At 38.5% G+C, this 72,089-nt stretch overlaps 2 protein-coding genes across 3 annotated transcripts; both read left to right on the forward strand.

The window, feature by feature from the left end:
• Positions 1-3,878: 3,878 nt before the first annotated feature.
• Positions 3,879-16,830, forward strand: LOC145674589 (uncharacterized). Of its 2 annotated transcripts, none has more exons than XM_081744794.1 (3): positions 3,879-4,142; positions 10,659-10,777; positions 16,473-16,830. In XM_081744794.1, the coding sequence occupies exons 1-3, from the start codon at positions 3,966-3,968 to the stop codon at positions 16,828-16,830; spliced, it is 654 nt and encodes a 217-aa protein (XP_081600920.1). In that variant the 5' UTR covers positions 3,879-3,965. The 2 variants fall into 2 exon arrangements, with proteins under 2 accessions (XP_081600920.1, XP_081600921.1); XM_081744795.1 differs by lacking the exon at positions 3,879-4,142 and adding an exon at positions 5,143-5,318.
• Positions 16,831-27,681: 10,851 nt separating this feature from the next.
• On the forward strand, positions 27,682-34,364 carry LOC145674344 (uncharacterized). The gene is made up of 2 exons (XM_081744275.1): positions 27,682-30,453; positions 33,297-34,364. Exons 1-2 carry the CDS (start codon positions 29,623-29,625, stop codon positions 33,369-33,371), a joined length of 906 nt encoding a protein of 301 aa, XP_081600401.1. The 5' UTR covers positions 27,682-29,622; the 3' UTR covers positions 33,372-34,364.
• Positions 34,365-72,089: the final 37,725 nt, after the last annotated feature.

Raw genomic sequence — 72,089 nt, forward strand, 5'->3', positions numbered from 1 at the left:
CTTGGACCGTTTTTACGTAAGTCGCTCACTAGTAGCACAATTACGAGATGTTACCCTCGAACCTGTCTGTTTTAGCGATCATTAAGCTCTTGTTATGAGAATAACCCTACCAGTGTCAAAATTTTTGAGAAGTAGTCCTCTTTGATATTTTAACACTTCTATACTTATGGACCCTGAATATCCGCATTTAATTCGAGAGGAATGGAGAATCTTGTCTCCATTAGTATCACGGTATCAGGGCAAACTTATGTGTTTTTGGGATAAGGGAGTTAAACCTAAATTTCGATCCATAAGTAAGCAATATTGTATCCAAAGGAACCAAGCATATAATACTCAATATAACTATTACTCGCGCCTACTTAAGGAATACATGCAAGAACAATTGCGAGGCCACCTGGTCAGGCCTCAAATACAAGAAATCAAAGCCCATCTATTGTCATTGCATAACCAACGAATGCGTGTTTTTTTTTTTTTTTTTGTTCGCAGCAAAATTGCCCCGGCCGCTGACATGGAACAAGCTAGTATTGTACACATTCAAAAAGAACGACACAGAGGCAAACAAAAGTTAATTTCATCCATTAGGGGCACGGATGGCCAAATTTATGAAGGTTTGCAGGTACTTCCGCAATTTGTTCAGTATTTTAAACAATTGTATGCAAAACCTAATGTAAATATTGAAGATGAATCTCTTTTGGACTATATCCCTTCAATCCTAGATGTTAATGCTTAAGAGTATCTAAACAGTCCCATTACCATCGATGAAGTTGAGACCTCATTAGATTAGGAAAACGTGGCAAATCTACTGGAATTGACTATCTTCGTTTAGAATTTTATCTTAGTTTCATTATTATTCTTGCCCCCTTTCTCACGGATCTCTTCAATGAATGTCGAGAAAATTTTATTTTAGGAGAATCTCTCTCTACGAGTATTACTGTTTTAATACCTAAAAAGTCTAACTCTACGTCTATTGATCATTACCTCCCGATCAGTCTTTTATGTGCCGATTTAAAAATCTTAACACGATGCCTAGCGCTTCGTATGAACCATTATATAGGAGAGTTGCTTAGTTCCTGTCAATAAGGTCATGGACACCATGCGTTACTTTATGAAGCTTTAGCTAACATAAGAGATTTTATAGCCTATCAAGAGACTGCTGCCCCCACTCCTGTGGCCATTCTATCCACTGATTTTTCACAAGCTTTTGATAGGGAATCACACGACTATCTGTTTAAAATCCTATACAAATTTGGATTTAATGGCATTTTCTGTCCATGTTTCAGGGAGTGTATCAAAAAAGAATTACGAAATTGAAACTTAATGGTGGTTTAAGCTCCCCTATCACTTTGTGTACTGGAATTCTTCAAGGTGATACCATATCCAGTATTCTATTTAGTCTCTCAATCGCACCTCTAATATACGCGGCGCAGAACGAACTCAATGGCATCAAAATTTACCACGCCTCTATTTCAGTCGCGAGTTACTTAGATGATGTACACTTCTATGTGAACAGTATTTCCACCCTCGAAAATATTCAGAATCTTATAGACGCGTATCAAAGCATTTCAGGAGCAAGCTTAAATAAACAAAAAACAAAGCTCCTCTGTATTCATCCAAAATATCAGGATCAATATAGTGCGTACTACACGGCAGCTAATTCCGTCAAAATCCTGGGTATTGAGTGGTTCAATACCACCAAACAAACCATTACTTTCAATTGTGATATCATAGCACACAAAATACGTGGTCTTCTAATACGACATAAACCCCGCAATATGGACATGATCAGTAGAAATTTCTTTCTCAAACAAAAAACGTTCAGCCTTCTGTGGATTGTTTGCTCTATTTTTCCTCTCCCCCTACAAACATACAAATTCCTCAAGAGTAAAGCTTTGTTCTTTCTGTGGCATAATAGAGTGCTTCGCGTTTCACGTGAGCAACTCGTGTTAGCTCCGGCACAAGGTGGCATAGGATTTCAAAACATATTGCTCCAAGGTCAGGAACTACTATTGAAACGAACCATCTACGAATGATAAGAACAATGTATCTAGTAACGTTATCTCTGCTTGTTTAGCTTGTGTCGACCTTCAAACACCTATTAATATTTTTCAATGGGGCAATAAATTCCCACACCTGCGAGAACCAGTTCTTGATATAGCCTATGGGCTGATTGCCCGAAGCAACTTAGACCTCATGCTTGTTAGAGCAATTTATAGCCGTTATGTGCAGACACAACACTTCGTCACGCCTCATATTCAATTGAAAGAGCCACAACTTCACTGGCCTTATATTTGGCGAAATATCAACGCTCCTTTCTTAACTACTCAGCAAAAATCGCTCGGGTATTTCATTGTCAACAACAAACACGAAACGCTAGACCGCCTCTTTAACTTAGGAATGATGGATCACAATATGTGTTTTCACTGCAATAACAAAGATACTCCTGAGCATCGCTTACAATTTTGTACAGAGATTCAAAATATCTGGCACCATTTTAGCCTACTTATAAGTAAGATTTGTCGCTCGTCTCCCCACTACATTACGGCTAACAATATTCTTATTTATCCTGATTTTCATTATTTCTCTAATGCAAAAAAAAAACAGTGTAATTTGGCTCGCTGCATATACTCTTCTATATGTGCTTACCACACATCGACCGTATCATGTCGATGTGTATTCGTCTTATCTGCGACAACATTTGCAGAAACTTCCTGTGCAATATAAACGAAAACATTTTGCCAATTATTTGGTCGTCTTAGTTTCATAACCTGGTATGTACTTTTCTTACCTGTGAATTGTTATCTGTCTTTTAATCAACATGTTTTGTCTCGCCTGAATAACAGCCCAATGTAATGACTATAAACTCTTTGCAATAATTTGGTAGTCCTACTTTCATAACACTTATGTTTACTGTTTATAATTGTCAATTGTTCCTTCTTTATTTTTTATTTTTTTAATTTTTTTATTTTATTTTTTCTTTTAATTTATTCGAATTTAAATTTCTATATAGTTTTTTTCCGGCACATTGTTTCTGGATTACTTTTGTAACTGCCTAATGTAACTGTAATTCAATTGTGAATAAAGTCCTACAAAAAGAAAAAAACGCTGGTCTAGTTTCTAGCACGTGAGCCTTTGGTGTATGGTGTCCCGGGTTCGATTTCCGCCGGGAGAGCATCTGTGATTTTTAACTATTCTCGATGTTTCTGTGTTCGTGTCCCTGTCGTTGTAAGTTATTAGAAAAAGCAAGTTAAACGAGTGAAGCAAGTAAAATTAGCAATAAGTAAGTTACTGAAACATGTTCGGTCAGTCAGTTAAAAAAAAAGTGGACAATGAACTGTTTTTTTTATGCCGTCCATGCGAGTTCGAATCTATCTCGTCTTGATTTTTTATCCATTTGAGAGAAAGTATTGTTTCTTTTCGCTACAAGTAGACACTCTTTTCGTATTCTTCGCTGTCGCTCACTGTTAAAGTTCTCTTTGGCTTCATGTCAAACATGCGCACGTAATGAAAAGACGCTGTCGATAATAATAATAATAATAATATGATATATTAGCAGCTAACTCGTGTGTGTATGTCGACAATATGATTTTATATTATTATGTGGAAATAGGAAAGACTTTGTTACGATTAATTATTATCATTGTATTATCAAATTGTAAATGAAACCCCCTTTCAATGTTTCCGTCAAAGTAGACTGGCAACCCTGTTTTGTCAAGCTACTGCGTAATGGCTCTCTCCCGAGTCCGGCTGCGCGATTGAGTAGCTGACGTCATCGGGAAGCATATTTTTTTTTTCACGCCCGAGAATCCACAACCGGAGAAATTTCGCAGTTCTGATTGGTTGAATTGTTCATACGTCATAATTCCATTCTGTGACAGAAACGGAGTCGAACGGAGTAGTGACACAAATCGAATCGTTCACTTGGAAGTAACTAGTGGAGCTGTGGAGGGCATAAAGCAGGAAGAATAATGTATATTCTACCTACAAATATTAATTACGTGAAATTAGAAAATAATGTAATTAGACTTTGTATAAGAGAAAGGGAAGAATGGATGTCCTGGTTTAAGGAATTTGAAACATTAAATCGACTTACTTATCGAGTTGAACGAGGAATTAACAATGATGGAAGACAAACAATATATAAGGTAAGTGAACTCCATGATTTGATTAATTATAACCCTTGTAAATCTATTCCATAATTTAGTTGCGTATATAAGCTAATGCTATATACATTTCAGACAATATCTTATAAAAGAATACATTTGAAACAGGAGTACGGTAGTTTCCAAGTTCAACAGGCGTCACATTGCAAATACTGTGCAGTGTATAAACATTGCAATGGAAAAATTTAATTGTAAGTATCGTAGTGTAATTTTCAGCGCAATAATTGTGCAGATTTGCTGTACATGTTTGTACACTTTACAAAACAAATTCGTAATAATATTTTAATAGACTAGTGTGTAAATCTAAATGGTTGTGTTCTTACCTATAAGACACGTGTCTACGTAGAAAACATTAAAGTCGATCTTAAGCACGGATTCACCCATAAGGTAGCTAGTAAGCACAGGATACGAAGTGAAGTATCCGAAGTCAATGTACTAACTCATCACACGCTACTATAGAAATGTCCGAGAGTTGAGCGATTCATGAAATTAAGAAATTTACGCTGGTAATGTGTTATGTTACTTTGCAACACCAATCTGTAATGTCTTTAGTAACGCACAAATGCATAATTCAATACGTAAAGTAAGAGATTTTAAGCCATATATAATGTCTTGCCCCAACCTCTATGTGTTCACCGATCTTCGCTGACGCGCCTGCTCCATGTTCTTATTATATACGTACACCGAAGCCTCTTAAAGTAAATCTGTACAAAGCAATACAACCCGCCCCCCCCCCCCACAGAAAATGAAAATTTAGTATTTTAAACGGGGTTCACCCGAGCAGACTCTACCAAAAACAAGATTTATAAGTTGAATACGATGTCAAACACTTTTCGTGAAAGAAGTAGGGTGTGAACATAAGTAATTTCTGTCATTAGATATCATATTGAAATGCATTTTGGGTGGGAGTGAACGTATTGTAAGTGTAACTGCCGGTATTTACTGAACCTGAAGGCGGAAGAATACAAGAATGCGAAGCAGGTGGAAATAAATGGCGGAAATGTTGTGTTCATGTTAGCAATGGACATTTGTGATGGATATAATGCAAACATACGATTTTATTACAAAGGACTATGTCATAAAGAGTGTCATATCATGAAGTTTTGGCAGCGTCATGGTATGTTGAAACGTAAAATATACTACGCGAAGTGTGGAAAAGTAAGTAAAAATTCAAAACAAACGAAGACATATGTTTAGCAGAAGGGGGTTCTTTTCTCTAAAAAAATGTTACAATTTTGGTAATTTCTGTTCACATTCGGTTAGTTTAAAGTAGGTTATGTTAGTGTATGTTAAATTAGTGTAGATGTCACGCATAATTTTCCAAAAAATGATAGAATTTCGCTTATTTCTATAATATTAGGGAAGTTTATGTTAGTTCAGGTTAGCTTAGATTTGGTTACGTTATGTTACGTCTAAGTACTTGCATCATTCATTTCTTCTGTAAATTTTGAGTTTTTTTTTTTACGTGTTTCTGGATCCCTTGTACTAAACATACTCCCAAACGAATTTCTCCTCGCAGCGGGCCATTTGTACCCGGAAAACTAGTGAAGCCATTTTGAAAGTAAGAGTTATTACAATTATTTAACTGTTTTTAAAGTTGAAAATTATTGCGGATATTTTGTATTTTTCCACTACCCTTTTTTTTGTGTATGCCCCCGTCGCTGACGCGCCTGCGCCCTACGGACGCACCCCCTCGCTCCGCTCGGGCTCTGACTCATTTTATGGCGTACGTGCTTTTAGTGGCCACCTAGCACAAGTTGGTTCATGGTTTAAGCATTAGTTCTTCATTCAGTGCATGCTCTGCTAGAAGAAATCGGAAAATGCACATGGCAATGTGTGAAAATTTTGTAGAGCCGTCTGCTCGAGTAATGCTTTAAACGTATTGAATTGTGCATTTGTGCGTTACTAAAGACATTAATATAGTAAATTTTGATTGACTGAAAAACGACTAGGCCTATACGTGCAATGCACTTAAAACCCGTTTTTTTTTGTTTGTTTTTTTTTTTGGGGGGGTAAACTTTTTTGTTTGTTTAAATAATTTGCTCTATGTATTTGTATCACTTATGGACAGAAATAAGTTTATTTCAACTTGGTGTTATTATGCAACAATCAGGTTATGCAGGAAGCGGTCACATAAGGTAAAAGCGGAATCCAAACTGCTTCTCGGCTTACATCCGAGAGAAATTGTCCTCCATTTTAACTCGAAACCGGGACTAATTGGCCACAAATGCGATACCTCTGCCGACCAAAAAAACCAGGTTTAAACAAAAAAAACTTTTTTTTTGTTTTTTCAATAAAAACCATGGTTTTTGCCAACCCTGCTTGTTAATATAACTATCAAGAGTCATTTCAGAAGGACTAAAGATAAACAGTTACACAAGTGAAACAATTATACGGAATTATATGTACAATTTCAAAATAGTGCAGAGTACAGAACTATTTCAGTCCAAGTTAGTTCGCTACGACTTTTATTAGTCCAAGTTAAAGAAATACGACGACTTAATTTACATATAAGTAAGAAAAGTGAATAAAGATAAGAATTGTTTGAGTCCACTTTGGCTCTGTCCCATTTATACATAAATAGATACCAAAGATACTTCTGATTTTAATAAATGCCTCTTGTGGGGTTTGTATGACCCCCTCCTCCCAAAAGAGTACGGCATTTCGATGTATTTTGAAATGAAATGAAATCTTCAAGTTTTACATCCCACGTTTATGCCGGTTAGGCTAAAGGAGATGGTGATGAGTGAAATGAAGAAAATGGGATGAGTTGGGAGAACCCCGAGAAAACCCACGAGCATGGTGTTTGTCCACCACAAAGTCCACACGGCGTGAGCTGGGATCGAACCAGGGACCCCAAGCACCGAAATAATATTTAGAGATTTTCTTTGCAATTGCATAACTATAATGCAATATACAACTATAAAAAATCACAAAAGAAATATTCATAAACTTACAAAGAAAAAGATGCTTTTGTAATATAATCTCTGAGTAATGAATGGGGAATTTAGATCTGAATATAATACTAATAATATACGGGAGTGAATCGTGATAACCCACAAGTGTGTATTCATCAAGATTTTACAAACATGTTTCGTTTTTTGGTTTGTGGTTTAAACCAGCCAACCCTGCGAACAAGTATTCACGGCATGTTCCCTACTGTCTTATTCTATGACTGCATACTTACGTTTATCTTTTTTTTTTTTTTTTTCTTTCTTCACAAAATAGTCTTTCAACATTAGCAAGTGTTTCTGAACGGTTAAAAATTCTCTATCCCATTTTAAGGATGCACACTACATTCATTAAGTAAATTATGCACCTTGTATGGTTGCATGCTTACAATCCTGAAATGGTAAAGACGCAGCATAGGCAAAAAACAGTAAATTTATTGTTAATTTGAGTGATTGCATACAAAAGAGCACTCTATTAGATATTAATTTCCACCGTCGGAAAAGTTTAGCAAAATGTATGGAAACTGTATTAACCCAGTTATGCCTGAAAAAAATTCTACTATTTATTGTTTTAATCTTTTTTATTTTAGGTCATATTATTACCTTATGACGAAAAAAGGCAAAAAAGATGATCCCCCACTTCCAGTTTCACCAGGAGGGGGTGTCCTTTAAAAAGAACGCACTTACAGCACAGTATCCATAGAAAGTTCTTATTTCGGTTGGTGTGCCTACTAAATTACAATAATCATAATCTGATTTCCTAGTATGAAACAACTGAATGTAAGCTTTACCAATTTGATTCGGCACTCCTATGTAAATATTCATTAATCGGGAACGTTCCGTTTCAGCATTGAGTTGGGCGGTATACAGGTGGACCATTTATCTTGATACGCCTTTGTAGCTTCTAACTAATAAATATAAAACGTTGACATTTTGCACCATTAAAGTATCGGCCGGGAGAACCTATTTTTGACATGCTATTCAATACTACTAGACTAACAGTGTTGCTATTTCAACAAAGTTGTACTTTATCAAACCGTAATACGTCAGTTTATTAGAAATTTTGACCCTATTTGGCAATTTTGTAGTTTCCTGGAACTAATCCTTAGAAAAGTTGCTAAAAGCGAATATTTTTAGTTCTGTAGGTGCCTAAAGGAAGTTTAATCTTCATCAGGGTGGAAAAAAAATCATGATTTTTTTTTTTAAAAAAAACATTTTTGATGATTTTTTAAAAATTTAAATCAAATCTTTCTCCTCGTATAATACAAGTCGCGAACTGAAGAAAAAGTATTAGGAATTAGTATTAAATGTTAATTATGCCATTTAAGTGAAAGTATTGGGATTGAATTTTGAATTAATCCCCAGTCGTTAACCTATATCAATCCTAAACATTGTTTTTTAACAATTTTAAATTATGTTTTTTTTTTTGGGGGGGGGGGTGTAAATTATAGACTTTCCGTCAAGCATCATTCATATTTATCCTACGATCATGGTTCATACCACCTTCTCTTCAGAATAGAACAGCCTTTAAAACGAAGACATTCACATTTTCCCTATCATGTCCCTGAAGCGGAAAATTTTGAGAGGGGATTTTTTTTTTTTTTAATTTCGATCCCCTCTGGACTCCCCTATGTTAACGCACAGATCTCAAAATCAACTGGGAAATACCAAGAGTGTACTAAATGTGTGTACAAAATTTCAAGCTTCTATCTTGAATAGTAAGGGCGGGAAAAATATTTAACAATGAGCTAAGAACATCACCACAATACCCCAGATGACCCGGATGTAATATAGAAATTTACTCATTCTTATTTATCCTAGAATCATGATTTGTACATTATTCTCTTCGGAATAAAACAAAGTTTCAAACGGTAACATTCAAATGTCTCCATCGTGTAGGCTATCTGGGGCTGGAAAATCACGAGAAAAGGGATTTTTTGTTAAGAAATATCCCATTTTTACTTTTTATCCCTCTGTACCGCCTCTGTTTAAAGGTAAAGATTGAAACAAATTGAAAAATACTAAGGGGTGCAGTGAATGAGTGTCCAAAATTTCAAACTTCTAGACGCAAAAGTAAGCCCGCGAAAAATAATATCCCCAGATTCGCGTATAAAACAGGATCTCAGGTAACAGTTTCCTGAGACATACCTATTTATCCTAAAATCAAGGTTTGTACATCATTCTTTTCAGAATAGAACAGCCTTTCAGATGGTACCATTCATATGTCTCCATCTTAGGCGGGAAAATCGCGAAAAAAGCTATTTTTTGTTAAAAAAAATCCATTTTTTAATATTTTTTCCCCTCTAGATCCCCCTGTTTTCACGCAGAGATCTGAAATCATCTAAAAAATACTAAGGGTGAACTGAACGAGTATGCAGAATTTGTCTTCTGAATGCAAAATGTAGGCCTGTCAAAAAATAATAAAAATAGGCACAACAGAAAATATCTTTTTTAAATATGTCATCACATCCTATGTCTTGACGCAGAGAGGCGTGAAAGCATATGTAACATGCTCTACAATGCCTTCGAGAAAACGAAGTAAAAATCTTTATTGGTACTTTTTTAATCGAATAATGGAGATTTTAGCCTATCACCTAAAAATAGGTGATACAATTTAAAAGGTTAAGCGTTAAGAAAAAGTACAGCAACGCTTATCAAAGTGACACTTTTTTTTTTTCACAAAAGTTACTGATATTTGGCAAGGGCATATTTTTAAGGAAGTTGTAACTAGCTTGCGGTACGAAATACATAAATTTTGCCCAAAGTTATAAAATCAAAAAAAAAAAAAAAAAATCGAGAGGGGATAGGACACTTCTAAATACGCCCTATTATCTGGGAACAAATATATAGACGCGCACACAAAAGAATCTTCGTCTTAAATGTCGATAGTGATTTCCCCGTTGGAATAGTTAACGATTTACAATATAAACCATATGTTAAGAAGAGAAGAAAACAGGTTTGCCCTGTTACCCCTTCAAAACGGGATTTTCCCTAATCATCCTCTGCATGACACTTGTTTTCATACAATGCTGTACATACTGTACATTTGAGTCTCATTGTATTATGATTGTCATCTTCCATAATCGAAATAACAGAACAGAAACGGGACTTTACTTATTTTCACTTTAAATTATTTCGGAATTTGATTTAAATCAACGATTTTTATTTAAAAAATCAAGTGATTTAAATCAGACTGATTTAAATCAATCCATCCTGATCTTCATGGTATTTAAATAGGATTTTTTAAATACATATCTCATGGTTTCGGTAGGCCCTAATTGAAATTGTAATAATAGGTCGAAGGGTCTGGGGGCGAAGCAGAAGCTGTCGAAGGGTCTGGGGGCGAAGCAGAAGCTTAACTTAATTTATTGTAGTATACATTGTGTGACATACATATGGTTTCCTACTGCAGTAACTAAATTATGCACTACAATCTCTGAACTTCAAGTAGTTTTAGTAGATTTTAATTATTGTTATAGTAATTAATAAGAACTTCAGAATGGATTTATCACATCGATTTCATTTTTTTTCTTTTTTTTCATTATAGGCAGATTATCGGTGTCATCACAACACGCATCCCAGAGATAAAAGTAAAGCTTCAGCGAAGCACACAGGATGCCCATCCCACATCAGAGTAACGATAAAGAAAGTTGGCAAGAGATGTTGGTATGTCTACTAACTTATATTTTTATAGATTATGTTATATTTAATTTATGATATCTTAATGAGATGATTGACGTCTCACCTACACCTGTATTTTCCGATTTGTCGAGCTACCATGTAATTTGACGTTCAAAATGCTGTTTACTTTATTATCGTTGCTGGAGTTTGGTTCCAGACTAAGGCTGTTTATCCTAAAGTTTCCAAAAGGGCTGTACGATTTCTGTTTCCATTTGCCACTACATATCTGTTTGATAGAATGTTTTCTCACCTCGTTCTTAAGGAGAACAAATACAGGAACACTTAACATACAGCCAGATCTGAGTCTGGAATTATCCAGTTTACTCCAGACATGCGGAAATTGACATCTCAAAAACAGCATCAGCTGTCACATTAGGTGATCGTTGAATTTATACTTATTGGCCTACCTGGTATGATCGTAGTTTATTGAATATCCATTTACGAAGCGGATTACTTAAGTTTCTGGCCTCAGAATGAAAACATGACGCTAGGTGCACAGTGATAGCATTTTATCCAACATAGTTGACTTGTAAGTTGACACTCTTAATAGAACGATCCTGCAGCAATTCTATCCCATGATGATAAAACATTTTGTCGTGCGGTACAAACCACAACTCTGCAGCTGCTATGACGTCATTGTCTAAATTCAGTTCCTTTTAGGTCCATGTTAAGTTTTCGGAAAATATAATAGTCTGAGGGACCATATCTGGAGAATAGGGGATGGTCAATGATATCGAACTTCATTTTACACAGATTGTGCATTGCGATGGCTTGCTTTGTGGCAAGGAGCATTGTCTGGCAAGAAAACTGTGCGTTTGGACAGTTTTCCTCACCAGTTTTCCTTCAATGCGGTGTGTAATTTTCCAGCTATTCGCTCAATATTACCCCCCTAACAATTCCCAAAATCGACATCCTTCGCTTTCTCTACGGCATTTTTTCGGCCTGGGAGACCCACTATGGCACCACTGCATAGCCTGAGTTTCGATCTCGCATTCAGACGACATATTTGCGTTTCATCAGCAGTAATAATTTGTTTAATAAAGCTGGAAGCACTTACTAAAAGAAGGCGCAAAACACTCTGCACAGTCCTGTCTTGTCCGCTTCTGATTAGCTGTGAGGAGTTTGGGTACCCACTTTGCGACGCTTTTTTAAACAAAGTTTTTCATGCACGATGTAATTCACATGTTCCACACTGATCCCAAGGGTCTCTGCAATACGTGAAAGACTAGGTCGCCTGTCTGCAAGATTCGTGTCGTGCACACGATCCACAGTTTCCACGGTCACCACTATTTTTGGTCTTCCACATCTCTCCTTATCTTCAGTGCTCCTCCAAACTGCTAGCAAGATTTCATTGTGCTATATGAAAGACAATCATTGGCCATTGTTTATATCAATTCATCACAGATTTTCTTCGTTCCCATATTCCTTGAGAAGAGGTGACTGCTCTCTTCTCACATTTGGTAAAAGAAGGGTTGTGAAAAACCCATATTTTTAAAGCCCAGCCCAGTGGGTTTTATTGGGTAAAATTGGGTTTTATTGGGCAAAATTGGGTTTTATTTGGCAATGTTGGGTTTTATTAAATTTGCATATATATTTAAAGCCATATTCCTATAATCCTACTTAGAATACAATGTGAACATTCATATTTTATTGTACAAATGAAACTATGAAATTCCTCGTGGGACCGCAGTGATTCACTTTCACTTGCTAATTTCATGGTGTATACTGATAGTGGAAATATTTGAACTATACTGGAATTTAATTTTGATACTGGAATTTTGATCCACATACTGGAAAAATTATGAAATATACAAATATTATCCTTCTCTTTAATCTACCCTGGATTTTTGAATTCCAAAAGTTAAGGGTAATAACAATCTTGTATTATAACTAGAATAGAATAATATACAATTATTTATACAAGTTGTAATATAAATTAATAATACATTTATATAATACAAATAATGCTCTAGGCTTACTGTATCAGACCTCCGATCAGGGTGTCTACTGGACATGAAAGTTATGAGGTGGGGTTGTCGGTCAAGAGATCATGAAATTAGTGATATTGAGTTTCAGGTCAAGTGTCTTTTGTTGCAAGGCGCATTACCTATTGATTTTTGAAAAAATATTTTGTGAAGTCTACGAAGTGTTTGTTGATTTTATTTTATTTTTTATTATTATTATTATTATTATTATTATTATTATTATTAATTTTTTTTTTTTTTTTTTTGTCGTACACAATGCAGCACAAATTTTTGTGTACGTACTTCTTTGTTTTTATATTGTATATTAAGAAGGAGGCAAGGGGATTGGCCTAAGCAGCTGTGATTTTCTCTCCTCCCCCTCCCCCCCAAATGATTGCACAGCATTACCTATTTATCGCGTTTCTTTGTCGTTTCAAGATCGAATTTCAATTTTCACAGCTGCTTAGTGAGGAGAAGGTGGCGGCCAATTTTAAAAACAGTTAATTATTTGATTTGTTATTGTAGCCTAGCCTGCTTCATATTTTAATCCTTTGGGGATCTTTTCCGGATCCCGGCTTTTTGGGCTATTTTTTTAGACTTTCAGTCAAGCAGCTACTGCATCGTCACTATTTATCCTAGGATCATGGTTCATACCTCATTCTCTTCAGAATAGAGCTGACTTTCAAATGGTACCACTTGCATGCTCATACCATATACCAGAAGCGGGAAAGAAAATGTCAAAGTGAAAATTTCGGAGGGAAAATTTTTTTCTCGAACTTTGCCCCCCCCCCCCCCTGGACCCCCCTGTGTGAACGTAGCCATCTAAAAAATACTGATAAATAGTACTTGGTATACTGAATGTGTGTGCCAAATTTCAAGTTTCTATCTTGAATAGTAAGGGCGGGAGAAATTTTATCAAGAATTCCCACAATGCCCCAAATTACCACAAAACACATTGATCTCAGGGAAAAAGATTCCTAAAACATCCCTAATTACCCTAGGGTCATGTGTCGCCCATATTCTGTTCTGAATAGAACTGCCTTTAGGCGGTATTACTCACTTGTCTCCATCATTTATCTAAGGCGGGAAATTCCAAAAAAAAGGGAATTTTTGGGTCTAAATTTCCCTTTTTTCAACTTTTAGCCCCGTTGGACCCCCCTGTTTTAGCGCAGAAATCTGAAAATCTGTTAAATACTACTCGGTGGACTGAATGTTTGTGCACAATTTCAATCTTCTAGGTGCAGAAATAAGCCCGCCAGAAAAAAATTCAGAAAATACCCATGTTACCCTATACAGAAGTATATTTTTCAAAAAATCCCTGAGACGTCCCTAATTACCCTAGGATAATGATTCGACCGTCATTCTCTTCAGAATGGAACTGCCTTTCAGACGGTATGACTCAGGTGTCCCAATCATGTACGTGAGGCTGGAAAATCCTGAAAAACGGGATTTTGGGGGTAAAAATATCCCTTTTTCACCCCTTTGCCCTTTGGTTCCGCCCCTGTTTCAACTCACAAATCTGAAAAAAAATCTGGTAAATACTACTCGGTGGACTGAATGTTTGTGCAAAATTTCAATCTTCTACGTGGAAAAATAAGCCCGCCAAAAAATATTGAACATAGGCTTAGTAAATGAGAAAATAAATTTGATTTATGACGTCATCACCTCCTATGTCTGGACGCAGGAAGGTCTGAAACCATACGTAATGTCTTCTACAATGCCTTTGGACTTGAAAAACAAAAACAAACAAACAAAAAAAAAAAAAAAAAAACGGACGAAAAAGCTCAAATAACGCAATGTACCATGAAAAACGCGTATGGTACAAATTGTACCATAAGATCCCCAAAGGGATAAATGAGGATTGATGTCAGTACTGTCAGGTATTTAGTCAGCATTTCCACATTTTTAGTCAGTAAATTTTACCCTACAGCTAGTTTGCAGACCTGAGTATATTATGTACGGTATATAATATACTGCATCCATTGTTATGCATTTACTTACTTACATTAATGTTGCACTTATCTGTTCAGAGACAATGAGTGAAATAAGAGGAAAGACTTCTTTCAGAGATGAGTGGTTGGACAGAACAATAAATTCAAATTGGAATTTGCTTCAGAGGTTAGAAAATAAGTATGGGTATTGCTCTTTGTGGATGACAAATTTTTATATTAGCAATATGGGATTTTTTCAGTTCGATCTCATGCCGAAAGCAAAATGCATATTAAAAGAGTACGTTCTTCAAGTTTGAGCAAAAAACTGTTTCACATGGTACCTGCTAAGACAGCAACCACAGACTCTGTTCCTGTGAATGCTGCTTCATCAACTACAACTCTGTTTCGGTGAAAACTGAACTTCGTGAAGTGCGAACTTGAGTTGTTAATAACGAACATACTTGTGTTATTGATAACAGAATCACAACATTCAATATTTGTGTTATGCCTAGAGATACTCAACAATTTTATCATCAAACATGAAGTTATTACTGCAGAAATATTGTGGGCTATTAATCAAGTTATAACCCTTCTTTTGCTAGAAGTTTGGCATTTGTAGTGATCTTTTTAAAGTGATGTTTCTCGGCGAAATTGCGAAACAGTTCAAGATGCACATTGACTGTGCCCACACTTTCAAAAAGAATTGACAAACGTGGTTAAAGAGTGTCCTACCATCTGTATTTCTTTTGATGAAAGTTTCAGTCCTGTCGCTCAGAAGGGTCAAATGGATATAGTTCTAGATTTTGGGACGAACAAGATATCTTATGTCCGCATTTTTAGGTCATGCTACTGCTGAGGATCATCTGATGGCACTTTTGGAAACTTGAAAGACATTGGTTTAGATACGAAAAAGATGCTGCAAGTATCAATGGACGGGCCGAATGTAAACCTCAAGTTTTTGAACGATCTAAAGAAGTACTTAGATGATTCACCTTCAGATCCAAAGCTGTTGGACTTTGGTAGTGCTTCGTGCATGCTATTCACTGTGCATATAAAACGACAAATAATAACCCCAAATGGTACATTCACAGATTTCCTGCAGATATTTCCTTCAATATCTGAATGCCGTTATAGTGCACTGAGCACCCTTAATATTCTGAAAAAGCAGAAATGCAATTTAATTTTCAGTAGTTGATATGGCTTAAAAAAAAAAAAAAAAAAGTCCACCAGCATGGAGAAGTTAATCCTTTTTCACAGACTCTTGGTGCAACGATGTAAGATTCTTATCCAAAGATGAAAGCTCCTTTGTGGCTACTGTTAGCGCGCGCGCCTTTGGCGTGGGACACCCAGGTTCGATTCCCGGCGAGAGCTCATGTGGTTCGGATTCTACGTTAATCAGTAAGTTCCGTCTCCTATAGATTCGCTGCTCAAAATCAACTCAGCTCAACTCTTATGCAAAGATGAAAATAACGGAGTGCCTTATGTGGTTTTAATCCTCGATTGGTGCAATTGGGCATTAGTGTTATAAAATCGTAATTTTACTTGATTTTCATTATATGTAATTTCTTTCTTAAATAATCTTTTTATTTCTTGGGGGCTGCAGATAATTAATAGTTGTTTCAGGGTGTCAACGACAAAAATTTTTGGAGACGCTGATATAAATGAAACAGTTAGATACTTTCTATGTCAGATAATTGTAAATTAGTCGTGTTTCTCGCTAAAATTTGATAGCTTTTCTTTTTAATACAATGAGTTATTTAATTGTTTTTGTTATGATTATTTCAGGTCTAAGAACATATACATGCCCAAGTATCCAACAATCGTTAGAATAATTGGTGACCACAACCATCGCACCACGGGATCTGAAGCTTTGAAATTTCGGGACCCGTCTACAGAAACAAGAACTTTTTTGGAGCTTTTCAAGGCAGGTAACAGCCCATCTCAAGCAATGGAAATCCACAAGAGAACACTAATGGAGGAACACGAAGACTATGCTGTTGTCTCTGCGGATCGTTCCATTTGTCCAGAATTACAATGGGTCTATAGATTATATTATAAGGTGTTTAAAGATGAATATGGGGAGTACACGCCGAACAAAATAATGGAAAGTATTAAAAAAAAAAGTGGCAGATCTAAGGTGTGAAAATCCTAGGATAAGTTTCTGCGAAGTAGACAATAATTTTATCGTTGTTCTGTGTACACCATTAATGGAGCGTGTGCACCGTCTGAAAAGTAGTGCGGACATAGCATTTGTTGATAGTTCAGGTAATGCTGATAGGTTCAACTGTAGGATTTTTCTTTTAATGGTTGACACCATTGTTGGGGGATTACCGATAGGAGTAGTTGTTACAAGTTCTGAGAAAGAGGATATTTTGACTAAGGCTTTGAGTGAATATAAAAAGCTACTTACACAGTATTCTTTTGGTGGTCGTGCTCTTTCCGGGCCAAAAATATTTATCACTGATGACTGCATTGCACTGCGGAATAGTTTATCTGTGTGCTTTCCGGAAACATTGTTAATGCTTTGCATTTTTCATGTCCTTCAAGCTGTGTGGCGTTGGTTATATTGTGCCACGAACTCCATTGACAAAAGAGACAGACAAAACCTTTACAGGAGCTTTTCTAAATTGGTATACGCTTCAAGCAAAAAAGGATTTGAGGATGGTTTGGAGAAACTCTGTAGCGATAATTCATTAAAATATCCACAATACGTCTCGTACATCAAAACTCTTAGTGAAAGACGTGATGCTTGGAGCTTGTATAGCCGCAAAAGTATGATAACTCATGGAAACAATACAAATAACATTACTGAAGCAGCATTTAGAGTTTTGAAGGACAGAATTTTAATGAGGCACAGAGCTTTCAGCATCCCTCAATTACTAGATTTCTTGGTAAGAGATATGCCATCGTATTATGAACGAAAAATTATTAATGTTGCTAATGGTAGATGGGATGAGGTGCTGCAGTCACGCTACAAACCAAATCCAGAGAAGATCGAGAAGCTAGCAGTGCATTACGTAAGTGGATCATTATATAGTGTAGCATCTGCTTCCGATGAGGCGACAACGTACCTAGTTGATATGGACTTGGGAAGGTGTGATTGCATGATGGGAAGATCTGGTGCACCATGCAAACACCAACATGCAGTTTCCATAAAAGCTAACGTAACCTCAAATAATATACTTCCCCAGGATTCGAAGACCAAGGAGGAATTATATTGGGTAGCAACGGGAAAAATGGATTTGCCTCCTGATTGGTTTGGGTCTCTTACGTATAATAGCCCACGTAAAGGACAAGCCATTCTAGCATCATCTGCGGAAAGTGGCAATATAGCCAGTTCAGAGAAGAATGGTGAAGAACACGTTTCAGAACGTGCCTCAATCTCTGGTGAATTACCAATGATTGAGCACACAGCGCAACTGAAAGAGAAAGCCACAAGAGAACTTCAGGAAATTTTTGAGGATATACTGATGAAATACGATAATAATCCCGGAGAATTTCATTCTGCTATTAAAGCTTTACATCGGGCTCATAGACGTCTTATAACTGAATCCTCACTTTTGTCAGCTCTCCACTCGTATGGCAAAAAGGGATTGGGATTGTTAAAAGTATCGGCAGGACGCAGAGCAACCACCATTCCTGTACAACCCACAGCTGTCTCACGAAGGCGAACTCAGCTTCCAGGAAGAAAATGTCTTCAAACTGGACGTCCTCCTAAGTATAGTTTCACTCTCGAGCACGGATATTCTCGAAGTAAACGCTCGTTTATACATCCAAAATGTGACAGGCAGAAAGCGGCGGCTCCCCACTCTTTGTCAGAATGTATAAGTCAGAATGCGTCCTTAGGGAAATCACATGCAAAAAAATGAAAAAAATGTCTTGAAACTCACTTAAATGTAAGTTTTAATGTGCAGGTTGATAAAGGCTTACACACAGGGAAATGTTACTCAAAAAAAAAAAAAAAAAAAAAAAAAGCAAGTTGTACTAAGACTTACTGTTAAGATACAAGTATCTTGTATTATACAGGGTGTCCAATATACAATGCAACCTGGAGTTTGGGATAGTAGAACTTTTGAACCGGAAGTGGTACACAAATATTGGTTATACCAAAATAAAACACTGTTCATGCATATATTTTTAAACTAGAAAGCAACGATTGAAGTACACTAGGAACCACACAGTGTTGCCAGATGTAACCGAAGGTGTAAATCAATTTTTTTACAAGTCACGTAAATTAACTCATACGTATAGATGTTGTGTCGTTAATTTTCAGTTTGTATAGTTGGAGTAGCTTGGAAACTATGGAATGGAAAAAAGAATCTTTTAATTTCCACCGATAACTAATCGGACGAGGCCTCTGTAAGGGGTTACTAGGGAAAACGTGGTTTTCATAAATTAACATTCTGAATTGGCAACAGTGCTGATGTTTCAGTGTATTTTCGCGGATCCCAAGAGCTTCCGATATCCTTTGATCTGATTGGCCGATACAGATACATCATCACGAGTCATGACATACATATAGCACAAAGTAAATGCTAGCTGCTGTCGGGGCTGATTGGACTAGCGCAACACGCTAGTAAGGAAAATCGTTTTTGGCGTGGGTTCAAACCCTGCCTCCTGCCTAAGGAGAGTTTTTTTTAATAATTTTTAAATTTTTTTATAACACTTCTTTTGTTAAAATAATATTCAAAAAGTGATTTAACGATTACTTTTTAAAATTATCATTAAAATAAGTTTGCCCTTGTACTATACAGATCCAAAGCAAAAGCAGCAGCAGCAGCAGTAGTAGTAGTAGTAATAATAGGTGACGTCATCGGTACGTGGTCATTAAGAATGCTACTTCAGCCATGTTCTGACTGAACCTCTTGGGATCGGCGAAAATGCGATCTGTCTACATTATGCTATTTCTAAAATCAATGGAAAAGAAACTTTGAAATTATCGCGATAAAACTTTCTCACATGCACCCCGCAACACTGCTATTCATTGAATCAAAACGGGGGCACTTCTAGAATCTGCCGTGGAACTGACAATTCAGTTCGTGATGAATAGCAGTGTTGCCGGGTGCATGTACGTAAAAGTTTTATCACGATAATTTCAAAGTTTTTTTGAAAATTGTTTTGAGGAATTGCATAATGTAGACAGATCCTTAACACACCTTTTGATGCACTGAAACATCAGCACTGTTGCCAATTCAGAACGTTAATTTATGAAAACCACATTTTCCTTAGTAACCCCCTTACAGAGGCCTCATCCGATTAGTTATCGATGGAAATGAAAAATTCTTTTTTCCATTCTATAGTTTCCAAGCTACTCCAACTATACAAACTGAAAATTAACGACACAACATCTACACGTATAAGTTATGAGTCAATTTACGTGACTTGTAAGAAAAAAAAAAAAAAAGATTTACATCTTCGGTTACATCTGGCAACACTGTGTGGTTCCTAGTGTACTTCAGTCGTTGCTTCCTAGTTTAAAAATATATGTATGAACAAGGTTTCATTTTGGTATAACCATTATTTGTGTACCGCTTCCGGTTCAAAAGTTCTACTATCCCAAACTCCGGGTTGCATTGTATATTGAACACCCAGTACTTGTATATAATGTACAAGTATTATAATATACTTGTATAATATAGTATTGATATTAAAGCAAAGGAAACAGGTAAATAATAAGTGTATGCAACAGTTATCAGAGTACGTATTACAAATTCGTAAATGTGAGAGATAGAAAATATGTTTGTCAATTTATTTCAAGGTTCAATTTTATTTTCACTTCGAATACTTGTAAATTTGATTTCACCATAACCTTCGTTTGAAAACATAGTTGTAAATAAATGCGAGAATATGTAAAGATAGAATTTTCTGTGTTAGATTTAAGCATATTATATGTGCTAATGGTGGCCAAACTAACTAAGCTTAAATCATAAATGGGGAGGGAATGATTGCACAAATGTGGCATATCAAATTAGCACTGCAATAGTTGAAAGTGAAACAATATTTGATAATTGAAATTTATCTCCTGTGGTTAATTATAACTGCCTATAACGTGCTTTTTATTAGTGCTAATCTAAATGATTTAGTTAGTGCTGGTTGTAGCTAATATGAAGATGATTTGCCTTACATCTTTTTTATTGTGTTAGTAGTTTATCTCAATATTTGACAGACATATTAAATAGTAACTATACGATTTATCTGCTTTTTCCTTTTGATAAATGGAATCAGTTGTTAGGCAGTGTTCGGTTACTAACAATCGGAGAGAAATAATAATAAATAACTATTATATTTAATCACAGTGAAAGTGCCTAACTACATTTAATACGGTAGATGCGAAAGAAGTGTTCAAACTTAATCGTCTGAAATTTACGTTCAGTATAATAGAACCTAATTTAATCACTTTTTATGTATTTCGCAAGTGTATAAACGAGCTATCATCGTAATAAACTTCACTAACTTCAATTTGCTTCCAGATGTGACGTATTCTTTCAGTAATATATCGATAGTTTCGGATATTCATGTCTTCTTACCAGTAGCATCTGATTGTACTTGTTACTTCGAAAATTATGCTGAATCTAATAAAGCGATCATCGGTCTTAACCTTGGCAATACTGTGAATACTGATGGAAGCTATTCGGTTTATTGATACGTGGTCCTCTTGTTCATTTAATTTTTGAACAATCTGATAATTTTGAAGGCTTCTTTCTTCTTCGTCAGAGCCGTTAAATATTCTTTTTGCGCTTTCTGGTCTACATTCCTAGTCCTTAAATATACTGAAAAATCTACATTGTACTGAGTCAAAGATATTGTATTTCCTTTGCACTATTATCTACATTACTTAGTTGATAGAGGAACTGTAAAACAAATTCTGCACTGTCCACTGTAAAGCTGTAGACAAGGACTGCACCCCTATCCGTGTGGTTATGTTAGTCTATAAATAATTAATATGTTTGTTGTATAGCTTTGCTACAAGTCCTTTTTCTTTGATCATTGATATAGACACACACACACGTACATAACCACAGGGATAGTGTTTAGTCTTCTATAGTTTAACAAAGTGCAGTGTAGAATTTATTTCACAGTTCATCTACGAACTAATTAATGCAGATATTAATGCAAAGGAAATACAATAAGTCTAAATGCAATGTAGATCTTTCAGTTCATCGAAGGACTAGAAATGTAGACAAGAAAGTCCAAAAAGTGTATTTATCAAGAAGAAAAATGCACTTGAAATTATCAGATTCTTCAAGCATTAAATCATCCAGAGGACCACCGAACGAGGCGAGTAGATGTTTGGTAATGTTGTATTGTATTGAATTTATCTAAGCTATTTATGTTGGTTAGTTATTTTTAAATGTTAAAAATAACTTCTTAATGTTTTAGTGTTAATCTCATTAATGTAACACATTCGTTTGTGGCACATTGAAGTAATTGGCGTTCATTTGATGTTTTTATTGTTTATTTTTGGTATAGTAAGTGTAGTAAATTCTTTCCGTAAGCTTGCTACTACAAGAGAAAGTAGAGAATCGTCATAATGGAACTCACTGTAAAAAATATAGTTAATAAAATTTTTAAAAAATGTGAATAAATATACTCCTATTTTATTTATTTATTTTTACAATCAGAATTTATTTTGTACAAAAATTTAAAAGCAGTACTGAGATACGTACTGTCTTTTTAGGCTTCCAGTGACACAAATTTTGCATAAATCTAATTACCGAACTCCTTGAGATGAAGAAAAATACTGTCGATGTATTTTTCAAGTGTAAGTTCCAGTAGTTTTAATTTCATACAATGAGTGTGTGTCTCGAACGGATTTACATACACAAAGTAAATTATTTGTTAGTATTTTCTTGAGTAGACAGATTTATGTGTCACAACTTGGGCTACCCAAATATTTAGCTCCACTCAAAGTACGCGGAAAAGCTTCACTAAGTTTTACATACAACTAGAACTTTTTCCCCTCGTTAAACGTTCTTCGTCCTTAAGATGTTAATATTGATTAGTCTAGAGAACACGTTGAAAGATAATAAATTTATTTCTATATTGTCCACCAGAGAATTAAAGACTTAGGCCTGCTTTAGACGGAAGCACATAATGGCAGTTTCTCATTATTATTATTATTATTATTATTATTAAAAAAAAAAGTAAAGCAACAAATGCTTTGGCGTTTTTCACGCCATAGCATATCTTTTTGTATTTCTTGGATACAGTGCATGCCCCATTGAGTAAGATACTTCAATACTAAGACATCTATTTATCATGGTCATACTAGGTGTAAAGATGTACCAAACGTTTAGAGGTGGACTTCTTTCTAACGATACAGTGGGGTCCTGCTAATCTGAACTAATTGGGACCGAACCCTGTTCAGATTACCCGGATTAACAATAAAATCGTGGTTTGAAGCGGGTAATCGGATCTATTGTGTTGCAATATATAGCATATAATATTTCAAAACACGTTTTCTGACAACACTATATGTACTGTACTGGATAAGTTATAAATGTTGGGAAAATATGTTGCCTTTATTTTTCCACGTACCGTAGTTACAAATTTTCCCATTATGGCTGTATTATCTTTGTGTTGTTCACTCTGCAGCGGTCGGCAGTTTGTCAGCTGTTGTCTCAGTGCGAGCATTGTTTCCTCTGTTTTGAGCATTTGCGTATTACAGTGCGAGAGTCGATTGTTATGGCGAGTAAGCGTAAAGAAGACAAGCTAGACGCTCTAAAGCGTTTAGATAATGATTAAAGTGTGACTAAATTGGCCACAGAGTTAAATGTTGGCAAAGCTACAATTTGAGTGAAGAAAAAACCGTGCAAAGCTTGAACAATATTTAAAAAATACAAGTATCAATGAAAAAAAACTGTGTTTAACGAAAGTTTATTTTGTTTTTTTACGAAAACATGCGTCCATTTTCATCCTCTTTGTTATTAACTTCCTAAAATTGCGTATTTTTGCCACAATAAATAAATAAATAAAAATTTTCCTCCCGGACTTGTTCGGAATACCGGGACTTCACTGTACTTAAATTGAAGACTGTATCTTAGTTCTTAAAGAGAAACTGAAAGACATTCACGAACAATATTCCATGAGTTTGCTTTAAAGAAAAAAACACGCAGTACTGGTACTTCCAACTGTGCCTATTTCCTCTTAGTGACTGCCCTAAGTGGTTTCTCGGTGTAAAGTCTCCCGTTTTACTTGCACCATTAAGTTCGTTGATAACACGAATATAATCTTCGATCTTCTTGCTGGTTCAATGACAAGCATGCCTTTGGTGTACGGTGTCTTTGGTTCGATTCGTGGTGTAAGAGTCCAGACAATTTAATGAATTACGGTAGTTCGAATTCTACCTTTGGTTTACGTCTCATGTAGCATCAGTGCTTTTTTTACGATGAAGCAAAGAACAGAAATATTTTCCTAATGAATTATAATAGTTTTATCTTATTGTGCAACTTCAAGCTTACTGAAAAAAGGAAAGTAGTAAGCTGTACCCATTCTGTGCATGCAAGAAAGGAAGCGAAAAAAGTGGTCATAGCGCACTGTGTAGTAATTCCTTCTATTTTCTGATCTACTTCGAAAACTTAAGGAGACTGGTGTTGCAGATGTTAGCCAGGTAATATACTCTTGACATAGCCTGTTATACTGGATGTGCAACGGGAAAGAGTCAAAATTTGTTGAGTTGATTAACGTGGAATCCGCTTCACGTGAACTCCCGCCAAGAATCGAACCCGGATATCTCACGCCAAAGGTGCGTATACTAACCGCTTGGCCACGAAGGAGCTCTTAGTCAAAATTTGTACAACTCCATCTGTAACAAATTATCTTTGTGTTATTCTGGATAAATATAAAATATGGTGTTAATGAACTAAGCCAACAAACTGAAGGAATCCATTCCTCAAGAAAAAGTAGTTCTCTTAGGCATTGGGAAAAGTACAATGTACACATCGAGATTATATTATAAGAGTCTTTGTATTATCTGTTATCTCAAACGAGTGTACATAGTTTTAGAGCTAGGATTGTCCAAAATGCAAAAATCAACACACGCTATTTTGAACATACGGAGCTTGGTGTAAAAAGAAAAAAAAAAATAGATTTCTTCAATGTGCAATATATGCATAGAAGATTCCCTAAGGACAAAATTTCAGTCATACTCCTAGCAGAATTATGGAAGACGACCAGGACGTTAAAATGGGTTTAAATTATGCTCTTTAAAAAACATGAAATTTTCTTTATTTTGATGTAAAGAATCACCTCTTTCACTTTGTCGACATAGTTCAATAACACCAGGGGCGGAGCTATGGAGGAGCATTGCCCCAACTTTTTGACAAAAAATAAAAAATGCTACGTATAAGATAATAAAAATTCCACGGTTGTTCTGAAGGTCTGTCCCCCAGCAGAGAATTTCTAACTCCGCTTATGATTAACACCCTGTATATATTCGCTCGGCAAAATCGTTTTGGTGCAGATTTACAATAGGTAGATATGAAAATGGTGAATAAGTTGGTTTTTGGCTATGTAATGTACTTGGCAGTAAAAAGTTAATATTTCACGAATTTGAGTGTGCAACTCTAAAAAAAAAAAAAAAAAAAAAAAAAAAAAAGTTTAGGGTATGTAATCCACTTTTTACCCTTCAGAAACACGTTCTAAGGCAATTGGTGCTAAAAGACTTAATGTAAGTCATTCTAATCATTAATGTAAGTTTGCAGTCCTAAAATGGGATAGTGTGGGTTTGGTGACTCCGCCCACATATTGAGGCTACTAGTACAATAAGCTTTTCAAATTGGCGTGGGAGAGCTGGGTACGAATCCTGGCGAGAATTCATGTTGCTCGGATTCCACGCTAATTAGTAGGTCCCGTCTCATATAGCCTCTTTACTGAAAGGAACGTTAACTCAAAATCAACTCAACTGAACTCAAGCCTTTCAAAATTATTTTAGGCTACATCATTTCTTTCGTACTTTTTTAATGTGGCCTTCTTAAAATAGGCCACACCTCCATGTTACATCAGTAGCACCCATATTTTTAATATGTACGTGGTAATTTAGGCATGAGGCTGTAAAATGAGACAGCAGACTCTCTGCAAGTTCACTCAAGCACACAATTCTACCAAATGGAAATTTATAGGTAAAATACGATATGAAACATTTTTTCTCAAAGAATGAGAGTGTAAATGTAATTACTGTCAGCACACAGCATGTTGAAATGAGGTAGTATGTTTAGTACAAGGGTCCAGAAGCACGTAAAAACACAAAATTTACAGGCGAAATGAATGATGCAAGTACTTAGACGTAACATAACGTAACTAAACTAACCTAATATTGGTAGAAATAAGCGAAATACTATCATTTTTGGGAAAATTGTGCGGGACCCCTACACTAATATAACATAAACTAACATAACCTACCCTAAACTAAGCGAATGTGAACAGAAATTACCAAAATTGTAACATTTTTTAGAGAAAATAGCTGGACCCCTTCTGCTAAACATAGGCCGAAATGAGTTTTGAGTGATAGTGGATGTATTGTGCTCTTCCCGTATCCACGTTTCTGCATATACCTCCTGTCGATGACGCGCCTGCTCCCTACGGACGACAACCTCGCCTAGCATGAGCCTCCCTGCTGTGCTCCAGTCCTGATTCGGTTTGATAGCATTTTTGCTTTTTAGAGCCTACCTAGCAAAAAGTATGTATACTGAGCCCTCCTTAAGTCAATCTGCAAGTTCTGCTAATGGAGCTCTTCATTTAATGCATGCTCTGCTAATAGAAATACAAAGTTCGGTAACTCTTTACTTTGGGCAAGGCAATGATATACTATCAATACATATTATTGCCGAGCGAGCATCAGCGAGTGAAGGCGGGTTAGAGCCCCGCAGGGCACGTTGTTTTCTGCCTTTCCTTCTTGGGAACTGTAACTATAACTGCGGGAACCGGTTCAGATTCATTGCTTATTCACTGCCTTGCCTAAAGTAAAGACTTGCCCAAAGTTCTAACCAGACCTGAAAATGTAAGATATGTGTCAAAATTTGGTAGAACTTTGAAATCAAATGAAATATTTGAGTTTTACGTCCCACGATTATGCCGGTTAGGCTAAAGGAGACGGTGATTATGAGAAATGAATGAAATTGTGGAATGAAGTGGGAGGAAACGGGAGAACCCCGAGAAAACCCACGCACAAAGTGTTTGTCCACCACAAAGTTCACTTGGCGGGAGCAGAGTTTGAACCCGGGACCCCATGCACCAGAGGTGAACGCTCTACCACTGAGCCACCGTGGCTCCACTTTGGTAGAACTGTCTGCTCAAATCATATACTCTGCAAATTATGTCAAGAAAAATAAGATATTTATTTTAATTTGCGTGTTGTAAATGTGCATGTAGTTTTTGTTATACTGCATAATTTTCGAAGTTACTTTTGTTTAAGTGACGCAGTGAAAACTGTTTAATAAACTAAAAGCTACTAAAGGTTATTGCACTACGAAAACGCAATGTATTTCTATTATTCTACTTGTGCAGAGAGAATTGTGCTTATTACAAGGAATTATATGCTATGTATGTATTAAGAATTCTCTATTATGCTTTGCATATAGCACAATACTATACTATAGTAAACCATAAACACGCTTATTTAATTAGAGAATTCATTGTATGCTCAGTGCTCGTTTTTTGTTTAATATTCCGGTGATCTAGTTCTGTCACAGAACTTCTGAGAGTCGAATTGAAATCACGGAATCAAAACCAAGAGTGATTTGTGACGTCAGAACACTCAACCAATCAGAATACAGTAATGTGGATTCTCGGGCGTAAAAAAAAAATATGCCATCGGGAAGGCTTCCTCTACGTGCAAAACAAGAGGCTGCTCCCTGTTGACTGCAAACTACGGTAAGGGTAATGTAGATCGAAATGGGTTCTGTGAATCTATAAGAATGGGAACGTGATACGTAAATTATAGTGACTTAGTGAGAATTACTTCTGTTTGAAACTATGGCTTTGGAAGATTGAGATATTGCAAATGAAGGTGATAATAGTGGATATTTAATATAACAAGTATTTATACAACCCATTGCGAGTAAGTCATTGATATCTTTGAAAGTTTCAAAATTTGATTTATTATGTGTGACTTACAGAGGAGGTGGGAGAATTAGTGAAGGGGTCCTCTATGTTAATCCCATTTGGCGATTTTATTTTTATTCTAAATTTATAGAGGATTCAGTCACTGGCTCTGTTCACTGTTTCTCTCAAGGTAAGCTTCATGTTAGTTTCAAAAGTTGAAAAAAAAGAGTGTTTTTAAGAATTCATGCTTGCCCTCTCCTTACTCGAAACCTTGAAGGAGGATTTCATAAAACAGAAGGGAAAGGAGTTGTTAAATATTTTTTGTGAAAAAAAATAAGCTTTTGTGTTAAAACTACCGTTTGACTTGACGTTACAAATTTTCAAATACGGAACTTTAATTGTTTGCTATGAATACATCTATTATTGTTGTTTTCTATACTTATCTGTTACAATAAATTGTTAACTACTTTGGAATTTTTGGGAAGTCACAATTTCAAGAAGTAGATTAGATCCTTACCCCATTGATTTGGTATTCAAAAAAAACACATCTTTAAAATAAGATAAAGGAATTAAAGTAATATAATTTTTGGAAAGTAGAAATTACTCCATTACCCGTAGTGCAAAAGTAAACTTGTATTTCGGTGGAATTGTCCAGTGGTTCCTCCTTCGAAAAAAAACGTTTTGAAGGTAGGAGCTAGGGTTGGTCTACCGAGGTATAGGTTTACATGTTGCACTGAATTATGTATGTTGTGGTTCTCCGCAACATATATAATTTTAAAAGTCTGCAGTCAACAGCGTACTTTCCAAAATGTTTGTATGTCGGAAGGATCTTGTAAGAATTGCCCCCCCCCCTTCAAATTTGTGTAACGTTTGAAATTCAGCTGGTTAGATTCAAAATTATTTTATGCGCCTAACATTGGGGTCATTTTGTATTATTCTAGTATCATTACTATATTTTTGTCTTGTGAATTACGTTAGCAATATGGCACAGAATTACGATAGGAGGGCCAGAGATTTAAATTTTCCTTCGGGACGTAATAATGAGGGAGAAACCTCTAGTACAAGTAGTGATGAGTTTTTTGGGTACTCATATGAATTTGAAAACCAAATATTTGAACGTGGGGGTGGATTTAGTCAACAACTAACCCAACAAAATTTCAGTGGCGGAGCCAGAGGCTGTAATGAAAATAGGAGTACTATCCAAAATACTTCCTTTTCAAATAATTTGACTCTAAATTTCAGTAAACAAGCTTCGGATGGTGTTTATCAAGCTCTAATTAATGAAATAAATTCACTTCCTATTATAGATGGTTCTAATACGGAACTAACATTTAAATTTCTACTGAAATTGGATAGTATTGTGAGAAATAAGAATTTACCCTTAGATTTGGTTCTCATTGCCTGTCTTTCACGTTCTAGAGGTGAAGTTCAGGAAATGATACAGGTCCTTATCGGTGGTTCTTATTCGTGGCAAACTATTTGTAGAAGAATTATGCTCAGATTTATCTCTACTGTTGCTCGTACCCAGTTCAAGTCATAATATTTTTACACTATGCAGAGTGAGGATCAAACGCTTTTTGAATTTGCAGATCTTAAATTAAGCATTATTAACGTCCTTGACATGTCATTTAGCGAAAATTCTGTTTGTGATCTTATATGTAACATGGTCTGTCCTTCTGCCCATATGTTTTTGGTAGAACATGGGATGCCTCATACGTTTGAGCAATTAATGTCTTTGTCAGCTAGATATGATATGTTGCATAGATATAAGGCCGATTATTATAAACTGCAAACACCTGTTAGGGGAAATCGGGATATGGTACCATCGGGATATGGTACCATCCCGGAAATCGTCTGCTATGGTCGGTGTTAAAATACTAGAGATCAAGTAATTATGCAATCAAGGCAACCCACTCCAAGGTGTTATTATAACCCCCCTCAATTATTAAGTAATAATGTTGATCAAATTGGTGGGAATAGTCAGACATGTGTAAAGGACTGTGTTCAACCCTGTGATTGGTCAAGGGAGAGTGAGAACTTACTGGAAAATACCCCCTTTTTTCAAAAACTAATTATTGAACCGGTTTATATAAAAGGGAAGTGTGTAAATTGCTTAGTGGATACTGGTAGTACTTGCAATTACATTAGTAAACGGTATTTTGAGCAATTGAAGAAACAGTGTAAAATTAAAGTGGAAAATGTTAGTGTTCAGACTACTGGATTAGGAAACATTCAAGTATCGGTAAATCAACGTGTTCGAATTTACTTTAAAATGGGAGGACAACAATTCTCAGGAAACTTTTATATAGTTGAAGCAACAGACTTTGACATTTTGCTAGGAAACTGTTTTCATTCAAAATTTAATGCCGTTATTGACATCTCCAATGGAGTGTATAAGGTCCAATCTCGAAAATTAGTTGTTCCTATTCGAGAAACCCCGTTATTAGCAGTTACTCCTCGCTCTTCCCTATCTACTTCTAGGGAAGAGGTCAGTAGACAGCAACCAGCACGCTCCTTTGGTTTGCCGAAAACTTTACCTCGCCCTAGGCCTACACAAAATTTTTCGAACACGATTGGGATGTCAACGTCTACTCTGCCGGCTTCTGTGGCTCCAGGGGTCTGTAGGAGAGATGTCGCAGTCGGAGTTTCCTTTGATCCGGAATTGGAGGTGCAGTTTGATCATTCAGTTTTACATCCGGAGACGTCCGAAAGGGAAGAAAAAAAGGTAATTATACTGTTTCATCAGAACTTTTACAGAAAAACCCTGAATTACAAAATTATGTTGATAACTTAGTAGAGAATTTTAATGATGTTATTACCACGAAGATAGGAAGAGTTAAAAACTTTACATATAATATTGAATTGTCAGATAACACTCCTATTCGTCAACAGCCGTACCAAATACCCACCAATAAACAAAAGGAACTTGAAGAATATATTAAAAATTTAGTTAAAGAGGGAATTGTAGAAGAAATTGATTATTCCCCCTTTACATCTCCCTGTTTCTTGGTTACAAATGCTGATAAGAGTAGGACGCTCGTAGTGGCGTATGGTGAAATCAATCAGATAATAATTGCACAGAGTTTTCCGTCTCCGAATATGGAAAATGTGATTTCTAGCATTTCAAATCATTAGATTTTTTCAATTTTCAATATCCGAAGCAGTTTCTATCAGTTATCTTTGTCTAAGGAATGCAGAAATTATACTGCTTTTGTAACCAAGAATAAGGTTTATCGTTTTACAGCTTGTCCCATGGGTTTGAAAGTTTCTCCATTCGTTTTAAGTAATATAATGAATAAGGTGTTCCGTGATCTTGTTGTTAAAAATCTTGAAATATTTTTTGATGACATTTTATTGTTGAGTTCGGATCTAGATAGCCATAAAAACTGGTTGAAGAGGTATTATCTCGTCTCACGAAATAGGGTATTACAATTTCTCCCAAGAAAACGCATTTATTTCAAACTAGTATTAAGTATTTGGGCTTCCGTTTTGAAAACGGTAATATGAGTATAGATCCTGAGCGAGTAAAGGCGATAAAGGATATACCACGGCCAAAGAATCGTAAAGGAGTCAATAGAATTTGTTCATCCTTAATTTCTATTCTAAATTTATTTATAAGTATTCAGAATTAATAGCACCATTACAAGAACTTAGGTCAACTAAACATCCTTTTAAATGGACAAAGATTCATGATCAAGCTCTTCAAAATTTAAAGCAAGCCTTTTGTGAGCATGTGATTTTAAGAGTTCCTTATATGAACTCTAGTTTCGTAATTCATTGCGATTCTAGTCTTCGTCATTTTTCTGGGGTCCTTTCACAATATGATGAAAATGGAAACTTACGACCAGTTTCCTTATTCTCAAAAGCTATTCCTCCATCAGACTGGAGTAAGAATATATATGAATTGGAGACGAAATCTTTGTGCGTTTGTTTGGAAAAATTTGAATACTATTTGCATAATCCTTTTGTAGTTTATTCTGACTCTAAAAGTTTAACTTGGCTTTTGACCAATCATAAGCGCCAGAGACGTTATGGAACCTTACTCGAGAAAATAGCTCGTTTTAAATTCCGAATTGTTCACATAAGGAGTATGATAAATACAGTTGCAGATTTTCTGTCCAGGGTTGGAAATTATTTAGAGTTTTATACCAAAGATGAAAATGTAGTAGAAGTGGTAAAAGATCGAGGGAAAAAAGTAAATGTTTCATTTTTCAATTTCTGGCAGTATCCTAATTTCAGTGAACCCTTAGCAGAACAACAGCGTAAAGATCCACACCTGAAAGAGATTATTGATAAGCTAGAACGAAAGGAAGAGGTAAGCCAATATAAACTTCAACCAAAAAATTCTTTTGAAGAAAACAAAAGGGAAAGGTGGAAATGGTTTTCGAGTTGTTATTCCTCCAAAGTTAATAAAGTCCATAATTTAGTATACTCACCAGCCCTTAGTTAATGGTGGTCATATGGGTGTAAGAAAAACTATAGCGAAGGTATCTTCTCGTTATACATGGCCTAATATGGTTGAACATACAAAATAATACATAAAAAAGTGCCATATTTGCCAAACCTGTAAAGAAAGTGGTTCAAAACCAATAGGGATTTATTATTCCAGGAAAATTAAACATCCAAATTATGTTTGGCATATTGACACGGCGGGGCGTCTTCCTAAAAGCTCAGGTTACGAATATATCTTAGTAGTAACTGATTCTTTCAGTAGATTTGTCATGTTAGAACCTTTGAGATGTTTAACATCTAAAATTATTTGTTCTAAATTACTTGAACTGTTTTTGCGCTACGGGTTTCCAGGGAAGGTTCTTCACGACAACGCTTCCTATTTTGCCTCAGAATACTTCAGCCAATTCTTATATACGTATGGTATTCAGGGGATAAAGACCTCTCCATATAACCCTTCTCCGAATCAATCAGAGAGAACGGTGCGTTCGGTGAAAAATTTGCTCAAGGCATATGTTGATAAGAGTCAAAGGAACTGGGTCCATTTACTATCGAAAATAGCATTTACTATCAACATGAGCCAAAGTGAGAGTATTGGGGTCGCACCTTGTGAAGCTTTTATGGGACGGAAGTTCTTTCATCCTTTGGATGCTAAATGGTTGATGGATCTTGAGATTTTAGACGAAGATCAAAATAAAGAACAGAAATTCAAAAATATCTGTAAGAACATTGAAAGATCCTGGAAACATAGTGAAAAGGTTTATTCGCAAAAACATGTACCAGTAAACCTTGAAATCGGTGATTCAGTTTTGGTTAAAAAGATGTTAAAATTGTCTGCTGAAAAACATTTTAATCCTAAAATCGCGCCAATTTATGGTGGTCCTTTCCGTGTCCTGAGCAAGCCAACACCCAATACTGTTTAGTTGGAAAACATTGAGAACCCACAAACAAGAATAAAAAGACATGTTATGTTTTGTAAAGAATATGTCCCAGCTGAAAATGTAGAAAATAGAGGTAATAATAGCAATTAAATTGTTAAGTGATGATATTTTATATAATTGTAAAATGATTGTTGGAACTTTTGATGTTTGTTTGTTATGTCTCATTCTATTCCTGCAGGAAAAGAGTATCATCCATCATCATTGTGTTTGTCATCGTTTTGTAATCGTCACTGTTAACTGCATGTACTCCTGAGAACGGGAATGAATTGTAAAGAAGGAACGACCATGAGGTTTGGAAAAAAAATTTGGAATTGGGGTAATGTACAATTCTAATAATTAATCTTTGTATTGGTTTGAAAACTTATCCCTGTGACCCCAGGGAACTATATATGTTACGATTAATTATTATCATTGTATTATCAAATTGTAAATGAAACCCCCTTTCAATGTTTCCGTCAAAGTAGACTGGCAACCCTGTTTTTTCAAGCTACTGCGTAATGGCTCTCTCCCGAGTCCGGCTGCGCGATTGGGTAGCTGACGTCATCGGGAAGGCTTCCTCTACGTGCAAAACACGAGGCTGCTCCCTGTTGACTGCAAACTACGGTAAGGGTAATGTAGATCGAAATGGGTTCTGTGAATTTATAAGAATGGGAACGTGATACGTAAATTATAGTGACTTAGTGAGAATTACTTCTGTTTGAAACTATGGCTTTGGAAGATTGAGATATTGCAGATGAAGGTGATAATAGTGGATATTTAATATAACAAGTATTTATACAACCCATTGCGAGTAAGTCATTGATATCTTTGGAAGTTTCAAAATTTGATTTATTATGTGTGACTTACAGAGGAGGTGGGAGAATTAGTGAAGGGGTCCTCTATGTTAATCCCATTTGGCATTTTTATTTGTATTCTAAATTTATAGAGGATTCAGTCACTGGCTCTGTTCACTGTTTCTCTCAAGGTAAGCTTCATGTTAGTTTCAAAAGTTGAAAAAAAAAGTCAGAGTGTTTTTAAGAATTCATGCTTGCTCTCTCCTTACTCGGAACCTTGAAAGAGGATTTCATAAAACAGAATGGAAAGGAGTTGTTAAATATTTTTTTTTTAAAAAAGTAAGATTTTGTGTTAAAACTACCGTTTGATTTGATTGAAACAAGTATTCGTTCCCAGTTTAAGGCTCGATTTGTTTCTTCCATTAAAGGTTTCAAGTTACAAATTTTCAAATACGGAACTTTAATTGTTTGCTATGAATACATCTATTATTGTTGTTTTCTATACTTATCTGTTACAATAAATTGTTAACTACTTTGAAATTTTTGGGAAGTCACAATTTCAAGAAGTAGATTAGATCCTTACCCCATTGATTTGGTATTCAAAAAAAAAAACATTTTTAAAAATAAGATAAAGGAATTAAAGTAATATAATTTTTGGAAAGTAGAAATTGCTCCATTACCCGTAGTGCAAAAGTAAACTTGTATTTCGGTGCAATTGTCCAGTGGTTCCTCCTTCGAAAAAAAAAGTTTTGAAGGTAGGAGCTAGGTTTGGTCTACCGAGGTATAGGTTTACATGTTGCACTGAATTATGTATGTTGTGGTTCTCCGCAACAGCTGGCTGGCACCCCTCCCCCTGATTTTTTCGATGCGCCTTATGGGTCCACCGTGTCCAACATTGACAACATCCCACTATCACCTCCCGTTCTCTCCATATAAGTTAACGACATTTTGCCTAAAGAGGGCTCTGCCGTGGCCCCATGACTACCCATGACAATGACTCGTCGTTAATTTTGCATTGAAATCGCTTAGTTTTCTGAGTACTATGAGTGCATACTGTCCAACGTTGCTCCCATCACTCTACAGTTTCCCGTTCTCTCGATATAAATTGCTAATATTTGGTTTGTAACTTAGATATGGCGTTACAAGCATTACGTTTGAAGAAGAATTTAGGAAGATATTGCCTTGCCACAAACAACACCTATTATTATTATTATTATTATATTTATTATTATTATTATTATTATTATTGTGGTTGTTGTTTTTGTTGTTTTACTTCCCACTAATGTTGCCTACCTTTATTTGCATTGCAATGTGTTACTAAAAAGCAAATCAAATAACACTCCTCGCCATTCACGCTCCGGAACTCGAAATACACGATTTACAGTTCTCTGTGTTGGGGAAAAGCACATCTATTATATTATTCTTTCAAATGTCACGTTTCCTAAGTTACTTCACTTTCAATGTGTAATTTCATATCATCACTAACAATCATCTTGTCCCGATAGGAAAATAACTCCCTCCTGCAAAAAATGCCTGACCGTAGCGAAAGGGCGTGAACCATCTTTATGCGATTAATCGGGTCCAATATTTCAATAAGTCCCTGCACACAAATATTTCAGTAAAAGAGGAAAAGTTATTCAAACTTTCTGAATACCTATTTATGGGCGAAATTTGGTTCCCTTGGAACTTTTTAAGAGTTTGAAGGGCCGGCATTTTGAACATTTTCATCTGATTATTCTGGTTAACGAACTCAAGATATTTCAACAATTAATGTTTGTGCCAAGTTTCGTCTCAATCCGCTGAACATTAGGGTGGTTATGACAGTCACAAATAGCGTTATATATATATACAGATAGATAGATAAATAGACACACAGAGGGAGAGAGACAAAATGTTTTGCTCTCTTCTCGCACCTGTGGTGCGTCACAGCTAAACCGGTCCCCTTTGCAAAGCATATTGACTAGCCTAACCTAAACATAAGCCTCTTACTTTGCTAACGTAGAAATGTGCTCGGGAGGTGTAAGGCATGTAGAAGTTGTATTTTTAGTAACCATGAGTATGGTCCACATCCATGTTTTTCTTTTTACTTTATGCAGCTACTTCGGAACGTTCAATTTTATTCTTCACTGATTGCAAATGGCGTTTACATTCAAAATTAGAGAAATTTTGGTGGCATTTGTTCGGATATTCTTTTCTTTCTAAATGAAGAAAAGAATAAAAGCAATACGCAAAGACAAAAAGTATTATCAATACTAAACATTACCAATAATAATTGCTACGAAAATCTAAACGACCTCTTTTACCCTCTCATGAGCTTTATGTATTATTAACAAAAATTTTTAAAAAATATCCTTGATGGGGATTCGAACTAGCGACCTTCGCACTTGTAAGCCAGCATCTTAACCACTACAACATGTTCATAGCATGGTGTTCTTTTAATCGTCGGCGTATTTGTTGTATTTGTGTTTTATGTTCCCACTTCGACAATTTTTACTCTTTTTTTAAGTTTAACAGCTATTTCTGGCTTTCTCGTTCGGTGTCGTCCTTTATTTACATTATGCACTATTCGCATTCACAGCTTGTGGCCCTCTGCAATGTCTTATTCAGATTAAACTTTTATTCTGCCCCTCAGTAAACATTTGATTGATTTAATTCTCATACTCTCCACGGATGGAGCGCAGGAATGCGAGACTCGAAAAATAGGAGTACATTTTCTTTCCTGACAGATAATACATGATAACAACATTGAAGTAAAAGGACGCCTTATTCTAAGGAGAACAAGGTACAATTCATGGTTTATACAATGAATAGTGTTGATGCTAAAGCTGTTTGAATAAAAAATTGAATGAAAATATATTATCCATAACTGGTTAGAAAAATTGGTAAATCGGCTAGAGCATCAAGACTATTTCTCCTAGGACCATCCTTCCCAGACAGCACAATGCACGTACAGTATCCGTATATTACATGTACAATTGCACGGATGCAACATGTGCGTCATCTGTATAAATGCACGCCTGTACATGTGATGCACATATACATGCCAGGTCCTATTCAACATCTTCCCGTGCACAGCATATGTGCAGTGCACACGTACATGTCCTGCACAAATGGTTTACACCTACCGCGCAGGTGATTTACAAGTAGCACGTATTCGATTTACATGTAGTTCACAGGTGATTTACACGCAGTACCCAAGTGATTTACATGTAGGACAGAGATGATTTACGTGTAGCACACGGGTGATTTACACGCAGTACCCAGGTGATTTACATGTAGGACAGAGATGATTTACACGTAACATACATTTGATTTACACGCAGTACCCAGGTCATTCACATGTAGGACAGAGATGATTTACACGTAACACACAGGCGATTTACAAGCAGTACCCAGATGATTTGCATGTAGGACAGAGATGATTTACACGTAACATACAGGTGATTTACACGCAGTACCCAGATGATTTGCATGTACGATAGAGATTATTTGAAGCAGTACAAAGATGACTTACATGTAGTGCACAGGTGATTTCCTAGTAGTACAGAGGTGATGTAAAAGCAAATTTGAGATGCAGCGAAAAAAGTTTATATCTTTGGTGTCTTATGCAGTAACACCATCTTTAACTGCAATTTTTTCCCTCTGTCTTTAATTCCCATCAAACAATGGGCGGGCCTCACACGGTGATGCCGTCTCTATGGCCAGAGTGGTGTTTTTACTATTTGAAGAGAATTATTGTGGTTGGATACAGGTTGCTAGTATAGGGAAGATGCAAGCAAAAAGCTTCTCAGTTATAGTGATGGTGTGTCCAATTATCGGAAATGCCACGTGTCAAGGGATGGGTTAGTGTGAGGTGAGTTAGAGAGGTTCTTCAGTGATGTCTTGTGAAAGCATATATTGCGGTAAAGGTATTATCTATAGATATGAGGATGGTGTTGGTATATTTGACGCTCAGGGTTGTAGTCATCGGAATTGGTTTCTCGTTCGTAAATTGCCAGTAGATGGTCGATTGGAGGATATCCAGTATGGGGGAGAGCAGGGGTCTCACTTAAGAGGGCCATTAGCGTTTCATGTGATGCTGCTATATGGTGAGTAATGTAACGCGTGCGTAGGCGATAGAGGTGGTCCAAGATATGAGGCATTGTAGTGCCTTGATAGAGCTCAGCATTGGGGGTTCGATTAGTTAGAGAGTACGCAATGCGTAAGGCCTGACGCTCGAGGAGTTGTAGGCGATTATAAAAGTGAGCAGTCGCCGAAAGCCAAGTTAGATGACCGTACGTCATAGCTGATCGAACGAAAACTTTGTAGGTATGCAGTAAGATGTTAGCATTTAAGCCCCAGGTTGTGCCTTTTAAGTTTCTCAAGAGGTTGAGTCGACGGCGGACGTCTTGCTCGAGAACAGTCAGGTGGGTGAGCCATGTAAGTTGTTTATCGAAACGAACCCCAAGATATTTAACACTATTGCTGAGCGAGATCTCTGAGTCCAGTACCATAATAAGTATCAGCTCCGGATTGCGTGTGGGACAGTACTTGCGTTTGTTGCTAGCAAAAAGTGTCATTTGTGTTTTGGTTGGGTTTAATTTTAATTTCCAGCTCAAGCACCAGGAGATTAGGTTATCTATGGCTGCCTGTAATTGTAGATTAATGCGCTCGACAGAGGATCCGAGAGCGAGATAGGCGGTATCATCTGCGAACTGTAAAGCATGAATTGGTGGTGAGGGAGTAGGCATGTCAGCTACATATAGGATGTAGAGAAGTGGAGAGATTACGGATCCTTGAGGGACTCCTGCTCGTAATAGAAATTCGTGCGAATGTCCTTGGTGCAGTTGGATAAATGCACAACGCTGGTAGAGAAAGTTGGCGATCACTCGTACGTAATGAAGTGGGAGTAGGCGCTTTAGTTTGTATAGTAGCCCCTCGTGCCAGACAGTATGGAATGCACGTTCGATATCGAAAGAAATGAGCACAGATGGTAAGTGTTTATTAAAGTGATTCAGTACGAGTGAAGAGAGTTTCAGGAGTTGGTCGCCAGTGGCCAAGAAAGGTCGAAAGCCTGCCTGTGTAGAAGGAAGAATATTTCGTGCGGCAAGGAAAGGATGGAGTCGTTTCACAAGGATCCGTTCCAGTGTTTTACTGAAGACAGATGTTAGGCTGATAGGTCTGTATGATGTGATTAATGCCGGGTCTTCGCGTGGTTTTAAGAAGACGAGGATTTTTGCGAGCTTCCTCTGGTTAGGGATATAACCTGTGGTAAGAATGAGAGTATAGAGGACTGCGAGCAGGGTATGGAAAAGTGGGGGAGCCTGAGAAAGTTGCCTGTAGGTTATTTTGTCTGCTCCTGGTGCTGTATTAAGTCTATCCTGAAGTACATGGTGGATATCCTCGGAAGTTATTGGGGCTAGAAGAGCATCTGTATCATTTAGTGGGTCGCCAAACTGAGCTTGGAGTAAGGGTTGAGTTGGATCACCCTCTATGGCAATATGATGAAGTGATGGATGGACAAAAATGGGATCTGAGTGGGGTGTAAAGGCCGTTTCGAAGTAAGTGGCAAACGCTGTTGCTTTCTCAGTATCTGTGGTAGAAACTGTGCCATTTACAACTAGTGGATAATGCGAACCATGTTTCTGGAAAGTTAGTCGTTTGAATAAGTTCCAGAATTTCGTCGGGTTCCTCTCATTTTGTAGTTGATTACAAGATTGGCGCCAGGTAAGACGTTTGCGGGCGATGACGTATGGGTTCGGCGGTACTCTCTAAGAGAAGCATGGGAACGATCTAAGCGTGTAAGCGCATACGGAGGTAGGTTGGGACGGAGTGGATGTGCAGTAAGTTTGGGGACTGCATATTCCGTACCATCACTGATTGCTTCCGTTAGGGTTGCTGCCAAGAGATCCATGGAATCAAATGTGGTAATATTGGAGTTGGTATTTGCCAGTCGTGTGCTGATGTGTGTTTGATATTTAGTCCAGTTGGCCTTACTGAAATTGTATTTAGGAGGTAAAGATGCAGGAGGCTGCGTAGGAGCTGGTTGTTGTATCGTAAGGAGAAACGGTAAATGGTCGCTGCCAACTGAACCAAGAACATCCACTGTTGCGCGGGTTAACAGATTATTGGAGACTATGGCTATATCTGGCGTGGTATTGCTTTTGGGGCGAGTATGTTAAGGCAATGGAATACACGTACTGTGGGTAGTTGCCAAAAAATCCGTGAAGCACTGTTGCTGAGTGGCAGTGCGGGAATGATAGTTAATGTCGGCGAGCAGGATATAAGTTCGGAAGTTTAAGTCAAGATATGTCAAGAAGTGATATGGCAATGGCTGTGTAGATCTGACATAAATAGTAGCAACCGTTAAGGTGAGTGATGGGAAGTAGACAGTTTGAATAACGTGCCCAGAGTAGCGCTCAGGGTGTGGGGGTATAATATGACGTCTTGGTATGGATGGCTTTATGGCTATAGCTGCTCCATCGTGAGCTGGTGTTGCGGTAGGTCCGCTCGGATGAGATTGTAGTGCGGAAAATAGTACCGCTCGTTAGGTTTTAAATATGTTTCATTGAGTAATATGCAGTCGACACTATTAGCGGCAGCCATGGTTTCCAAGAGTACTCTATTAGTGCGCAATGAGCGGATGTTGGAGAAGAGAAATGTGATTGGCCGCTTTTCTCGTGTGCGATTATTCATATTTGAGTATCAGAGTGAAAATGGAAATAAGTGGATAGTCCGGAGTACGTAGCAGCCATATGAAGGTGGAAGATGTCACAGGCTGCTTTCGTAGCATGGGTTAGGATAGCTTCCCGCTGATAGGGGAAGTTGTTCTGGAGCACTAGAGTAATGAATTGAAGTATATTTTCGACGGTGGTTGGCGGCAGAAGAGAGGTTTGTGTGCCGGTGGATACTTGCGTTGCTGGATGTATGCATAAAGGCACTACTGTTTCAGGTTTTTCCGGCAGAGGCTTTGGTTTTTGGGGGCATTGGTAAGAGTAGGTAGGGTGTGGTCCACCACAGGTGTTGCAGTTCGCTGGTTGTTCAAGGTTCGGACAACTTTTCAGTTTATGAACCCCTTTGCAATGTGGACACACAGATGGCAGCGTGCATTTATTGGTAGGATGGGCGTTATATGTGAGGCAATTCTCGCACCGTAAAGAGAGAGGCGGTGGAGTTCGTGACGCTTCCACCCGATGATGGCAGCGGTAGATATATACCCCATTTTGAAGAAGTTCATCTACAAGATTTTGATCTTCGGTGATCAGGCGCACCATATATGTCGGGCCAGTAGCGTTTTTAATTAGTAGTGCTCGCTTTGGGTGATAGCCGTCTTCCTTGAGTTCGTCTAATATCTCTTTTTCGGTCAGGTTTGGATCTACGCCACGAATGACTACTGATAAGAGAGGTGTGCGGCGCGGTGGCGGTGGTGTCCTCTGATTTGGTGTTTTCAAAAGTTGGATCTTCGCATTTGTCCCAAACATAGCTGCCCCTACTTGATAGATTAGATGTTCATAGAGTTGTGGATTGGTTGTTTTCAGAAGGATACCATTTTGGGTTTTCACGAGTAGGTGTAGGTCGAGTCGAGTACAAAAGCGCATTAGTTGAAGATACATGGCTTTGATAGTGAAGTACTCCGGTTTTAGGCTACTGAAAAGAATGGTGTATATGACATTCGTTGGCTGGTCGATAATAATGGGCTCCTCAATGGATGAGGATGAGGCAGATGGTACTGGAATCGTTTCGGTTTGACGTTTAGGTGGACTTTTAAGAGCGTCAGTATATTTAGGTTTTTTGGTGTTGGTTGGCGAGCGAGAACGATCTCTGTCCCTGACAGGAGAATTGGTGGAGGCTCAAGAAGCTCCAGAGGAAGTGCGTTGGCGTTCTCGTGGTCGCGTGCGGCGGTCCTTGGGTGGTCCCATGACAGTGGCTGGTAAGCTGTGTCGCCCAGTTGGATTGTCCATCGAGGTTGGAGGCCCTGGCATGATGATCCCAAGAGATGGAGATTAGTAAGAAGCCTGACGTTTCGCACACACAAAAGTGTAGCGGCCCGTGCAGGTTATAAGAGGACTGTACAACCAAGTTAGTAAGAAGAAAAGGCCTGTCTATAAATGTGCGGCTCGGATCGTGAGGCCGATATCGATTCTAGAAGAGAATCCTCCGCAAGATAAGATCTAACTAAGCAAACAATTATCCTAGATAATTAGTACGACAATAGACCAATAGATGGCTATAGTCGCCAAGTGAGTATGAACTGCGAATTATATTTTTGCTAGCCGAAGGCTAGTTCCCTTGCGAGGGTTACGCCCTCTATCCGTGGTGAGGGGTGCAGAGACTGGGGAAGGAAGGATATTGGAGGTGGTCTATGGGAAGTAAGGTAATCTGGAAAAATCATTTACTTTATTGTATTTTATGACAGTTTATGACTTTTATTACATTTTTATTCAAGTGCAACGGAATTTATGAACTTTGTTCATAATCATGAGGACAGGAGGAAATATGACAGTGAAGTGCATATCACAGGACAACACAAGGAAATGTTAGTTAGACGAATGCAGATTATCTTCTTTTCCAGGGGCTGCTCTGGACAGTGATGTAGACAAGTGGAGCCCTGCTAGCACAATAGGTTACAGTGCAGCATATGTAGGTGATAAATGAAGTGGAAGGTGATCAGAAGAATAAGCTGAAGCGACAAAATGATCTGGATGGTCTGGTGGAATGGTTTTGAGATATAAAGAGAACAGTAGGGATAGAGGGCAAGTAGAAAATTTATATCCTAAATCATAGTGGCGGTCGGCGTTCATAGTTTCCAGAAGTAATGAATGACGTTGTTGAAACAGGTTAGTAATGAACTTTACTCGTAACTGTACAAGATGACAGAGGATGGTGGGAAAAGTGATACTGTCATAAATCTCCTGTGTCGAACTGGGAAGCTTGATTCTATAAGCCAAACGAAATGCATGTCGTTCAAGAACTTGTAATTTCTGATAGAAAAAAGGCAGTGCAGCAGTCCAAGCGGGATGGCCATATGTTAGAACTGGGCGTAAGAAGACCTTATATGTATTAAGGATTGTCGTGGGTTGCAATCCCCAGGTGGTACCAACCAGACGTTTTAGTAAATTAAGCCGAGCATACGCCTTGCGAATGATCGCTTGAAGATGTGGCATCCAAGTTAAGTGATGATCGATGATGATACCAAGATAGGTGACCTGTTTTGTAGGTGATATTCGTGTGCCGTGAACCTTGAGATTGAGTAGATTGGGGTTTTTCTTAACTCGAGAACGTTTTCGAGGTGGTATGAAGACTATAGCTTGAGTCTTTGTCGAGTTTATATGAAGACGCCACTTAGTGCACCAGTGGAGAAAAGAGTCTATTGCTAGGCGGAGAGCAGATTTGATTTGTTCAATAGTTCTGGCCGTGCAAAGAAAGGGAGTGTCATCTGCATACTGAAAACTATGAACAGTGGGAGGAAGGGTTGGCATATCGGCCACAAACAGAAGGTAAAGAAGAGGCGAGAGAGCGGAGCCTTGAGGTACACCAGAATGTATAAAAATCGGATGAGATGAGGAGTTATTGATAGTAACATAAGACAGGCGGTTAGAAAGAAAATGGAAGATGAAGCGAAGGTAGAACAGTGGTAGCCTAAAACGGTGAAGTTTGAACATGAGAGCTAAATGCCACACTTTATCAAAAGCCTTCTCTAGGTCAAAAAGAATGAGACATGAAGGCCGAGCAGTGTTATAATGATTCGTGATGAGATTGAGAAGCCTGAGAAATTGATCATTGATACTGAAATTAGGTCTGAAACCAGCTTGCTGTACAGGCAAGAGATTATGTTGAGAAAGATGGTGATGCAGTCTGATGACAAGGATGCGCTCAAGAATTTTGCTAAATACGGAAGTTAATTGTATCGGACGGTAAGAAGCAACAGAATCTGGAGGTTTGTTGGGCTTAAGAAACATAAGAGTGGAAGAAGTCTTTCAGTCACAAGGTATGTAGCCGGTCCGGAGAATAAAAGAGTAGATATATGAAAGAAGCAGAAGAAGAAAATAAGGAGCCTCTTTGATATGACGATAAGTTATTCGGTCGATGCCAGGAGCTGTGTTGCGCTTGCTATTTACGACGGTGGCGATATCAGATGTAGAAATCGGAACTGTGAGAGGATTGTCGTCTGGAAGAATGTGTGCTGCACTAGGTTGTAGATATGGAGATGATAAATTCAGGCGATCAGTAGGATGTCTTTGAACAAAATCAGGTGAAAACGGGGTGAAGGTAGTCTGCAGGTGGTCTGCAAAGGCGTTTGCTTTCTCCTCATCTGTGTGTAATGGTTGGTTATTAACTAACAGCGGATATGGTGTGCGAGTAAGCTTCCCAGTTAACATATGAAATCGCTTCCAATACTTAGTGGGGTGTGAAGTTGCGGCTAAGATGTTACACGTCTTTATCCAGTTGCGAAGTTTATGTGCCTTGACGTAGTTACGCACAGTGCGCTGGAGTTGGCGATGATGACGAAGAGCTTCTAGGTTACCAGTGCGCTGATATTCACGAAAGAATTCGCGAGAACGATGTACGAGAGGTAGGTAGTTTGGCGGTAGACGTGGTTGGTACCTGGAGATTTCAGTTGTGGGTATATGAAGGTCAGAAGCGTGATGAATGGAGTGAGTGATTTCAGAGACCCGTGCGTAGAGATCATCTTCGGTAGTAGGAGGCTCGATGGTTACAAAGTATTCAGTAATAGTGGTGCGATAATCATCCCACTTTGCTTGATCAAATCGTGGAGCGCGACGAGGTTCAGGTAGCAAACGAAGAGTAGGAGCCTGTGGTTGGTCGATATGAAGTTTTATGGGAAGGTGATCACTACCTATAGAATCGATCATTTCGAGAGTGCAGCGCTGGAAGAGATTGCTAGAAGCAATAACTACGTCAGGTGTGGTATTTGTGATGGGTCTGGTTGCTTTAGGTATATCAAAAATATGACCGGTGGTATGAGTAGTAATGAAGTCAAGGAAGCTTTGTTTCTGATTATTAGGGCGGCTATGAATATTGATGTCGGCCATGATGATATAGTTTTTAAAGTGATTGGGGATGTAGAGAAAGAATGAGCGTGGGATGGGGTGTCCAGGGCGTACATATATGGTAGCTACGGTAACGTAAAGGGAGTGGAAGTACAGCGTAGTAATGAGATACTCTGGAGCATAGTCAATGCAGGGTGATATTGGCGGTGACTAATCGAAGGGTGGAAGCCAATGGCTACTCCCCCATTTGCTCGGCGTGCTGCGATGGTAGAATCAGAACGGAGTAGGGTGTATCGAGGTATCCTGAACGTCATAGATAGAGTAAGAAGAGTTTCGTTCAGAAGGAAGGCCTGAATAGTTTCTTCGAGAAGTAGCTGTTCGAAGAGAGTGTACTGGGAAGTAAGTGATCGAATATTAAGAAACAGTAAAGAAATACGCATGATTAAGGTCCAGCAGTAGTGTTGGAAGTGGCGGAGGAGACATGAAATTCCTCAAGAGGGGTGGCGTGAAAATAAACATGAGGTCCAGAGTAAGTAGCTTGAAAAGAATATTTAAAGATAATGCGGGCTGCATGATTGACCATCTGAAGAATATGCTGACGTAGAAACGGGTGAATGTTTTGCAAAGCGATGGTAAAGAATGAAATTATTTGCTGTACAGAAATTGCTTCACCAAGAGGTTGTGGTGCTACTTGTTGAACTTCTGGTAAGACGGGTCGCAACGGAACAGTGAGCTCCGGATTCAAGGGTTCGGCCGTTGGCCTTGCTTTGCATCGATAACTATATGTGGGGTGTTGTTCCGGGCACGTAGAGCATTGAGGTGGCTTCGTTAGGTTAGTGCACGCTTTCGTTTCGTGGTTTCCGCTGCAGTACCCACACTTGCTCGGCTGAGTGCATTTTGACGTTGGGTGTGAGCTGTATGGTTGGCAGCGCTCACACCTCAATGGTAAAGGTGGCGGCGACTTTGATGGCTCAACTCGATGTTTCTTTTTATAGATGAGGCACCATGAGTGAGGAGATCATCAATAGTTGTTTGTGAATTTGTTAATACTCGTACCATGTAGGTAGCTCCTTGGTCATTTTTAATACGAAGGCACTTTAGAATAGAGTGTCCCTCAAGAGTGAGCTCTTCCATGACTTCGTCGTCTGTTACAGAAGGGTCGACCCCTCTAATGACAACCGAGAGAACCGGTGTTTTCCGTGGTGGCGGTGCTTGTCGAAATGCCTTAGGTTCAAGTCGCTTCAGATTTGCGTGCTTTCCAAAGATTTCAAAACTGCACTTATTGCGCACAGTATTTAAGAAGTTAGAATCGAAAGATTTGAAAATGATTCCGTTGCGAGTGCGAACTATCTGTGCTACAGAAGCGCGTGGTAGGTATTTTAGAAGCTGCTGGAAAGCTAGTTTTGTATTTTCAAACTTTGTGTCAAAATTGGTGAGGAGAAATGAGTACAGACACGGTTTGTTGGTATCCTGGAGAGATGGAAATTCTTTGTCGTCGTCTAAATTCATTGAACTGACAGATTGTTCAGAATCACTTACAGTATGATGGTGTTTAGTCGGTGGTTGATGAAAAGTGCTGTTGCCTTTATCAGGAGTACGAGAGCGGGATCTACCAGTATTCTTGCCTTGAGATGTAGTTTGCTGTCTGCGGTCGGCACCCTTACCCACCGAGTTAGGTTCGATAGACGGACCCGGAGGTAACGGCGGTAGTCCCGGATGGCCACCTGATGCCATCCCTTGAGATGTTAGACGACTCTGACAATGAAGATGAGAGAAAATGCAATGAGATGAGGTGATAGGGAAAGCCCACTGTGTCTCTCACTTGAGGCAGCAATACGTCCTCGCGGAGATATCGGTCAGTGCGATCACTGGCCCTCCACAAAATAGATGATGAAAAGAATAGGTGATAATTGCCACGGGCTCCCACTTGAGTCAACAATACGGACTTCAAGAAGATGTCGATTGTCTGTAGCAGAGCAATCCCCCCTGAGTGAACAAAAGTAGTATTAGTAGCTCACAGAGTGTTAGTAATTCTTCTCAGACCTATGAATCGAAGATCGATTCTGAATTCTGAGTTCGTCGAACTGCATTTTTTTATGCTAGCCGGAGGCTAGCATCCATTTAGAGGGCTACGCCGTCTTTTAGGTATAGGATGTGAGAGGATAGTTTAGGTTCAGAGGAACATTGGTTGGGCTAAGTGATATTCGTTAGGGATCCTTTATTATTTTCATTATCTCCACCAAGACATTATGATCTTTGCGACCATAATCATAGCATTAGGAGAGGTATTCTACATTTATTAGACAGAACTTGCAATGTAGATTAGGTGTTACACATAGAAAATATATAATAACTATAACTATGATAAAATATATACAATAACAATAACTATGAAGGGAACATGACATAATGGGATACAGTAAATGTTTATTAGTTGATATGAACACATACAAAATAATTAACATGTGAAGTATTAATCAGACAATAATGAGGGCAGAGAATGTGATGAAGTGCGATGCACGGGACAACACATGGTTTAGTTAGGAAGACGAATGAGCGTTATCTTCTGCCTAGGGGCATCTCTAGGCTGATGAGGACGATGGGAGCCCTGTTAGGCACAAGAGGTATCACTGTGCAGTAAATGAAGGGAAAATGTGAGGTAGATGGGCATGAAGTTGATAGTCTTGTAACAGGACTCGATCTGGATGATCGGGAGGCAGAGTGTAGCAGTAAAGGGTGAAAAGGAGACAAAGTGGAGAGTAAACGTACCGAGGACGGGCAGGATGAAGTTCTTGAAAATGCATACTGGCCATGAGTAATGGATGCTGAGAGCTGCAACGAGCTGAGATGAATTTCTGTCGGAGAGACTCAAGATGATATGTGATGCTGGGGAATTTAATGAGTTCATAAAGTTCTCTGGTGGGGCTGGGTAGCTGGATACGGTGGGCTATGCGGAATGCGTGCCGTTCGAGAATGTGCAGCTTTTCGTAAAAGGAAGCTGGTGCAAAAATCCAGGCGGGGAAGCCGTAGCTGAGAACTGGACGCATGAATGCTTTGTATGTATTAAGGACTATGGTCGGTTGGAGTCCCCAGGTCGTACCAGTGAGGCGCTTCAGGAGATTTAGGCGTTGGTAGGCTTTGGCAGCGATGTGTTGTAGGTGAGCTTTCCAGGTTAGGTGAGTGTCATAAATGATGCCTAGGTAGGTGACTGTTCTGGTTGGAATGATGGGAGTATCGTGAACCCGAAGTGAGAGTAACGACGGGTTTCGATGGACCTTAGAACGTTTGCGAGGTGGTATGAAAGTGATAGCTTGAGTTTCGCTGCATTAATAGAGAGGTTCCACGTGGCGCACCAACGAGTGAAGCGATTAATGGCCTCTTGCAGATGTTGATTCATTTGCCGAATAGTGTTACCCAAGGCTAGAAAGGCAGTATCGTCCGCATATTGGAATACATAAATGTCAGGAGGAAGCGAAGGAAAATCGGCCACAAAAATGATGTACAATAGAGGTGATAAAGCAGAACGCTGAGGTACTCCAGACAGAAGAAATGTAGGATGAGAGAGCTGATTGTTGATGGAGACGTAAGAAAGGCGACAGACCAGAAAGTGATAAATAAAACGAACGTAAGCAGTGGGAAATTTAAGGTGAATAAGTTTGTAAAGAAGTGCAAGATGCCATACCTTGTCAAAGGCTTTCTCCAAGTCTAATAGTAGAAGGCAAGAGTGTTTCATAGAATTGTAGTGGGTTGTGATTAGACTGGTGAGGCGAAGGAGTTGATCGTTGATGGAGTAGGAAGGTCGGATTCCTGCTTGGTGAATAGGAAGTATACCTTTAGTATCGAAATACGGATGAAGTCGCTTAACAATGATACGTTCTAGAATTTTACTGAAAGTAGATTTTAACTGGATCGGACGGTAGGAGGATGTGTCAGTTGGAGGCTTATTGGGCTTTAGAAACATCAGAGTTTTAGAAGTTTTCCAGTCTGTTGGAAAGTAACCTGTGCGAAGAATGAATGTGTAGATAATGGCGAGCAGATTCAATAATAATGGAGGACAACTGCAAAGATTTTTTTGTCCGTCGTCCAGCTAAAGGGTTTTGCCCTTTCTTCGGGTAAGTGCTTTATGTAAAATATAGTTTGCAGTTTAATGTGGTCGGTCTAAGATTTGCACAAGTATATAATATTTATTTATTTATTAAATACATATACACAGAGAGGGGATGGAAGGGTGACAATAACATCTAATGAAGTACAAGTATACTATAAGCATGAGACAGCAATATTGTAGAAAATAATAAGTTTATTAGCATGTAGTGCGGTGTTAAGACGAGTGCAAAACTGGAATGAATATGGTACAGGAGGCAATATGGAGAGAAGTAGATGAAGATGAAATGAAGTGCTCTGAACGCCACATCACATGGTATTTTTTAGTACAGACGAATGCAAGTTATCTTCTGTTCCTGGCGCGATTCAGGAACTGATGGAGACAGAGGAAGCCCATGTTAATAGGTGGTTACGGTGCGTATGATGGATATATGAATGATGAAAGCTCACGTGGTTAGTAAATGTGAAAGATTTCGGGATCCACTACAGCATCATCGAGTTGCAAATGATAAAGAGTCATGAAGTGCTGTAGGGGAGTATCAACGTAAGCTGAGGGTGCGTCGTGATCCCGATCGTACCGTAGGATATCAAGTAACATGGGATGCTGCTGGTCAATTCGCTTGCAAACGTACCGAGTACGAAGGTTTTCGAGATGGTGCAATAAAGGTGGAAAGTCAATCAGCTCGTAAAGTAACCGTGCCGGATGCGGTAAGCTGATGCGATGTGCTAGGCGTAGAGCATGGCGCTCTAGGATAGCCAACTTCTGATAGAATTTGGGAGGTGCAGATGTCCTGGCAGTGTGACCGTATGTTAATGTACTGCGCATAAATGCTTTATATGTATGAAGTACTGTTAACGGTTTTAAACCCCAGGTTGTACCAACTAGGCGCTTGAGGAGGTTGAGCTGATTTTCCGCTTGGCGTATGATCTTGGTGAGTTGTGGGGTCCAAGTAAGTTTGGAGTCAAATATGACACCAAGATATGTAAGAGTATTTGACAGCACGACAGGTGTATGGTCTACCTGGAGGTTTAATCGACTTGGATTCCTGTAGATACGTGAACGGCGTCTACGTGGCAGGAAAACAATAGCCTGAGTTTTGGTAGAATTAATACTTAATAGCCATACATTACTCCAGTCAACGAATGAATCAATTGCCGTTTGCATAGTTTTACTAATGGATTGTACTGTGCGGGCTGTCTAAGAAAGGCGGTGTTGTCAGCAAACTTAAATATGTTGATGTTGTTTGGAACCACAAGGTCGGCAACATACAGCAGGTATAATAAAGGAGACACTGACGAGCCTTGAATAACGCCAGTTTGGATGAAGATCGGATGAGAAAGTGTTCCGTTAATAGAGATATATGCTAGTCGCCCTAGTAAGAAAGAATGGATGAATATGATGTAAGAGGATGGTAAAAAATAGTTATGGAGTTTGTATAGTAAACCAGGGTGCCAAACTTTGTCGAAAGCTTTTTCTAGATCAAAGGCTACCAGACAAGAAGGAAAACCTGTGTTGTATTGATCATAAACAGCCGTAGATAGTCGTAATAACTGATCCGTTGTAGTAAAATGAGGTCGAAAACCGGCTTGATGAATAGGAAGTAGATTATGAGTTGCAAGATGAGCGTGCAAGCGGCGGACTAGAATGCGTTCTAATATTTTGCAAAGGCAACTGGTGAGATGAATAGGGCAATAGCACTGTACGTCAGTTGAAGGTTTGTTAGGTTTGGGAAATAGAAGAACTTTCGAGTATTTCCAGTCGATTGGAAAAAATCCAGTTCGCAGGATGAAAGTATATATGGCGCTGAGAAAAAGTAGAAAAGCAGGTGATGCTTGCCTGATGAGAACATAGGTAACAGAATCAAAGCCTGGTGCAGTGTTTCGTTTACGGAGCAATGTTTGGCGAATATCATCTGGTTGGATCGGAGTGGTAAGTTGATTATTGAGCTCTAAAGAGTGGCTGATAGATGGGCGCAGAGAAGCAGATGTTGGATCTGTACGTGGGATTATTGAATTTTGTAGGCGCTGCGGTGTATGCCAACCAGGAAGAGGTGTAAAAATATCTTGAAAAAATGATGCAAACGTATTCGTATTATCCATATCAGTTATCACTGCATGATTATTGTGAACAATGGGGTATGGTGTGCGGGATACTGTACCGATCAGTTGATGGAATTTGCGCCAATATTTACTGAAGTGTGATTCACTTGCAAGTGTGTTGCAAGTTTGAATCCAATGGCGTTTCTTATAGGCAACAATATAATTGTGCGTAATTCTAAGGTTTTGGCGATAAAGTCAAAGCGCTTCAAGATTACCCGTAGCGAGGTACTCACGATGTGCTCGACGAGACGCGGATATGAAAGGTAAATAGTGCGGAGGCAATTTTCGTTTATGTAATTGTACCTCTGCTGTTGAAATGGAACGGTGTACTGCTTCTTGAATAGATTCAGTAAGATTAGCAGTTGTGTGATCAAGATCGTATTGTGTAGTAGGCATGAGCAAGTTATTAACAGCAGTGTCCAGATCGGAGCGATATTGTTCCCAATTGGCTCGTTTGTAGCAGAATACTTTTTGAGGAGGTATGTTAGATTGAGAGCGAGGAGAATAGTGAAGTGTAAGTTTGATAGGCACATGATCACTACCAATTGAATCAAGCACATCGATATGAATACTCTGCGAGAGAGATGTTGATGTGATGAAAACATCAGGAGTAGTATTGCTGACGGGGCGTGTAGGTTTCGGTAGAACATGGAACTCAGCAACTGTTTCAGTGTGAAGAAAGTCTAAAAAGTTAGTTTTGTCCCGCTGTGACCGACTATGAATGTTTAGATCCGCCATGATAAGGTAGTGCCCAAAGGTAGAATCGATGTATCGAAAGAAGTCGTAGTTGATTGGTTTGCCTGGTCGAAAATATATGGTAGCGAAGGTAACAGTGCTGCCTCGAAAATAAATAGTCGTGACATTATGCTCAGGAAGGTTGAGTGTGAGCGGAAGTGGAACCGTGACTGCTCTATAAGGAAGGCGTTGGCTAACACCTATAGCTGTACCTCCGTAGACTCTTGGACCAGATGGAGCATCAGGTCGGAGCAAGTGATATTTCGGAAAGTAACAGTTCAAATGTGGTGCGAGGTACGTTTCGTTAAGTGCAAAGACTGCAATTTGTTCTTCTTGAAGAAGTTGTGTAAAGAGCACATGGTGTGTTAAGACTGATCGAATATTAAGAAAAAGTAAGTTATAAGCCATAATGATACCTATTATTCTAGCGTATGCAAAAGTACCCATATTAAACGTAGACATCGAGTGGTTGAATTTGAAAGTGAACTGTAGGTCCGGAATATGTAGCATGAAGTTGTAAGTTAAACAGTAATTTGGCTGCACACATGATCTGATTCAGGATATGATTGCGATCAAAAGGATGGATATTTTGTAGAGAAATAGTGAGGAAGCGTAATAGGTCTTACACAGTTATTGGATGGCGCAGCGAATTTGCCGGCAGTGTTGGAGTGTCAACAGAGCGTATGGGTACAACGAGTTCTGGCTTAGCTGCATCGGGTTTAGGTTTAGCTTTACACTTGTAGCTATAGGTAGGGTGTCCCTCAGAACATCGAACGCAATGTGGTGGCTCCTTAAGATTAGGGCAGCTTTTTGTGGGATGGTCAAGTGAACAGTAGCCACATTTGATGGTGTTCGGACACTCAGATGTCGGATGGGAATTGTATTGTTGGCATTCCTCGCATCTAACAGGCAGAGGTGCTGGTGTGCGAGATGGTTCCACCTTGTAACGACGCCGGTATATATAGGCACCTTGGAGAAGCAGTTGGTCAATCAGTAGTTGTTGATCAGTAAGAACGCGGACTAAGTATGTTGGACCCTGGTTATTCTTGATACGTATACAACGCTTGACAGGTAGTCCTTCTTGGTGTAATTCGGAGTAAATTTCCTCATCAGTGAATTCAGGTTCCACTCCCCGTATGACGACAGATAACATTGGAGGACGCCGTGGTGGAGGTGGTGTTTTTCGTCTGCTGGAACTTAAAGTTGATATTTTTGCTTTTAACCAAAAAATTTCGAAACTAGCTTTGTTGCGGACATGTGTAGCGAAGTTCGGATTTGTCGATTTCAGAATGATACCCCGGCGCGTCTTGATGATTTCTCGTATTTCTGGACGAGGAACATACTTTACTAGTTGTTGAAAGACAGCGCGCACTGTGTCGTATTTTGGATCGTAATCAGTTAGTAAGAAGTTATACGTGATTGATGTTGATTGATTTCCAGTGGAAGTGGATGCCCAATCCATATTGTTGCTGACATTAGTAGTAGTAGGATCTGTTATTGGTGTAAGCCGTTGTTTCTTGGGATCTAAGGTTTGTTCGCTGTCAGAAAGCGATCTGGATCGAATTCGTTGTCCGGTAGTGACACAGTTTGCATAAGTGGTAGGGACAGTGGTGGTAGTTGGTACTAGCCGTGTAGTGCGGTAACAATACGCGGTTGCGTTTTTTGGCGACCATGTGGGCCAATGTTCAATGGAATTGTTTGAACAAGAGTCGATGGACCGGAAGCATTGCCAGAGTCCGCCATAGGGATGAGAAGTCCTAGGGCCAAAGCCGAAGAGGAAGCACTAATAAAATCGGTATCCGGTGGAGGTGCCAAAGTCGTCAATTAGTTTCGGTGATATAGGCCTCCGAAGAGGAGAATATCAAAAACAAATCATTAGCCCAAGGGAATTGCAAGTTCGTCAACAGTAAAGTCAATGAGATAAGTTAGCCTCCGTAGAGGCTTAAACCAATTCGACGGTTGTTTCCTTAATCCTCAGTGAGGCAAGTAATCCAACCGTATTTCAGAAGTTCGCGATTCAACCAATGGGGATGGATAATTCAGTGACTCGCTTATTTTTCTCCGCCAGCTACGGATACACTAGTTTTTTACCTGGTTAAACATTCCAGGTGGCCAGTTCGAACCTTCACGGTCACGGTCACGGTAATTTTCAAGTTTTGAGTAGAGTATCGGTCCGAAGCCCCTGACTCCATGAGTTAGATGGTATAAAAGATATATGCAACATGTGCAGGTGGTTTGTTGGGTAGTACTATTGTTTTGTTAGGCGTGGTAGACTACATCGGCAACTGTCGCAGAGTAGCAGATGATGATATCAGTGCGATCACTGGAAAGATATTAAATGCGTGGCGTGCGATAGACATTTCGTAGAGCGAATTCGGTGCCGATGTTAGCTATCGCTGGATTAATGCGTCGGGGCAAGGTACGACAGAACTTACTGTGAAGATGTCGCAGTAGTTCTCTAACAGTAGGAAGTTCCAAATCTTCCAGAATTTGTCTGTTTCGGGTATATCTGTCGTGACCAGTGATTATACGACCAGCTCTAGTTTGCACACTTTCAAGTGTTTGAAGGAGACTGTATGAAGCGTGTTGCCAAGCAGGGCATCCATATGTGAGGGTGGACAGAACTATCATCTTAAGTATGTGAACGCGGACCTCATGAGAAATGGAACTGCAGCGGAAGATGGGATATAACGCTGAGATTTTTCGTAAAGCTCTTTGCTTGATGTTGCTGATTAGTGCGGCGAAAGTTAGCCCACGGTCTAAGGTCACTCCCAAGTATTTGGCGTGGGTGGCGTGAGGAATATGTGCGTTCTCATAGATAAGGTATCGAGGGACGCGGATGCGTCGTCGGCTGTGGATGACAGCACAACTTTTGTCTGTGTTTACTTTAATCCTCCAACGTCTTGCCCATTCCTGAAAACTTGTTAGTTGTCTTTGTATATAGATGTAGCATTGTGCAAGAGAGCTACTGGTCGTAAAAAAGGCAGTATCATCGGCATACGTTGCGAGAAAGCAATGTGGTAGGGTCGGAAGATCTGTTGTATACAGGATATATAAAAGAGGTGAAAGTACAACGCCCTGTGGAACACCTGCTTTGATAGTCCTAGAGGAGGATTTGACACCGTCAACAGACACATGAAATTCTCTGCCAATGAGGTAAGAACGAAGTAAATGCAGAAGACGATCTGGAAGATCCTGGGTGTATAGTTTATATAATAGCCCTGCTAACCAGACTTTATCAAATGCTTTCGAGACATCCAGATATATTCCAAGGGTGTGTTGTTTTCTGTTGAAAGCCACTGTTAAGTGATCTACTACGCGTACGAGTTGCGTAGTAGTACTATGTTGTGCACGAAACCCAAACTGAAGGGATGGTATGAGATCGTTATTCACTACATGCTGTCTTAGCCTCCAGAGTAACACACGCTCAAATAATTTACTTAAGTGTGACAAAAGACTGATCGGCCTATAGTTTTCCGGGAGCAGCGGATTTTTTCCATGTTTGGGTATGGTAATGATACGAGCTTCCTTCCAGGTCTTTGGGAAGTAGCATAGTTGAAGGATGGCATTAAATAAATAAGTTCAGAAGACCAGTAATTTCCTTGTTGGGCGTTTCATTATCTCAGTTCGAATCCCATTAGGCCCAGATGCTGTCCTTGCCGGCAGACGTTTGATATGTCTTTCTATTTCCCGAGGTGTTACTAAAGTGATATCATCTGTAGGGTTTTGTTTACTTATGGTATATAAGGTGGTTCGAATGTGCTGTTGAAAATAAGGATCGTGAATAGCTCTGTTGGGCTGGAACTGCTTTTCCAAAGAGTCGTCGAAAATATCCGCTTTCGACTGAGGGTCTTGAGTCAGTCCTTGGTGTCCTTGTATGACTCTAGCTTTTGAAGCGTTTGTAGTACGTTGGAATGCTTTGGAGTACGTCCAGATTTTGCGGTCATTTACTGTAACATTTCAAAAAGTGTCTTCCCAGTATTGTTGGTTTTGTCGCATACTCAGTATCTTGAGCTTTGCATGCAGTTTGTTCCATAGTGTCTTATATGCTGGATGTAGTGTATGCTGCCATCGACGCCTAGCCCAGCGTTTTAGATGGATATACAGTTGTAGATGAAAACTGTCGCATTGACCGGTTTGGGTTGAAGAGATTTTGATGGTGGTGCTCGCTGCCTCTGCACTACGAACTGCTAAGGTGACGTGAGAAACTGCTTGTTCGATGTCCTCAATAGTGGCTGGTCTATCTCGTAGATCGATCATATTGTTTAATTCCTGTTTAAATATATCCCAATCAGTTTCTGTTGTTTTGATGAGAGGGCTGGTATGTGCGAGGCTGCGGTGTGAAACGTGGAAAATGACAGGATCATGATCAGAGTCTAAATCCGAGATGACATAGGGATGTACAGTAAAGGATACATCTTTGCAAATAGCGACATCAAGAACATCGGGTTGACCACCGAATTTTGGATGATAAGTCGGGTCTCGTGGAGCACTGATAATGAAATTAGAGTTTAGGATATATTGGTGTAAGGCGTCCCCTGCGTTGTTAGGTTTAATTGAGTGTCATTCGCCATGCTTAGCATTAAGATCTCCGGCCAAGATGACTTTTGGTCCTAAGCTAGCTATGATATGAAAGTCTGTGGGCTCTAGTTGTGTGGCTGGGGACCTGTACCCAGTGACCAATATTAGTGGAACGCCTGGAGTTATTAGCTCAACAGCAAGGGCCTCCAAAGTTAGTAGGGGTGGTATTGTTATCAACCTGACTGGAAATGACTTTTTGATGATAAGTAATAATCCTCTTTTCTGTCTACCCACTCTATCCTGTCTGTACACAATGTAGTTAGGTAAGCGCCAGCTAATGATTCGAGCAGTAAAATGCGTTTCTTGTACAAACATAATATCAACTTTATGTTGGATGAGAAGTCTAATAAGTAGGTGTTCTGCCCTTCGAGACCATCTGCATTCCACGTAGCAAGAATAAGGGAGTGATGGAGAACCTTGGATTTAGAAGCAGCCATCGTCAACCATTTCCGCTATTGTTTCTATTACAACTGCAGCCTTAGAAGCTGAATCGACTGCTTGTCTGGAATCGTGTAATCCCACGTTTAATATGAGTTATTATTCTACGGAAAGGCAATTCTTTGAGGAAGGAAAGAACGGACTTTAAGTCCAGGTCTTCTTTAGAGTTCCCTTGATTGAGTGCAGAAGTTGTCTCGATGTTGGTAGAAATGGGAGCTTCAGGATCATTATCTGTAGTCATTGGCTGGTTATTAACAGAAGTGGGAATGGAGGTTTTCTCTGTCGTTGGTTCTTGTAAATTTTTCTTGGGTGCTTCTGGGTGTTTCTTCGGCTGCTGTGCCGGTAATTTTAGTGCTTCAGAGTAAGACTTAAATACCGGGCAACAACGGTAATTTGCCGGGTGATCCCCCTGACAATTTGCACAAGTGGCGGGTGTTGATGTGTCTGGTTTACTGCAAGACTGTGTGAAATGCAGTTGTCCACATTTGAGACACCTCGGGTGAGCTTGGCAGGTATCTTGAGAATGCCCCAAGCGTTGGCACCTGTAACATTGCAGCACTGAAAGAGGCTTATAAGGTTCGATCTGGACCTTGTAGTACAGCAAGTTATCAATTGCATATATTTCTTTAACAGCTGCAGTTCTCTCCAAAGCTACCAAGAACAGTAGCATCATTATTTTCTTATAATCAGTCTTGCTTTTGCAAGACATTTGGTGGACACTTATTGGTTTGTAGCCTAACCGTGTAAGTTCTTCCTTCAGGTCATCTAATTCGGTGTCAATAGGCAGTTTACGGACAACTACCTTTATGAGCCTTTCATCTTTTGCTACTACTATGGCATATTCAGTTTTCGTTTGCTCACAATAAGCTTTGATAACGTTATAGTCATCTTTGGTAGCCGCTTGAATTCGGATGAGCTCCTTATTGGGCTGAGCTAAGGGAGGCTCCTTCAATGCTCGCGACAAGGTCTTTATAAATGTATATGTGTTCGTTATTCCGTATATGAAAATCGGAGGCGGCCTGAAACTGGAGAGCTTGTTAGTCGGTGCATTGTTGTCGCTGGTACTAGTATTATCTGCTTGTTCAGGTGACAAAATATCGAACCTATTACTGGTGGGAAGAGTTGGATATTCTTGGGTGGTATTAATTAGTTTTTCTGCCTTGTTGAGGTTCTCCAAAGAAGACCTTCGTCGCTTGAGTGTTCCCACCACTGTGAAATCCATATCGTCAGTGTTATGGGACGTTGATGGCTGCGAATCACTTGACTGTTTAAGTGTAGTTGTCGCTTTCAGTTTTTGCTTCGCTGGAGCGGTTGATTGCTTCTTCTTGATTAAAGGCAAAAGAAAATCTTCCGGTTTATACGTTGATCTTATTATTTTGCCCCTGATACTAGGATTTTTGGATGATTGTGTCTTCTTCTCTGTCTTGACTGGGGGCTTCTGATTAGCCATCTTGATAGCGAAAGTGGGAGATGGCGCCAGCTTACCACTAAGGAGGGTAGTGGAGTACTTAGAAAAAGATATGTTCTTAGAGCGCTGCTCTAAGGTTGTACTTTAATAACACTATGGCTTTTCCTCCGAAGAGGAAGCACAAAAAAGTAATCGTTAGCCGGTAGAGATGCCTGAGTCGTCAAATGGTTTGTTCAACTACCTCTGCCTCCGAAGAGGAAAGTATCAAAATAATTCGTTAAGCCTAAAGAATAGCAAGGTCGTCTAAAGATAAGATCAATTTAGTGTGTCCGCCTCCGTAGAGGCACAAAACAATTCGACGGTTGTTTCCTTTACCTCGATGAGGTAAGTAATCCAACCGTATGCAAGATGTTCGCGAATAAAATTCAACCAAGGGAATGGAAAACCTAAATGACTTGTTTATTTTTCTCCGCCAGCTACGGATACCCTATTCTTTTTACCTGGTTAGAGATTCCAGGTGGCCAGTTCCAACTGCAATTTTTTTAGCTAGCCGGGGCTAGCCACCCGCTCGAGGGATACGCCCTCCATGGGGAAAGGGAATTAAAGTAAAGGGACAGATGGAAAGGAATGGGAGATGGGCTAAGGGATATTCAATAATGTTATATAACTTTATTTCTAAATAAATATATATATTAGGACATTACGATCTTTACGATCGTAATCATATGTAGAGGAGAGGGAATTGCACAATGAATTATATACATTAGTGAAAGTACTGTAGTTAGGTTGCATGACATTGAGGGGATGAGTGAGATAGTGATGAGATGAGGTGCAGTTAGACGACACAACACATAGGATAGTGTTAATGGACAGATGCCAATTATTCTTCTCGCTTGGGGGCTGCTCCAAGCATTAATGATGGACGGTGGGAAGCCCTGTTAGTGACAGAGGAGTTACTGTGCAGAAATCCAACTGCAATTTTTCTTATGCTAGCCCTAGGGCTAGCTACCCTATAGAGGGCTACACCCTCTTTTAGGAAAGGAATGGGACGGAATGAAGGAAGTGAAGGTTATAATCGTTGGGCTAAGAGATGTTTCTTTATTTATTACTGTATATGTTTGCTCATCATAGTCTTTGCGACTATAATCATTGTATAGGTTAGGTAATTAACAAAATTATATAGTTACAAGTACAATAATTATGATTAGAATAATACAAAACAATTTTGTGGAAATAATGCAATCTGTATAAATGAATATGAGGTATGAGATGAGGTGCGATGCACGCCACAACACATAGGGACTGTTAATATAGACAAATGCGGGTTATCTTCTGCCTAGTGGCGACGCTAGGCTAATGTAGACAGAGGAGGCCCTGTTAGATGACAGAGGAGTTACTGTACTTGATATGACGGGTAGATATGCGGTAGATGGACATGAAGGCTTTGATCTTGCACAAGTGCGAAGTCTGGATGATTAGGCGGTAAGGTATAGCAATAGAGTGTGAAGAGTAAATTAAGAGGGAGATGGTAATATCGAGGTCGAACAGATGATAGAGTAAGGTAATGCATGGTTTCGAAAAGTAATGGTTGTTCTTGCTGGAAGCGAATGGTGATGAACTTTAGGCGGAGAGATTCAATGTGATAAAGCAAGCCAGGAAAGGTTATTAGAGAATACAAGTAGCGAGTCGGACTAGGAAGAGAAATACGATGAGCGATACGAAAGGCATGGCGCTCGAAGGTTGCCAGTTTGAAGTAGAATGAAGGTGGTGCTGATATCCAGGCAGTGAATCCATAGGTAAGTACAGGACGAAGAAAAACCTTATAGGTGTTTAGAACGATGTGTGATGTAAGTCCCCATGTCGTACCAGTCAGACGTTTGTGAAGATTGAGACGGTTATAGACTTTAGTTTTTACGTAGTTCAGATGAGAAGTCCAAGTAAGGTGTTGATCAAATATAATGCCGAGATAAGTTACTGTTTTGCTGAGACGAATTGGCGAATGCTGAATGGAGAGAGAGAGGAGTGATGGATTTCTATGGATTCTGGAGCGTTTGCGTGGTGGAAGAAATACGATGGCCTGTGTTTTTGAAGCATTTATAGTGAGCTTCAATTTTCGACACCACTGAGAGAAACGATCAATTGATTCTTGTAATATTAGGTTGATGTGTCTGATGGTACGGCCGAGAGCGAGGAAGGCAGTATCATCGGCATATTTAAAGGTGTGTACGTCTGCGGGCAGAGTTGGAAAGTCGGAAACGAATAGCAAGTACAGCAAGGGAGACAGAGCTGATCCTTGAGGGACGCCAGAATGTAAAAATATTTTATGTGATAAATGATTGTTAATATGAACATAGGTAATACGGCAGACTAAAAATTGATAGATAAAACGGATATATGGTGATGGCAATTTAAGTTTAATGAGTTTGAAGATGAGGGCGAGATGCCAGACTTTGTCAAATGCTTTTTCTAGGTCAAAAAGCACAACACAAGATGGTCGCACAGAATTATAATGATTTGTGATAAGGGTACTTAGTCGTTGGAGCTGATCATTGATGGAATATGACGGGCGGAAACCGCCTTGGAAAGATGGAATGAGACTGCGTGCACGGAGATAAGGATGAAGCCTATTGACTAGAATGCGTTCCAGTACTTTGCTAAAAGTCGAAGAGAGCTGTATAGGGCGGTAGCAAGATACGGCGTTCGGTGGTTTATTCGGTTTTGGGAACATGAGCGTTTTTGACATCTTCCAGTCGGCAGGAAAAAAGCCTGTTCGAAGGATGAAAGTGAAGATAGAGGCCAATAGAAGGAGGAGTGAGGGCGGACTTTCCTTGATATGGCGATAGGTAATTGAATCAAAACCGGGAGCAGAGTTTCGTTTAGTCTGGACAACGGAAGTGATATCGGCAACAGTGATGGGAGAAGTGAGTTCATTAGGCGGCAATGTATGACTGGCACTAGGTTGGAAGAGAGGACTCGCTGTGTTTATTTTATCTACTGGATGAGAAAAAATATGATCAGAAGGTTGAGGAGTGAAGATGTCCTGGAGGTAGTCGGCAAAAGCATTAGCCTTGTCTTGATCAGAGGCAGCTGGACTATTATTGATGATGAGTGGGTAAGGGGTTTTAGTGAATTTGCCACAAAGCGCATTGAAACGTTTCCAGTAACGTGATGGATGTGCTGTGTCGGCGAGAGTGTTACAAGTTTTAATCCATCGGCGCTTTTTGTATGCTTCAAGATTTTTACGGAACGTTGGAGCTGATTGTGAAGGCGTAGATCTTCAGGATTTCGTGTCCGAACGTAGTCACGATATGCTTGGCGGGAGCGTTTGATCTGAGCGAGGTAGTGCGGAGGCAATTTAGGTTGGTATGGGGTAGAACTATACGTTGGAATGTACAATTCAGATGCACGGGTGGTTTCGAAAATGATTGTAGTGACGTGTGCATAGAGTTCGTCAGATGAGATAGGAGGGTGAGGATCTGCAACAGCAGTCGTAAGATATGTACGATATTTATCCCAATTGGCTTTATCAAAGCGAGGCGTTCGGAGTGGTAGAGGTGCATTTTGCGGTTGAGCAGTAACAAGATGATATGAAAGTTTGACCGGGGCGTGGTCACTACCAAGAAGATCAAGGACTGTAAATGTACTGTTTGCAGCGAGTGTATTTGAGGTGATGGCGATGTCGGGAATGGTATTGGACACAGGTCTAGTAGCAGATGGGAGAGTATGTATTATGCCGGTAGTGTGAGTGGTGATACGGTCTGTAAAGCGTGTGCATTCATTCGGAGTGCGACTATGAAAGTTTATATCGGCGAGAATGATGAAATGTTTATAGGTATTAGAAATATGACTGAAAAATTCAAGTGGGATGGGGTGACCGGGTCGATTATAGATAGTAGCAAAAGTGATGATGATTGACTTGAAGTACAATGTAAAGATGAGATGCTCGGGGAGGTGTGGAACAGGACAAATGTGATGGCGAGATGGTATGTGATTACGAAAGCCAATTGCTACTCCCCCATCCAACTGCAAAGACATCACCTTCAAAGTATATAACAAGTAACTAATAATTGTCAGTGAGAATTTAATTTTGGAGTTTATTATTTGCAACGAGCAAAGCGTTAGGTAGTATCTTTGACATGTTTGCCAAGTAACAAAAAACGCAACATATTCTGCTGTAATATGTCACGAAAATAATTTTGTAAAGCTATGAACTGTCTGACAGTAGTTACATCAGTACAATGCTACCACCTGTTGATCTTGTATCCTAGTTCAGTGTACGTTATGGAGTTTTTACAATCATTCAGCTGTTATTCGTCGAAAAGTATCTATAACACCACCTGGAGAAAAAAAACGACCCCTACCAAAAATGGAGGTTACTTTCTGTTGATGAGAATTGAGAGTAAAAGAATGAAAGTAAAACTATACGCTTGCACGGTATTATGGACGTCGCATACACACATGTAATAGCCGTGCAAATACCCATGTGCACACAACGGCTTAAGCACCGGTAATTTAAATGTGCTTCATCCACGCAAATGCACATGTGTACATGCACGACTCAAGCATGGGATATGCACATGCACTGTATCCACGCAAAAGCACATGTGTATTTAACGGCTACAGCACGGGTTATATAAATGTTTGCTTCATCCACGCAAATGCACATGAGCACATAACGGCTTAATCACGGGTTACGTACGTGCGCTGCATCCATGCAAATGCACATGCGTACATAACGGCTACAGCACGGGTTATAAAATATGTGCTTCATCCATGGAAATGCATATGTGCACATTATGGGTTACATGCGTGCACTGCATCCACACAAATGCACATGTGTATATAACGGCTACAGCAAGGGTTATATAAATGTGTACTTCATCCATGCAAATGCACATGTGCACATAGCGGCTTTAAGCACGGGTTCTGTACTTGTGCTTCATCCACGCAAATGCACATGTGTATGTAACTGCTTAGGCACGGGTTATATAAATGTGTACTTTATCCATGCAAATGCACATGTGCACATGCACGGGTTATGTATGAGTGCTTCATCCACGCAAATTCACGTGTACGGCTTATGCACGGGTTATGTATGTGTTCATCATCCACACAAATGCACATGTGCAAATGTACGGCTTATGCATGGATAGTGCACATGTGTCGTACACGTACGTGTTGTTTGGGTTCATATTCAATTCTATTTACAAGAATTCAAAGTTTTTTAGGTACAATTTCCATGTCCGTGTCATGTAACTGAGGAGGGAACTTCGCGACAAACGGGGATTTTATTTTTTGAAATTCCCCTTTTCTCACTTTGGACGGGAATTTCCCGCCTCGAATACATAATAGGAGAAATTGAGTGCTAGAGGTGGGAATACTGATTTATTCGGAACAACATGAGGTTAAAATCGTGTTTCTAGAGTAAATAGGCTTGATGCAATAGCTGATTGAGTGAAAGTCTACAAATTACTTAGAAAATAAACGTCCTAAAAGGGTTAAATGATCGCCCATAGTACGAAAGTCAGATTAGAACGGATAAGTATGTTCAGGCAGACAGATGATTTTTGTTTCAGTGTAATAGGTAACTTACCAGAAAAGAAATAATAGACCATACTTAGCACGGCATCCAGGTACTACTATGAGCAAAATAAATGACGCGTCTCTTTATTTTTAAGTCGTTAGAAAATATCTCCATTTTCTTTATATGTTCGAAATTTCGGAATGTTTCCCCAGCAGGACAGGTTAATAACAAACCCGTTTTTAATATTTGTGTTAGATATTAGCTTAAAATAAATAAATTAGAAGCAAAAAACATTAAATCGACAGAAATCTTGAGAATTACCAACTCTGCTACAGTGGGAAATTTTCAAGAACGCGAGGGAATTCTGCAGTTCAACATGAAGCAGCGACATCTATGTCATTGAGAGAAGCATGGATTAGATCTACAAACGAAACTTTTAAGGAAATATTTCTAGTATGTCTTAATAATGCATTATCAGCGAACTCCAAATATATGAATCTATGCTAAATATTAACATATAGATAGAGCAAATAGTGGAACTTACCTATGGAAAAAGACGAATTGTTAGTCCATTTGTAATGAAAAATCTTCTTTACTGTAGAACAGGTTCAATTTACGTGAAAAAGCAAATAGCTCAGTTAGTTAAAGCAACGAGTCTATATGCCGAAGGTAGTGGGTACGGACCCCGTGAAATGCCGTCGTAATCTTTATCACTAAGGTTATTTTATTTATTTTTTATTTGGGAAAGAATCAAATTCTAACATATGTGTAAAACTCATGACGATATCGAAAAAAGAGAAAATGTTGTCGCCTTTGCATTAATGTTTCTATTTTTTTTTTGCAAACAGTTTCGTAATTATTTCCCCTGTTCTCACTGATGCATAACGAATGTTTTCCAGTAAATGTTAATTCTAATATGGAGAATTTTATAGTTTCGCAATGTTTTTCACTACATAGTCTTCTATCTACGTGTTTGGATATTTGATAACAGATTTCCCTATTAAATGTTTAATTTTCTCTATAAATATTTGTCTTAAATTGAAATTGTTTTGAATTTACTACATAAGGAAAGTTGCCCGAAGGAGGAGAGCTCAAGTAATAGATATTCTACGTAAAAGCAACCTATTGTAGAATGATGATGCTTCTTACCTTCAGCACATAATCTTAGCGTTAGTCAGAGAGAGAAAAATCCTGTTTTTTCCTCTCCTATGACCACTCATCTTAAAGCTCTACATGTAATGATTCGTGTCACATAATTTCGGCTCTCCAAAGACATTCATATTTATTATTATTATTATTATTATTATTATTATTATTATTATTATTATTATTATTATTATTATTATTATTATTATTATTATTCCTGAATATGCCACCCTTACATAATGTAGTAACTTTAGACATCTTATTTTAAAGTGCTATCTTTAGTAATTGTTTGAGAAACCACGTCACAAAATTTAAAATGTATGAGGGGGCATGACGTTTTATTTTCCCCCTCTCTTTTCAGCACCCTCCAACAGAAAATATATAATTTCAGAGAAGCAGGGCAGACATAATTAATAAGAAATATATTTAGAGCATCGTTTCCTCCTTCGTGAGTGGAATGTCCCATAGCATTCTTTATTCTACTGAAGACGACCCTAGGCCGTTATGGTTAGGTAACAAAAGAAATACGTAATATGTTTATAGCGGCCCTTAACTGTAATATTACCTCTTCTTTATTTGTTCGAGGCTGCCCTACACAACCAAAGGTAAAAAAGAATAGGAAAAGTGTCTAAAGATTACAAAACACTTTATATTTTGTTAGAAACAAGGCAGTGTATACACAGCATTGCTTTTGTTAACAAGTGTTTCAATATTGAGTCGCTTATAAAATTAGGCACAATAACTTTTGCCGATCATTGTTCTAGAGGGATTTGTCCAGGATGGTTTGGTGTCGAGCTAATAACTTATGTTTATTTACATCTCCGTTAAAGAAATAGCAAACTTTTAGAAAGGAACTTACTTAGGAAACGGATCTTCCTTCTACTTAGCCAGAGCCCACTCTGAAAAATTGCATCTGGCGTTCTGAGTGAAAGTTCTATGGAACTATTAGAAAAATATATTCCCGTTTCCACGCTGATTGTAGAACTTCTTAAGCAGTTATTGATTTACGTTCGAAGCGTAGGCGTAAATAGCGCTCACGCAACCTTGTGGCATGGGAATCGCACAAGCTGCAAGGCCAAAAATTATACAGAAAGTACACAGGGGCGGAGCAAGCCAAATTTTCACACGGGCAAAGTGACTTTTTGGCGCCTTCCCCTAGTACTAGCCTATATTTTACATTTTATCATAGTGTTTTTAATATTTTAAGGCAGAAGCGTCATTTCAGATTTTGCTTTGGGGGGGCAAGACCTCTTGATATAAGTAAAATTTCGCGTTTTTCACTGATTTACTACTATTCTAATGATAAAATCTATATACATCTCAAACTCAGGGGGGTCAAATGCCCCTCCCTGCCCTCCCTAAATAACGCCCCTGTTTTAAACCCATTTTTTTAAAAAAGAAATCCATTACCTAGGAAATCTTCACAAAGAATATGGCCCGCTATAAACAATACGAACTTCGCCCCCCTTGGTCTAGTGGCTAGCACGCCTACCTTCTGTGGTACCGGGTCCAATTCCCGGTGGATTACTTTTGAACGATAAAAGTGGTTCGGATTCCACTATTATTAGTATCCACATCTCTCTTGGACATTAAGGTGTAACCGTGCAACGGTAAACTCAAGCAAACAAACAAACAATACTTAATTCCCGACACTCTTTATTCTGCATGCCATCTGTCCATTTTTCGATACAGCCCCCATAGTGCTATGAAACTCTCTCCTTCCATAGTGAAATGGAAAAAGATCATGTAATTGCCACTACTTTACAAGAAAAGAAACCAAAAACGTCAGTAGAAAACACATTATAAAATTTACTTTTTGAGGCTCGTTTTGGCACCCCTCTTTCTCTGGCGCCCCGGGCAGTCGCCCTGCCCTTGTTCCGCACCTGAAAGTACGGACGCATAACTAAGGACTGCGGAGGAGAGGTTAACCTTCATGTTATGCCACTGGTTTGACGTGTTTGAAATGTTCAGTAAGTGATCGGTTAGTGAAATAATTTCGACGGTTACTGATGTTTAAAGTTTAGCTAAGACAAAGCTACCTAACCAAATACATTTTATATCGCGATGTCACAATTTGATTTTTCCTCACATAAAAAAGATAAAAACAATAGTGATAAAAACCCTGACTCGTACTGGGCTCCTAACTAACTAACAACCTAATTCGTACAGACTAGTTGCTTTGACCAACTGAGTTTCGATTTCTTACACGAAAGAAGTCTGTTATATTAAGAGGCATGCTCTCCATTATCAAAACTGTTCGAAGTAATACGAACATGGCTTAAGAACAGAGACGGAACTGAATTACCACTCGATTGACCTTGAGGGCAAATCACCAAAGAGTAGCTATAAACGTAAGTTCAGCATGCATTTCTGTGGAGTTCTGTTCAGTTTTCCTATCTGCCAGTCATGCTTGTTCGTAGGAGTAATATTTTACAAACCTAACCTATAGCACAATGGCAGAGAATCAGAGGAAAGGAATTCTTGACCTCTGAACGTGGGATAACACCATTTGCAACAAAACTGACGCGTCTCCTTGAAGTGATATTGCATCGAAAATAACTCGTTTTCCTTTATATAGTCTATCCAAAGTTTTTGAGGGTTTCAAAATGAGGAAACGTTACTGACAAACAAGGACGCATTTAGGGGTGGGTCCAGGGGATCCGGACCCCCTCTGAAATCCCAACTTTTCTGTAAATGTAGCCCAATTTTGGGGATCATCTTTTAAAATTTTATTATAATTTATCCTAATATTGAAGTCGGACCCCTCCCAAAATAAATTACTGCATACGAGTCTGCTGACAATTTTCAATATATTCGTTAAATAATAAAGTAAAATAACTAAATTAGGAGCAAAAAGCTTCAACACGTTCTAACTTTTGTGCACTGCCAATATTGCTAGAAGGGATATTAATAGCGAAAAATGCTAGTCAATGCTGAACCTTTAACGTCATCCCGAACAACAAGCCTATTATTGAGAACTACATATGAAACATGTTATCAAAACTTATTGAGCTTTTATCTGGCATGAAATTATTATATACACCGAAATGCACTCTCCTAAAATGTGCATTTTAGGACATTGCTCTACGTATCTACGAAGTAATGAAAATTTTTATCGAAATATGTGAGCAGAAAACCCTTACAGCCAGCCATTTTATTTAAATCGTAATAAACCTTGTGAACGTGCGTTAATGTGAAGACAAAGCTTGGTCCATTGGTAAAGTGTTGGAAGAATGAAAACTCAATGTTCGTAGGTTCCAATCTATCCAGTCACCACAACATTTTATTCTTATGTGTAACTATGAAATTTAGAAAAAATATGTATAACCGTTAAGACAAAACTTCAACCAAGTCTGAAGAGAACAATACTAAAATAGTAACACAATGACGTCAACCAAAAAATATTTCATGTAGCGTTCGGACGAAATTAGAGCTGTCAACAATTGCAGAAGTAAAAACAGGCTTATTGGTGTTATGCAGTCTAGACTTCTGAATGCATTTACTTCCTGAAAACTTCCGTCTCCTCATTGGTATGCCGTTAATCATTGTAAAACCTTTCAATTGGAAGTGAAATGACACAAACTAAAACAGTTTTAAATCAATAAATGTTTATGTGTAAAAGTAGGTGTCTCTTATCTGTAGTTCTGAGTTCCTTTTACTTTGAAGTGACAAATGAGAGAAGAAAGTATGGTGTTCGAAAAAAATCAAATTTGAGATTTCTACGAATTTACACGTATTATAGCCCCTAACACCGCAAAATTTATTTTTCGATACATGTCCATCTGTTCGCCCGTCCGTTCGCTACACTTTTCTGTGCACTCGCCTAGAGGCCATACCGTTCAACTTATCTGCACCCAATTTTAGTTTAAGATTTTCATAGTATTTCCTATAGTTTTTTTTTATTTCCCTCCTACTTCCAAAACAAGGGTAGTTTCCAGTACGATGAATAAAAAAAAGATATTTTCTCATAAGTGGCTCTAACGATCTTGTTTTCTTTCTTTTTAATAAATCAATATTTAATTAGCAACACTATTTTGTGGTATAAGGCATTTATCTGAGAAAAATCTACAAGGGGTAGTTTATACTAAGGAGGTGAGTTTTTTCTCCGTGATTTCTCAAAATGGACTCAAGTGTTTTCGTTCATATTTCATAAATAAAGATTTCATTAATAACTTATAAATATGGCATAACTTGTTTGTCCTAAGAAAATGTAGGGGAAGTTTATTCTTGGTGGAGTGTTGTCTCGGCGATTTTCTCAAAAACGACTCAAAATAGTTTATTCATATTTCAAAAATAAATATTTCGTCAATAACCGAACAATATGGCAAAACTCGTTTGTCCTGAAAAAAATATGCGAGGGGTAGTTTACTCTTGGGGGTGTTTTTCCTCCACGGTTTTCTCAAAAATGAGTCAAACAATTTTGTTCGTACTCAGAAATAAATATTTCATTAAAAACCTAATAATATGGAATAACTCGCTTACCCTGAAAGAATCCTCAAGAGATAGTTTATTCGGAGAGTTATTTTTCCCTCACGATTTTCTCAAAGATTACTCGCACAATTTTGTTGATAATTCAGAAATAAGTATTTCATTAATAACCCTATATTTTAGTATAAGTCATTTCTATGAAAAACAATTGCAACGAATAGTTTATTTTGGGGATCAAGGTTATTTCCCCGACAATTTTCTCGAATGACAGGAGATTTTGTTCAAATTTCACAAATAAATATTTTATTAATAACCAAAAGTATATCTTAACTCATTGTTCGAAACAATTCACAAGAGGTAGGTTACTCCTGACGTGTTCTTTTTGAACGACTTTCTCAAAAATGACTCATTTGGATTTTTTCATATTTCATAAACAACGATTGCATTAATTGGTCTATTATATGTCTACTGAAAATGTGCTCAAAGTGTGAGTTAGTTTTGTAGTGTGGATTTTCTTCAATCGAACTTTTTTATTCGATAATCGGACATTCGATGTATTTGAATAATACGATATTTTTTTTCGTATTATCCAAATACACACTTCAGTAACAACTGCGGCCTAACACAGTTAAGAAATTGAATTGAAAACGTTTAGTGCGATGGCCCTGTAATTGAATATTTTTTGGTAAACTCCCTAACTTTTTGTGGTAAACTCAGGCTTTTCTTTTTCGAGCGACAAAAGAGAGAAGAAAATATAGTGATTTTGAAAATAATATATCAAATTCAGATTTCAACGAATTTATATGTTTCATGGCGTATACATACCGAAAATGTGACTTTTCGACACCCGTCCTTCCGGTCCGTCCGTTCGGCACACTTTTCTATGAACTCGCCTAGAGGCCATACCGTTTAACATATCTACACCAAATTTTAAACTTAGGGTTTACATAGTATTCCTACAGGAGCTTTTAAATTTTTCCTACCACCTAAAATAAGTGTGGTTTACCAACAGCCGAAAATCGAAGAAAGCTATTTTCTCAAAAATGGTTTTAACAATTTTGTTTATTTTTCATTAATTAATATTTAATTAACAACCCTATATTGCAGTATCAGATATTTCTCTTAGAAAATTTACGAGGGGTAGTTTATTCTTGGAAGTGACTTTTTCTCGACGATTTTCTCAGAAAAGACTAGTAGGATAATAGGGAATTTATATACCATTTTGGTAATTGAAGTAATTAGTTTTTGTAATTACTCTAATAGCGCAATGAGTTTTTTTGCAATTGAAGTTATGAACGAGTACGGTGTATGTAATTGAACTTATAAAAGAGTATGGGGTGTTAATGATAATATGAATTAATTTTTATGTGATTTACATATGTAATTGTTATTTACGTATGATCTAATGTTCCGTACAATGAGATGAATCTAATTACGATTTTTTATGATTTACATATACATAATGTGTTGCACAATGAGACTAATTTGTAATTACGAATTTTACTTGTACTTTTAATTAGTCTAATTATGAATTTACCATGCATTTTGTTAATAGGAAGCAACCAATATTTTTATAGAATTTTAAACTAATTACCTTTAACTTACTTTATGTACATACTTACCTATTGGAAACTCCTGTATATGAATGAACGATTGTAGCGCCATGAAGTTAGTAGCGGAAAAATTGGGCAGCATTTACCGCATGCCACTTTGAAAACGAAGGATGAATGACGGGGCATTAATGATTTTTTTTGCTAGTCGCGGTCGACTAGCTCCCGCCCAAAGGGTACCGCCCTTTATATCGGGAAGTGGAGTAATGGGATCGTGAGGATTTGGGGAGTGTGGATGGGTATTATTATTTTTATTAAACTTTATTCGGCATCAGTTTATGCACAATCATAAATGCAGTGGGGATGCATTAATTCATTTGATTAAATAAGCATAGATTGTGGAAAAGGGTGGACATTATGGCCTTTAACCTTAATCATAAATTAAGGTGGATGGAATGAATGGAAATGAGGTGCACCAAACGTCACAACATCGGGTATAGTTAGCAAAACAGATGCGTGTTATCTTCTGATCCGGGGGCGACTCCGGATCTGATGGAGACAGGGGAATACCAGTTAGACAATAGGACTACTGTGCATAAGATGGAATGATGCAAGGTGATGCCGTGGCGGTGATGTAGTCTGTGATGAATAGATGGTCTGGACTGTCGGGGGGTAGGGAGAAGTGGTAGAGGGTAAAGAGGAGGGAAAGCGGGGTATGGCGTAGAAGGATATTGGAAGGATGTAAAGCGAAATGATGCATTGTGGCTAGAAGCATGGGGTGATGAGTTTGAAACCGAGAAGAAATGTAGCGGTGTCGCAATGTTTCGAGAAATGTGGGGAAATGGAGTGCGGTCATAGAGTTCGTTGGTAGGGGTGGGAAGGCGGATTCGGAAAGCTAGTCGGAGGGCATGCCGTTGAAGAATTTGTAGTCGAGTATAAAACGAGGGAGCAGCGGCAATCCAGTCAGTGAAACCGAAGGTAAGAACGGGACGAAAGAAAACTTTGTAAGTGGTTAAAAGTGTTCGGGTGTTTAGGCCCCAAGCTGTACCAGTGATGCGGCGTAAAAGATTGAGACGATTGTAGGCTTTGGCACATATGGATTTCAGATGGGCTGTCCATTTAAGATGTCTGTCGAAGACTATGCCTAAATATGTAACAGTGTTTTGTGGCTGGAGAGGAACGTGGTCCACATG

The sequence above is a fragment of the Thermobia domestica genome, chromosome 17, assembly GCF_964235325.1.
Source record: "Thermobia domestica chromosome 17, izTheDome1.hap1.1, whole genome shotgun sequence".
NCBI classification, from domain to species: Eukaryota; Metazoa; Arthropoda; class Insecta; order Zygentoma; family Lepismatidae; genus Thermobia; species Thermobia domestica.

Bases quoted from the DNA above. Each gene is read 5' to 3' on its own strand.
- LOC145674589 (XM_081744794.1), top strand. From the start codon at position 3,966: ATGTATATTCTACCTACAAATATTAATTACGTGAAATTAGAAAATAAT. The intron at 4,143-10,658 runs GTAAGTGAACTC...TTTTCATTATAG, and splicing joins GAAGACAAACAATATATAAG to GCAGATTATCGGTGTCATCA. The intron at 10,778-16,472 runs GTATGTCTACTA...TGATTATTTCAG, and splicing joins AAAGTTGGCAAGAGATGTTG to GTCTAAGAACATATACATGC.
- LOC145674344 (XM_081744275.1), top strand. From the start codon at position 29,623: ATGCAATCAAGGCAACCCACTCCAAGGTGTTATTATAACCCCCCTCAA. The intron at 30,454-33,296 runs GTAATTATACTG...CTATTCCTGCAG, and splicing joins CCGAAAGGGAAGAAAAAAAG to GAAAAGAGTATCATCCATCA.